The sequence below is a fragment of the Bacillus rossius genome (genome assembly GCF_032445375.1).
Source record: "Bacillus rossius redtenbacheri isolate Brsri chromosome 4 unlocalized genomic scaffold, Brsri_v3 Brsri_v3_scf4_1, whole genome shotgun sequence".
NCBI classification, from domain to species: domain Eukaryota; kingdom Metazoa; phylum Arthropoda; class Insecta; order Phasmatodea; family Bacillidae; genus Bacillus; species Bacillus rossius.
The window spans coordinates 29,100,585-29,172,673 of record NW_026962010.1 but is presented as its reverse complement, the minus strand read 5'-3'; the positions used below and the strand labels follow the sequence as shown (position 1 = coordinate 29,172,673).

At 37.7% G+C, this 72,089-nt stretch overlaps 1 long non-coding RNA gene across 1 annotated transcript; it reads right to left on the bottom strand.

Annotated features, from left to right (window-relative positions):
• Positions 1 to 25,457: 25,457 nt before the first annotated feature.
• On the bottom strand, positions 25,458 to 27,232 carry LOC134541493 (uncharacterized). Its single transcript, XR_010076643.1, has 3 exons — positions 27,166 to 27,232; positions 26,514 to 26,681; positions 25,458 to 26,206 (listed from the first exon to the last, which is right to left on the bottom strand). It is a non-coding gene; the product is annotated as an uncharacterized LOC134541493 (long non-coding RNA).
• Positions 27,233 to 72,089: the final 44,857 nt, after the last annotated feature.

Genomic DNA, 72,089 nt, shown 5'->3' with positions numbered 1-72,089 from the left:
AGGCGCTGGAGCCGGGAGCTGGGTCAATGACCGATTGCTCTGACGTCACGGCGGCCATCTTGGACTCAAAAGTTTCCTCAAAATTCCTTAAAAATGAATCAAAATTACCCGTTTTGAGGAAAAACGTATCGTTTTCATCCTGAAAAATTCAAAAATTAGGATTTCGAAAAAACCCAAAAGTCTTTTGCCTTAGAAAGAACACAAAATCTTAAAAGAGGCTTAAGCATCCATGTTCACAGCCTCCGATAAGCGTCTTACGTCATCTAGGATTATGACGTCACCGTTGCAATTTCCGTTAATGCCTCCATCTTGAAAATATTTATTTATTGTCCGATTTAAATGAAAATATTTAAAACATTTATACAAAAATTCAATAAAAATGTTAATAAAAATATTTTAAAAACATACTTTTACGACAGGGAGCTCGGAGTCCTCGGTTCAAAACCAGTGAGGGCAAAAAAAAAATATGGCAACCGATCCTTCCCTTATGGTGGCTGCTGGCAGACTGACCTCCCACCACTTATGTCAAGATATATATAGTCATCTAGTATGTCGTCATGTCCAACATTTTGAAAATCCGTAATTTATATATTAGATAATGGTGAAAATTTTTAAAAATAATTAAAAAAAATAATCAATAGAATTGAAATATAAAAATTTAATAAAATATTACTTAGGAAACCATGTTACACTTATCATTTTGGTCACTATCTTAGATTATATAAATGTTGCATGTTTCGTAACGCCCGCCATCTTGGTTGAGTACGATGTCATCGTTACACTTTAAGTTACAACCGCCATATTGGATCCTATTAATGTTGCATGTTAAGTTACCGCCGACATCTTGAAAATCTGTAATTTCGATGCTAGAATTCCAAACAAATTTCAAAAAAAAAAAGTTCTAAAAATTGCCTACTTCAAATGTTTTAGTTATTTAAACAATTTCGGTCATCGGTTCGATTTCCGGCGAAAGTAAACCAGTAATTTATTAATGTGATGGGTTTGGGCGTCACCTGTTTGTTTCTATTCATCGTCCGGGTGATGTAGTGACCTTTTACCGTAAAGCGTCTCTGCTAGCTGTGTGCTGGCAGCACTCCATTTTTATTGTGGTGAGTGTGACGCGGGAAATTTTGGATTTGAGGTTGGCGGTTGCGTTATTCTTTTTTTGTCGCGGTGTTGAGCTGCATGAAACATAGGAGGGGAGAGAATTGTTTTTGGAGGCAGATTGTGGAGGTGACAGTAAGACGAGGTGTGACGAGGTGGGACAAGCTCGAAGAAACAGGGGAGCTTTTATTAATTTGTGGTCGGGGAGTGTTGGAGACGAGACTTTAACGGGTCGCGTCTAGGAAGAGTGTTGGGCTCGACAAGGGAAATGGGGATTGACGAGAGTTGTACGACGCACATCAGAGGAAGTGGATTCGCGGTGTGCGAATAGTATAGCAGTGAGCTATAGTATTTTTGTGTCGTTTTGGTCTACGACGACAGCATTTATTGAGATGGAATTGTCCCGTTTCTCCGATGGCAGCAAATTCCTGTGGTGGAATTGTTCCGTTCCTCCGATAGCTGAAATTCCTGAGATGGTATTATACTATTTCTCCGCGCTGCAAGCAGCCATTTTCCTTGAGTTTGCCTGTTTTTCGAGGAGGGGCAGAATTTATCGGCAGCCCAGGTTGGAATAGATTTTAGTTTATATTGGATAACGGCCTGATTACAGCACAATTAAAATAAAAAAAAGGAAAACTTAAGTGCTGCGTGACGTTTGAAGAATTATTGTGGTTATTGATTTTTTTACTGAAACTGTATAATCAAAACAGGTTTAGGGAAATAATTAATTAATTCCGCATTTGTTAAATATATTTATATATTTGTAAATACATAAATTTTTATGTTAACTTGGTTGATAATACTATACAATTTTATAGAAATATCTAGACATTTGTGTGAGTTTATTAGCCACCCGCATGTTTGTAATCTTCAAAACCGTTAGTTTTAGTGGCGAATGTTGCATGAGGTGATCTAAGAAAATTTATATGAATGTATTAGCCCTTAGCATGTTTGTAATCTGCAAAACTGTTAGTTTTAGTGGCGAATGTGGCATGACGTGATATTAGGAGATTTATATAAATGTATTAGCCATTAGCACGTTTGTAATCTGCAAAACTGTTAGTTTTAGTGGCGAATGTGGCAAATGTGGCGTGCAGCTATTAATATAAATTTTTGTTGTTATCACCTTTTGTTATAATTTGAAAATAATTCTAAATAATAAAAGGAAAAGTTCTAACGCCTTACTTAGTGTTTATTTCTTAGAGACCCTCCCTCTTCCCCTTACTGTACCAGTGGGAGAAGAGAGAGAGGCTCGTAACATTAATATACTACAAAATTCTCAATAAATAGTAATAAAAACGTCTTACACCACACCCAACATTTTGAATTATGTCACCACTGTATCAATTATCGTAACGGACACTATCTTAAAAATCATTATTTATTATCCGATTTTAATGAAATTAAGTTCTGAATTCATCAAAAAATTAACTTATTAGATAATACTGATTGATTAGATCGATTCCCGTCCTTAGTTCGAAACTGCTAAGAGCAAAAAATAAAAAAACAACAGATCCTTCCTTCACGGAATCTACATAGACTGACCTCAAACTACCAATATCAAGGTATATATATCGTCAACCGGTATGACGTCATGTCCGCCAACTTGACTTCGTCCGCTGGAGGCCTCCATCTGGTTTTCATCTGCTATAATGTGCTAGCGCCATGTTTGTATAATTCTCTGTAAACCATAACTTTTTCCTCGACTGTTGGCATTGAACTTTGACATTGACCTTGAAATTTGACCTTGAACTTTGACCTTGGCCCTGAACTTTGTCCTTGACTTTGAATTTTGGCCTTTACATTGACAACCATCATGGATCCGACATTTTATGTTCAGTACTTCCTACCAGGAGCTACCACCTGCTAGAGGATATTGCCACCATCTAGTTTTCGTCTGCTGGAGGACACCATCTTGGGTGTGTACTTGTCTTATAGAGTACATTAGCATCATGCTAGTTTTATTACAACCCGCTAGAGTGTAGTTATTATTTATTATTACTGAGGTGCCGGCCATTCGGAAATTTTGGCGCCATCTTGGAAATTCGTAATAATCAACTTAGAAATTCAGGAAAAAGTTCAAAATTCATTAAACAAATTTGCAATAATTTTACTGATTAATTAGATCGACTAAGGTCCTTCGTATGATCCTGGACGATATAAAATTAATTTTATATCAGATAAATTTAGCTTAATAGTGTCATGTTCGAGAAATAAAACACCAGAATTTATTTTACAAATGTAATATTTATTACTTAATTTATATTCTACTACAGAAATACTTGCGAAAATTAACAATCTTTCAAACATTTAGGTCTGCATAGGCGTGAAATGACTAATTCTTAGCTCCAATCGGTTTATACTAGACAGAGACCAGCCAGAACATTCACTGACATAGTCCTCCTCTTCTTGACAGAGTTTCTGGATAAAATGTTTAACAATTTGCTTCACATCGTTTGAACTGTAAATTACTGCAGGCGATGTCTTGAATGCACACTTCTTCACTTTATCATCGAACGGATATTGTTTGCCATATACACAGTCCACCCACAAGTTATATTTTAAATGACCATTTGTTGCTACGACATCTGTAAGCTGATTGATTATGTTCTGCCTAATATCGTCAAGAAAATTACTAATGTCTTTCGACTCACCTAACGTATTTAGATAATAGTAGTTTTTCAGTGATCCACGAAATGTAGACTGTGCCAAATACAAGCCACTATCATTCACCTGTAATGCACCGAACACAATCTTAGGTTTATTTTCATGTTCAGATGTCATAGCAAACGGTTGCTGCACATCGGTTTTTTTTTTGCTTGTACGCTCACGAGTCACTAATCTAAACCGAGGAGTCGAACATTCTACAGGTAGTTCAACAGTAGGCACACGGACGTCACATTTACAGTTTTTCGCATGTCGACGCAAATTATCAATTCGAGTAAACCATTTATGGCACTCATCACAGCGAAAATTCATGCGAGAAGGATTCTTCTTTCATTTACTCCTCTCATGTCTCCGTACATCATGTGCAAATGCAAAGGTCATATCGCAGTAGCCACAAGGATGCCTAGTTGAAGACAAACCCGAACCAGATGCCGATGTAACAGCAGGTGTACCATTTCCAGGCATACTCCATGACCATTTTACATAATTAACACGTCTTTGTCTGAAAACAATATTTCCGAATCAAATGCCAAATCATAACTGTGTAATAGGCATGCTTTCTTAACAATAGTCATGTATTTAACATTTAGTTAAAATATGTATTTGTACTAATTTCTTATTTTATTATTGTTAAGCACATTTTATTCTTATTTTTATTTTACAGTTCGGCTGTTTGTGAAGATTTTAATGAGCATTTACCAAACCTCATTGTTGAAAACAGGCAAATTGAGAGTTCATAATGGATAAATTTACAAAGAAACAGGATATTCAGACCCTCATATGTAATACCATATTTATTAAACCTACAATAAAAGCACACAAGACAGTGCAGTGCAGGAACCATTCAGGTCAAAAAATAAATTCGTTATGGTCTTTAGAATATGTATTTCCTATTACTTTTAACTGATAATAATGTATTCTTTATGGTACTTACTCAAGTTAAACATGGATATTGATTATTTACTACGTAGCTTTACAAAATTAGTGGGTAACGTTTATTAATTGAGTTGCTACCATATAGTACGATTTTGAAATGAACTCAAAACTAGAGAGTAAAGTAAGGAAGACTGCAGTACTAGTGCAATTAATTAATCACAGTTGTGGCCTTATTTGTATCACTGTGCATTGTGTTCACGAATTTTCCAGTATTTCTTATACTGACCCCACTTCCAGCCTCCTGATCCCGAAGTAACTACAGCGACACAGGTAGAAGATTTATCTTGACTCTGAAGTGCAGACCGATTCAGGCCTCTTACAATTCCTAGAAAACAACTTAAAACTATTACCACAATTATTCTATTTTTAAGGAATCTGTAGCTGCATTTATTGTAATATGAGACTAAATAAAATTCTGTGATGTAATTTAGGTTTTGTAATCAGTGAAATGTATGATGTTTAAAAAATTGAAACATTTATCACGGTAAATCTTTATATTTACTTACCTAAATTTGTGTAACATTACAACTCTGACGTTTGTTATGTTTGGAATGCCAATTTTTTACTTAGCATAAAGCTAAGTGTAATTAATACATCATATTTGATATAAATAGTAGACGAATCAATTGTGATACTTCAAATAATCACAAACCAAAATCGCACCATGGAGAAATATATATTTTTTTTACGATCTACATTGTAACTCTACATGTTTACCTGGGAAACTAAATATTGCTTGAGTTTCATCGAATACCTATAACAAAATCATTATACATCTTTGGTGTGGTCGTACATAGACCTATCAGGGGTTTCCCCCCTTTTCTTTGTTGACCCGGCGCTCTTAGCCATAAGGCCCTGCCGTCCCGGGCGTGGATATATGGATGCGACATATACGCAATCGGAAAAGCCGCTAGAGCTCCGGCTGAGGAACCCTTCCCAGCATGTCTACCACCTCGGCCCCCTGCTCGCTCAGCTCACCTCAGCCCCTGGAGCAGCACTGCGGGCGCCTACATCACACTGGGACCCCTCAATCACCCAGTGAACCCGCGGTCCGGTGGAGGCCGTCCCGGTGTTGTCGTACAGTAGTGTCTCGCTTATCCGACATAAATGGGTCAGCAGAAAGTCGGATAGTTAAAATGTCGGATTAATAGGGAATTGCTAATAAAAACATTATAAAAGTAAAAATTTGCTAATGTTTTAAACATTTCAAACCTAATGAACATTTTTACAACCAAAAAATAACAAAAATATCTGGCTGAATAATAAGTTGCAGTACCTAGAGTCGGGATCAACATAAATTATTATGACACAAATTGTCGTTTATGTTTCCGATAGAATAGTTTTTATTTTTGAGATGTCGGATAATACGAAACGTTGGATAAGAAAAGGTCGGATGAACGTGACACTTCGGTATTTGATTATTTGTGCATAATTCCGGCATATTCATTTAGTAAGAAAATGAAAGTAGGTAATGAAAATAAATCATAACATTGCGTGGTTAAGTTTATATCAATCATTTATTGGAATTAAATAAAACCTGCATGTGTAGTTCCGATGCGAGTGGTAAAGTCTCTGTTTTCAATGAGTAGAATTCGTGATTTTCCAGAGGTTCAAATTACAGGTGGTGCTTTTGGGCGTTATTTATTTAATGCCTAAATTATTTCGATAAATACATGGAATAATGTTAATATAAAGCAGTGTTTGCGTTAACAGTAGTAAAATGTCATGTTTCCTTTCGAATGACTGTGAAAAACGGGGAGGTTCATCGCAGCAATGAAGGAAATATTTTTGTGTCCAATATAAGTTATAATCTGAGGCTCCAGATTGTAAGGATCTCAAGGCAATCGCGGGCTACATATATCTTGGGTGAAAAATATTGGGTCAAGTAAAGTATTGCATTAAATGTTCCGGAACAGCGAGATGAAAATAAACTGTAGAAAAAATGCTAAAATGTCGTTTATTTGTTATTAATTCTGCTTGCGTTTTGTAACATATTGTCCCAGCCTAATCAAAACGCGAGTCAATAGGCCTCAAATTAATATTTTTTTTATTGGTAAAAAAGTATTAGCATGGATTAGTATATATTGCACTGAAGAATTTCTGTTTGTCACACAACATATTCTTTTCAATCCAGTGTTAGTTTAATACGGTGCAATTTCAAATTTATATAAATATAGTGACATTTGAAACAAACAAACGGTACGTATTTTTCTGAATGTATCAAATATTTATTGTACTTAAAACCGATTGGATGATGATATCAGGAAACTAAAAAAGTTACGTTAACTTATTAAAATATTGTTTGCCAAAATCGAAACCATTGAAATATATATATATATATATATATATATATATATATGTCCTTTATGGAAATAACTTTAAACAATAATACCCAATAATACCCAAAAAAATAATTCTGTTTTAATTCTTGAATCACTATATTAGGATTTTGCCCTTAGTTCTGTGTTTTTTTTTATTTGAATATAATTTTGTAGGTAATATTCTATTTAACTTTTCCTTAATCGTAGCAGACTGCCTTTACCACCAGCCGGCCAAATGGTCCACGGACTGCTATTCAATATATCCACGGTTAAACCAGCAAGTATAGCACACGCCGCCAATTGGGGTCCATTCGGAAGCAGAAGGCACTGCCTAGCTGCCTTCGGATAGCTAGCAGAGCGACCGCGGAACCGCCTGTCTTCGGTAGCCCATAGCCCTTGGTGCGAGCGTCACGTGTCAGATAACGCTTGGCAACACCGCGTTGTAATTATCGTGTCTCCCCCCCCCCCCTCCCGCTTCTAACCGGATGACAGCCGCGCCCGGGAAGAATATATGTCTGTGATAACGAGTGTTCAACTGATCGTGACTACTAGCGCTCTCCAGCGGGACAGAATCACAACCGTGACCTTGAACCGAGCCCTTAAGGTCGATCCATTACTCATGCTTATTATTGCAATCCTTTTTCAGTGTCTTAGTCCTGCTAAGTTCTTCATGGTGCTTGACCTAAACTCTGCATTTCACCAATGTATTCTAGAAGAAGGTAGCAAAACATACACAGGTTTCATTACACCATAGCCCCATTACCAAATGAAAAGGTTCCCATTTGGGGCAAATTTTGGTGTCCAGTGCCTTTCCTGTATTCTGAACTTCTTATTGGAGAAATTCCAAGTTGAATTCATGGTATCTTTCTTGGACGATATCTTGATCTTCTCTAATTCTTTCGAAGAACATCTGCAGTGCACACGCTCGATCCCGGAGAAGCTTAGAGGGGATGGACTTACTGGCAACCCGAAGAAGATAGTCTGGGCCAGTAACCAGACAAAGTTCTTGGTATTCATGGGGAGAGAGAGGGAGTTGATAATGGATTCTGAAGAAATAGCCCCGATCGTAAATTTATCGCAGCCCAGAAACTTGAAGGGAGTGATGAAATTACCGGGCATGCTTGGCTATTTTTATAAATTTTTTAAAAATAATGCTGAACTTTGTGCTCCGCTAAATCAACTGAAGAAAAAGGGGTGTGCGTTTGACTGGGCTTAAAAACAATAGGAGGCTTTTCGCAATCTTAAGCATGCTATTTACCATCCACCCATGTTGAAGCTGCCTAAATTTGAGAAGAGGTTCATTGTGCCGGTTGACTCAAGCAGTTTGGCAGTAGGGACAGTGCTACAGCAAGGTAATAGGGTGAACATAGACATTTAGCTTATGTGAGCCATACACCCAAACAGCATGAACAGGTGTACAGTGCATTCTAAATGGAGGCTCTTGCATGGATCTGTGGTATGGAGTGTTTTGCTACCTGGAACACTCAGAATTTATTCTGCGAGTGACAGTCAGGCATTAAGGTGGCTGTTCTCACATCCAAGGCAGCTTGGTAAAATAGGATGCTGATTAATGCAGCTGACCAGGTCCTGGATTAGGATTGTGCATGTATGTGGGAGTGGAAAATGAGTTGCGGATGCACTTTTACACATGTATGACACAGGGGAGTTTGAGGTCTCGGAAGAGTAAAGTCCTGAAGTATGTGTCGCCATCAAGCAGATTCCGAGTTCTTCACCGATATTACCCAGTGGAAAAAGAGTGACAGAGGAAGAATCCTTGCTTGAGCAGATTGAAGCTGGGGAAAGTAAAGATTTCATTGTTATTGAGGAGGCCATCTTTAATGTAGACAGAAATGGGTATAAATGTGTGTGGGAACCGAAGGGGTCAGGCCCATGTTTTTTGCAGTATTATCATGATACCCCTCTGGGAGGACATATGGGTAATCAAAAAACCGAACAGAAGGTGCGGACAGACTTATTTTGCAGGGCATGCACCTTGATAATAAGGATCTTTTGGCAAAGTTTAGAGAGTGTCAGTTGGCCAAACAGCTACTCAACTCTAAGGTTGGTATTTACTCAGTAAAATCAGCGGTAAGAGTACGAGATGTGTGTTTCTCGGAATCTGCTTGATGGCGACACATACTTCAGGACTTTACTCTTCCGAGACCTCAAACTCCCCTGTGTCATACATGTGTAAAAGTGCATCCGCAACTCATTTTCCACTCCCACATACATGCACAATCATAATCCAGGACCTGGTCAGCTGCATTAATCAGCATCCTATTTTACCAAGCTGCCTTGGATGTGAGAACAGCCACCTTAATGCCTGACTGTCACTCGCAGAATAAATTCTGAGTGTTCCAGGTAGCAAAACACTCCATACCACAGATCCATGCAAGAGCCTCCATTTCGAATGCACTGTACACCTGTTCATTCTGTTTGGGTGTATGGCTCACATAAGCTAAATGTCTATGTTCACCCTATTACCTTGCTGTAGCACTGTCCCTACTGCCAAACTGCTTGAGTCAACCGGCACAATGAACCTCTTCTCAAATTTAGGCAGCTTCAACATGGGTGGATGGTAAATAGCATGCTTAAGATTGCGAAAAGCCTTCTATTGTTTTTAAGCCCAGTCAAACGCACACCCCTTTTTCTTCAGTTGATTTAGCGGAGCACAAAGTTTAGCATTATTTTTAAAAAATTTATAAAAATAGCCAAGCATGCCCAGTAATTTCATCACTCCCTTCAAGTTTCTGGGCTGCGATAAATTTACGATCGGGGCTATTTCTTCAGAATCCATTATCAACTCCCTCTCTCTCCCCATGAATACCAAGAACTTTGTCTGGTTACTGGCCCAGACTATCTTCTTCGGGTTGCCAGTAAGTCCATCCCCTCTAAGCTTCTCCGGGATCGAGCGTGTGCACTGCAGATGTTCTTCGAAAGAATTAGAGAAGATCAAGATATCGTCCAAGAAAGATACCATGAATTCAACCTGGAATTTCTCCAATAAGAAGTTCAGAATACAGGAAAGGCACTGGACACCAAAATTTGCCCCAAATGGGAACCTTTTCATTTGGTAATGGGGCTATGGTGTAATGAAACCTGTGTATGTTTTGCTACCTTCTTCTAGAATACATTGGTGAAATGCAGAGTTTAGGTCAAGCACCATGAAGAACTTAGCAGGACTAAGACACTGAAAAAGGATTGCAATAATAAGCATGAGTAATGGATCGACCTTAAGGGCTCGGTTCAAGGTCACGGTTGTGATTCTGTCCCGCTGGAGAGCGCTAGTAGTCACGATCAGTTGAACACTCGTTATCACAGACATATATTCTTCCCGGGCGCCGCTGTCATCCGGTTAGAAGCGGGGAGGGGGGGGGGGGAGACACGATAATTACAACGCGGTGTTGCCAAGCGTTATCTGACACGTGACGCTCGCACCAAGGGCTGTGGGCTACCGAAGACAGGCGGTTCCGCGGTCGCTCTGCTAGCTATCCGAAGGCAGCTAGGCAGTGCCTTCTGCTTCCGAATGGACCCCAATTGGCGGCGTGTGCTATACTTGCTGGTTTAACCGTGGATATATTGAATAGCAGTCCGTGGACCATTTGGCCGGCTGGTGGTAAAGGCAGTCTGCTACGATTAAGGAAAAGTTAAATAGAATATTACCTACAAAATTATATTCAAATAAAAAAAAACACAGAACTAAGGGCAAAATCCTAATATAGTGATTCAAGAATTAAAACAGAATTATTTTTTTGGGTATTATTGTTTAAAGTTATTTCCATAAAGGACATATATATATATATATATATATATTTCAATGGTTTCGATTTTGGCAAACAATATTTTAATAAGTTAACGTAACTTTTTTAGTTTCCTGATATCATCATCCAATCGGTTTTAAGTACAATAAATATTTGATACATTCAGAAAAATACGTACCGTTTGTTTGTTTCAAATGTCACTATATTTATATAAATTTGAAATTGCACCGTATTAAACTAACACTGGATTGAAAAGAATATGTTGTGTGACAAACAGAAATTCTTCAGTGCAATATATACTAATCCATGCTAATACTTTTTTACCAATAAAAAAAAATATATATTTGAGGCCTATTGACTCGCGTTTTGATTAGGCTGGGACAATATGTTACAAAACGCAAGCAGAATTAATAACAAATAAACGACATTTTAGCATTTTTTCTACAGTTTATTTTCATCTCGCTGTTCCGGAACATTTAATGCAATACTTTACTTGACCCAATATTTTTCACCCAAGATATATGTAGCCCGCGATTGCCTTGAGATCCTTACAATCTGGAGCCTCAGATTATAACTTATATTGGACACAAAAATATTTCCTTCATTGCTGCGATGAACCTCCCCGTTTTTCACAGTCATTCGAAAGGAAACATGACATTTTACTACTGTTAACGCAAACACTGCTTTATATTAACATTATTCCATGTATTTATCGAAATAATTTAGGCATTAAATAAATAACGCCCAAAAGCACCACCTGTAATTTGAACCTCTGGAAAATCACGAATTCTACTCATTGAAAACAGAGACTTTACCACTCGCATCGGAACTACACATGCAGGTTTTATTTAATTCCAATAAATGATTGATATAAACTTAACCACGCAATGTTATGATTTATTTTCATTACCTACTTTCATTTTCTTACTAAATGAATATGCCGGAATTATGCACAAATAATCAAATACCGAAGTGTCACGTTCATCCGACCTTTTCTTATCCAACGTTTCGTATTATCCGACATCTCAAAAATAAAAACTATTCTATCGGAAACATAAACGACAATTTGTGTCATAATAATTTATGTTGATCCCGACTCTAGGTACTGCAACTTATTATTCAGCCAGATATTTTTGTTATTTTTTGGTTGTAAAAATGTTCATTAGGTTTGAAATGTTTAAAACATTAGCAAATTTTTACTTTTATAATGTTTTTATTAGCAATTCCCTATTAATCCGACATTTTAACTATCCGACTTTCTGCTGACCCATTTATGTCGGATAAGCGAGACACTACTGTACGACAACACCGGGACGGCCTCCACCGGACCGCGGGTTCACTGGGTGATTGAGGGGTCCCAGTGTGATGTAGGCGCCCGCAGTGCTGCTCCAGGGGCTGAGGTGAGCTGAGCGAGCAGGGGGCCGAGGTGGTAGACATGCTGGGAAGGGTTCCTCAGCCGGAGCTCTAGCGGCTTTTCCGATTGCGTATATGTCGCATCCATATATCCACGCCCGGGACGGCAGGGCCTTATGGCTAAGAGCGCCGGGTCAACAAAGAAAAGGGGGGAAACCCCTGATAGGTCTATGTACGACCACACCAAAGATGTATAATGATTTTGTTATAGGTATTCGATGAAACTCAAGCAATATTTAGTTTCCCAGGTAAACATGTAGAGTTACAATGTAGATCGTAAAAAAAATATATATTTCTCCATGGTGCGATTTTGGTTTGTGATTATTTGAAGTATCACAATTGATTCGTCTACTATTTATATCAAATATGATGTATTAATTACACTTAGCTTTATGCTAAGTAAAAAATTGGCATTCCAAACATAACAAACGTCAGAGTTGTAATGTTACACAAATTTAGGTAAGTAAATATAAAGATTTACCGTGATAAATGTTTCAATTTTTTAAACATCATACATTTCACTGATTACAAAACCTAAATTACATCACAGAATTTTATTTAGTCTCATATTACAATAAATGCAGCTACAGATTCCTTAAAAATAGAATAATTGTGGTAATAGTTTTAAGTTGTTTTCTAGGAATTGTAAGAGGCCTGAATCGGTCTGCACTTCAGAGTCAAGATAAATCTTCTACCTGTGTCGCTGTAGTTACTTCGGGATCAGGAGGCTGGAAGTGGGGTCAGTATAAGAAATACTGGAAAATTCGTGAACACAATGCACAGTGATACAAATAAGGCCACAACTGTGATTAATTAATTGCACTAGTACTGCAGTCTTCCTTACTTTACTCTCTAGTTTTGAGTTCATTTCAAAATCGTACTATATGGTAGTAACTCAATTAATAAACGTTACCCACTAATTTTGTAAAGCTACGTAGTAAATAATCAATATCCATGTTTAACTTGAGTAAGTACCATAAAGAATACATTATTATCAGTTAAAAGTAATAGGAAATACATATTCTAAAGACCATAACGAATTTATTTTTTGACCTGAATGGTTCCTGCACTGCACTGTCTTGTGTGCTTTTATTGTAGGTTTAATAAATATGGTATTACATATGAGGGTCTGAATATCCTGTTTCTTTGTAAATTTATCCATTATGAACTCTCAATTTGCCTGTTTTCAACAATGAGGTTTGGTAAATGCTCATTAAAATCTTCACAAACAGCCGAACTGTAAAATAAAAATAAGAATAAAATGTGCTTAACAATAATAAAATAAGAAATTAGTACAAATACATATTTTAACTAAATGTTAAATACATGACTATTGTTAAGAAAGCATGCCTATTACACAGTTATGATTTGGCATTTGATTCGGAAATATTGTTTTCAGACAACGACGTGTTAATGATGCAAAATGGTCATATGTTAATGAAATGTATTGCTACAAAACCTCGATATTGTATAATCCTATAATCTTATTAAACGTTTTTAGGGCTTAAAAAAACAAACTTTTTTAAAATGATTATCAGTTCTAATTTTACTTAAAGACTTTATTATTAATGAAATGCTCAGGATAACATGCTATATTTTGTTCTTATGTTGAGAATGACAATGGAGAATATTCTGTATGAAAACTAAAATTATTCATAAAATGTTTGTTCACATCGTAATTATCACTGGAGACAAGAATGATTGATTTAAGTGCATTTAAAGTAAATCTTTATTTCCGCATCGTAATAATGTAAGATGTAAACTAGCTCTATTATGTTAAAATTTTCCGTAGCAGGTTTCCTTTAAAAAAAAAAACTTACTGAGGTGTACATCTAAATAGCCTTAGTTAAATATTTATAATTGTTTAATTATTTCATGTATTAAAATAGCAAGACGAATAGTGGAACGATAATAATGCTGTGGCTATCAGTCCTCGCGTATCTTTATATTATTACTTTTCTGTAGAGATTTTCCCACTACTATGCCGAAATACACAAGACCTTAAAAATCACAGTGAAAACCTACAGCTATAACAAACATTTCTCTACTTCTTAAAAATAAAAGTAGCTATTTTGTATTGCTTTTTTCCTGTGTATAAAAAATAATTAAGAAGTTGTGGTTCCCAGATAAAAATGAAATAGCTTCACACTTCCACTTCCAGCTCTATTTAATTCTATTTTAGCTTTTTAGCTAATTTCCTCAACTCTTTCAGCTCTAATGTATATTGCAGTTGTATTTTGTATGCGCCGGCTTGAATATATGTTCTTTTTTGGGGGAAATAGTTATTTGCACTGATCTGACCTGAAGAATAAAATTTAGAATACATTTAGATTTTAAATGCTCAGGCACATTATAAAATGTTCATAAACTAATTCTATCAGTTAAATAGTTCGTTCATGTTTATCTTTTTCAAATACATGGTGAACAGCGTGCCCTGTGGATGTAATAAACAACATTTATTATTTTATTTAACAGTGTGAAATAAAAGATGGAAATATTCAGTTTACCTATCTATTTACAATATTAAATGAGTTGTACAATTTAACTTGCTTTACATGTTATTTAAATATTCAGTATTTTGAATATATATATATATATATATATATATATTCATAAATTAAGAGGTAAAAAAAACCTGCTACTAATAACTGCCTAAGCAATGTCACAACGACTCATCCATCTAGTTGCTCACTCAATGGTCCTCAGAAAGGCACTGTTCACCGTAGCTTAAATTGCTAACAGCTCGGCTGTAAGCAGACTATTACCAAGATAACGACTGGACATTGAGTCAGAAGTTCTTTGATGTGGTAATGCATAAAATCGTGAAAATTCGCCCGCTAAGAAGTTTGGCGCAAATTATACTGAAGATTATGGGAGAAAATAAACGTAATTGCAGTTACTAAGTGACCACTTCACTACATAAACCTAAATGTAATTTATATATATATATATATATATTCCATCCTCATGAACCATCTTAATTAACTTACAATTAACTATGTTCAACATAGGCCTAATCAATGACTACCATATCAAAATTATTTTCAAAGGCCTGTCGAAGTACTACAATTTCGTAAATATAGTTTGTAAAGAAAAATAATTTTTTCCTGTTCGAATCAAATACAACCATATGTTATAAAAAGAGCAACATAATAACATTGTGCATATTATAATTGTAGTCATTGGCATGATGATAGTATTACATTCTCTTGTAAGTAAGAAATTGTTTAACTGATAACAATGTATTAATATCCTACTTAGTTATACTCATTTTAAAACATCCAATATTTCAACTCCATTAATTTCAGCACTGACTAGTTTTAAAAACTTTGATACCTTATTTTATTTTACAGGTTCCCGGGTGCCAGCGGGATTGTTAGGGCTCGGCGTATCAACTACCTAATCTTAGGAACAATAATGCCTAAATTTATTGGCCAATAAATGCAAGACAATGGCCGCGAAAGCCGGCGGAATCTTTATTACTAATGCCTAATTTTTTTTTTTTAAATGTCTGATCCAGATTTAGACGTCCATAGGTTTTTTGATAATTTAAATAGTTTCATCGCATTTTTATGCAGTAATTAAGCTTAGATAGTTTTTTGTGAAATTGTTGTTTTTGAACGCTCGCTCTTTACGTCTGCCAGTCCGGGGCGGATGGACAAATAAACTATATAAAAAAATTATACAATTTTAACTAAATTCATGACACACCCGAAATTCTGATCCAAATTCGTTCCACAGGTACATAGCGACTTCAGCTACGGTCACCTGAAACAATACTGGGGAATATCGCATAGAGTGGTCATTTCATGTTGCACATTTAAACTGTATTGCTTGCAATCTTTTAAAAAGGCTTGCTGAATTTATAGGCAGGCAAAATAATAAAACTTTAAAATGTGTATTGTTTTTCTTGTAAGGCTGCATGTACCATACACAACCTATAAGGCCAATAAAAACATTTTACGAATGAAATATATATTCATTTCCCGCTGGAAACCTTTAGCCCTAAGTTGGTTGTTCACTACAGAATTATATACTGTACTGACTTTGTTGATTTCAAAAGCATACTCTAGCCGTAAAACCCATAAAAATCATAAATGGACGAGTGGCCGCGATGCGCGTTAGAAGTGATGTATCAATACAAGGGCGCCCATATGATAATTTGTAGGGGGGGGGGGGCAGACTTAGGGGTATGAAATATTTTTAATATTTTGGAAGACTAACTGCGGCTTGTTACTAGCCATAAAATAATTCCAGTTCTGACCCTGTTAACAATTTTTGTCCTGTTACTAAAATACTAGACCACAGTACTCATTCGCCATAAAAAAAACTTTATTGGCTACTTTATTAATTAAATATTAACTATTTTGTTGAAACAAGTGAATTTTTAGCAACACAAATGCAGGCAGGCAGTCCTCATATTTTTGCAGCGTCTAGGGTACACGAATATCAAGAATACAGTCCTTCAACTCATTGCTCTCTTTACCCCTAAATAAATGTCGCGTACAAATTAAATTAAAATAATTATAAAGTTTAAAACGTGTTGGTCGAAATATTTAACTTTGGCAGAGAAACGATTTAAATATGTTATCACAGTAAGAAAATAGTTGTTTTTTAATGTAACGCCTGAACTACGCTTATAATTATAGTCAAAAATTATTTCAAACAATTTTTTTTTTCAACTGTTGTTTACCTTTACCACGGCGATATTGTATCACACAACATATTCCCTCGTTCACAGTTAAATGAATATTAGTATGTTTCGATATGAATAATAATTGCTTATCATTTAGAATTAGCACAGATGGATTCAGTAGTCGAGGACTATAAGTTTATTTAGTGATAGTAAAGCTTCAAATTACAAATGTGAAATCTGTTTACAATATTCAAATAAGGTGTAAGTTACTATCAAAAGGAATTGTTTCAAATCATGTAACTTCAAACTCAATTTAATATTATCAGCTCAAATCATGTTATCAATGAGTGCCTTTAAACAGTGCTTACGGCTATTTTTGCTCAATGGTGTCAGCAAATTGGACCACTGGATATGAACTACACTTAAGGGACAAGGTAAATTCTCAAAAGTAAATTGCAAAGTTAAGTTATTAACCAAACAGCAACTTCTATTTACATCTGATCAGACACAAAATCAACATTATAGTTAGAACAAAATAAAATTTTGTTCATGCCAAAAATTATTCACAATAAAATTAAATTGAAGATGAACTTCTGGAAAATTAGTGTGATCTCAGATTATATGAAAAGAAAATTAATTATGTACTTGATAATCGATAGTTCAAGGGACTCTCGAAAATTGTTCAAATGCTATTCAATACGACGACAACCCACCTCCGTCAGTACATGCGAAAGTATGACGACACAGATGACCTCTGGCTCTGCAACAAAGCTGTGCGTGGTCCGGGAACTATGGCTGCTCACTGCCGCTGCATCCTTCCTCGCAGTGGGAAAGGTCTTGTTCGGTACGCACCAAATGGTCGACTTCGAAGTTATGTGTAAAACACGGCGCCCTCAACTGCTTCTATATCACCACTGCCGGTCAATCGTTGGCCTTCCTTCCTTCCGACTGGAGCGGTTTTGATATGAACTGGCAGAAATTCTTCTCCTCAGCTAGATTCTCTTCAGTCAAAAATGTTGATCGCTGGCATTACAGCACGTTTAACAGCGTCAGTAATCAGTCTTGCAGGCTGTAAACTTAGTTGACTGGTTTCATTCGTTTCCGTCGTGAAAATTTGATAGTTAGTTTCAAAGCAAGCAATAGATCGTGAATAAACCCTATCGTGGTTGCATTTTATCGCCTACGATGATTCAAATTTGATGTCACAATAATCTAATTCATTAATAATACTTCTGCCACATTACTTTATTAGTAAAAACTTTAATGTCAGTCGAAACTGTAATAAAATCTTGCAAAATTGATATCTCGTGGACAATCAGAAGTAGGTAATAACGATGTCTCTACAAAACCGTGGTAGAACGAATACTCCTTCGTTCTAAAGAATGTAATTTTCCTTTGCTATTTAAACGACTTTCATATGTCAAAACACAAAACATAAGCTGAATGTCCTAGCTATCGCTAATCACTGGATATGCTAGCCAATCATTAACTTTCTTACAAGTTCATCTTCTTATAATAATTAAATTTATTGTTTAACACATGAATTTAAATGGGTTATTTATAAAATATGAACATTTTATGAAACAAGCAAAGATAAAAAAAAGAGGAATTTCATATCAGTGTCTAAACACAATTATAGAGGATTAACCTAATTTAAGTTAACAGAATTGTTAAGTAGGAATAAAGTATAAGAATTTAGTTTTCAGTATCTTATGCTTCTCTACCTTCATAATTTAATACAGAAAACAAATTAAAAATGCACACATCACACGATTTTTCACTGGTATTGACATAAAAAGCAAATTTTATGATAAATTATTATGCATAAGTTTGATTACGGATTTGACTCTTATATTTATCTGAAAAAGCAAACTGTGAATTTCTTTTCTTCTTGCCGAACAAGTCAAGCACTTTGTCCTTGAAACCAGGGTTTTTCACTCTTTTCCTGTGGACACTTAGAAGGCACAAGCTGGACAGACGGTCCTCGCCAGTAGTACTTCTCAGCCACGTCTTCACTTTACGCAGTGTGCTGAAAGAACGCTCTATTGTGCAAGTTGTGGGGGGTATGGTTTGGTAGAATATAATCAGTCTCCTTACTGCTGGGTAAAACATTGTTTCTGAAAGTATATCATGGAGCTTTGTTTTTTCCAAACATTCCTTATTCATCCAGAAGTCATACCATAATCTGGCTTCTGCTTCCAAGTTGTCGATTTGATAAAACTTTTGCTAACTTTTTATGTCTCTTACGAAATCTTCTTTCGTCTCCTTTTTCATCAAATGTGGGTGAAGAATTTCACATTTGAAAGGTATGCCTTTATCTCTTTCAAATCTTGTAGTAAGTGACATAAGTATAGAATCCATGTACGGATTGTAAATTGCAATTTTGAAATAGTCTTCAGGTGATGAGCACTGGACATTCACGTTACATCTGTGGGTCTGCCTTCCAGCCAATCTTGGAATTTTTATATCTATGTCAAGCTCATTACAATCTTCTTTTACTGCCTCGAAAATGGTTTTGAATTCGTCATTGCTTCCTCTCTGCTTTTGAAAATTTTCTAGCAGGTCAGTATTGATGTATCTGTCACCACACAAAAGTTAACATGATGCAATGCGTGGTGCAACTGTGGTTAGTCGCTGTGAGGTCACTTTATATCACTCGTGCAAGTTATGAAATGTTAAAAATTAAAAAAAAATAAGGGGAACGCGGGTGAGGGCAGAGGGCAGACGGCAGTCATTGTCTTTACTATTTAATATTATATATATATATATATTCCATTCAATAAATTATAACATGTATCTTCAGGGGGTGGGGTGTTTAAAATTTTATGAAGATAACGATTTTACGAATGCAATCCAAGCGACCGTGAGCGTACGTAAAATCGGGATTCCAGTGTGAATTGCTTCCGAGTCTACTGAAGGTAGCGAAATCCTTATCCTTTTAAACACTTTTGCGAAGGGAAAAAAAGGTTTTCCTCTAAATTCAAAATTCCAACATAAATTTTACATTTTAGACTTTTCTGAACAATAATTCTTATTTGAGTAACTTTAATGGTGTTGCTAAAAATTCACTTGTTTCAACAAAATAGTTAATATTTAATTAATAAAGTAGCCAATAAAGTTTTTTTTATGGCGAATGAGTACTGTGGTCTAGTATTTTAGTAACAGGACAAAAATTGTTAACAGGGTCAGAACTGGAATTATTTTATGGCTAGTAACAAGCCGCAGTTAGTCTTCCAAAATATTAACAATACTTCATACCCCTAAGTCTGCCCCCCCCCCTACAAATTATCATATGGGCGCCCTTGGTTCAATCCGAGCTATAACTCGAGTGCAGTCCAAAATGATTGCAAAGTACTTATTCTTTAATACTTTATTATTTTAGCTCTAACATGATTGGCCATTATGTCGATAAATTCATTCTGAATAGTTTTACTCAGGTAGTGGTTTCTGGCAACTGTCTTGTTTATAGTTTGGTGCAAGTGCTCTCGCAATGTTGGGTCAAATCGTGCAATCAAATTAACCAAATACAAAAAATTTCCACTGTTATTCGAATTAGACAACCTCTCTTCATGCCCTCTGAAAGCCAAGTTATGAGTAGCCACAAACTGTACGATGGCTAATATCCTTTCTAAAATGTCTCTCCAGCGTTGTTGTTCAGCTCGAATCTGGGCCTGGGTTTGTGAATCAATAGTTTTTTCACAAGTAAGGCCGTTTTTTTAAACTAAGCCATTTTACCATGCATTCTTTGTGACACTTACTCTTTTCGTGAGACTTGAGCACCTCGGATAGATGCTTCCAGTCACTCATACCTTCATTAGATCCAAGGGCACTGTTGGAATTAGGTCTTAGAGAGAATAAACGACATGCAAAACAGTAAACAGCATCTTTCGACTCGGAATAAACTAACCATCGCCTTTCTTGCTCTTCACCATTTATAAGTGTTTTTATGTAATGTGTGTCTGTAAAATGTCAACCACTTTCATTTTTGGGGTAAGATTTATTGTATACCCTCACGGGGCCGTTTTGAACTATACTAGTTATTTGTAAGACACTTAATTGTTTAGGCCATAAAAAAGGGTCACTCACAGTTACATTGGTAGGTAAGGTATCGATTTCCTCACGGATGTCGAAGTCCGCATCGTTATCCTCTAGTGGCACATGTGCAGATGATGATGACGTCGACTCAGGATACATAACCTCGTTGCTTCCGAAAGGTGTATCACTGTGGCTACTGAGTCCTACCTCTGCAGCGACAGTAACTTCTTCATCTGTCATCGTTGAATCTCGCACGCACAGTTGTTCAGATAACGCAGGCATACACTCGAAACACAACACTTCATTGCTTTTCAGGGGAGATTCACTTTGACTACTGGGTATTTTTATGTCTTTAACTTCTGTTAATGGTATTGAATCTTGAATGCACAACTGTTCCTTTTCTCCAGTAATTTGATCAGTCTTTAAATATTTTGTTAAAGAACCACTTAAATTTTTTTCCAAGTTCTTTGCGTTATTCAATTTTTTTTTCCGTTTGGAACTGCCAGAATCATATTTCCTACCAAAGTCACGATCACGAGAGGTCATTGTAAATTAATCTGACTGAAAATAACAAATAAAAATTTCAGCCTTGATTATGAAACTGTCTAATTAAAAATAACTAGTCCTATTAATAAATATCATTGAAAGTAGTTACAACAAAATAACAGGACGAACGAAAAGAGATTCAAAATGTGCACTGCACGATACATGACTTAAAATTTCCACTGATTTGGCGACACTGCAGTAACAACATCGGTCTGTAACGCGTACGTTCACACCCCCTCCACTTTTGTATATCGTAAAAGGGAAGGAAAGGCTAATTATCAGCCGCTGACTACAGTCACGTAAATTGAGAAGGTTGAGAGGAAGTTTAGGGTTTACATAGCGACCTTTAACTCGCAGCAGTAATATAACATAAAACAAAAAAAAAGCACAACTGTAGCCTATGTACTTTTCACCGCCCTTCCCCAGAGATATATCAGAGGAAAACAACACTCAGAGCAAAGCCTTGTTGTCGCCTTATCTGTGATAACTCTAACCTGAAGCAAACATTAATCAGCATCGCCGGCTGGCAAGTGTCCCATATTGCCAACCCGATTATCTGACACTCGTCTCCTGCATGTTGCTGGTAATACATATAAAAGAGGTTCTAATAAACATTAGGGGTGTACAACTTAATTTCGAACACCTTATATGACAGGTGCTAGGGTGAGGGCAGACGCGGGGCCCCACTAGGCGCGGGGCCCTGGGCGATTGCCCGGGTCGCCTGGCCCTGGATCCGCCCCTCCTCGTACCAACAAAAACTTTAAACTAACAAGCACTCACCCTAGCCAGCAGAGTTTTGCAGACTGCCACTACCCTTGCTTGACTAAACAATCAGGGGACAGAGCAGATGGCATTAACAATAAAAAGGGACCAGAGAGAATGTAGAATTTTTAATACGCTCAGAAAAACTTCACACTAAATTACATTGACTAAATCACAAAATAACATAATTATAACAATGAAACGTAAATCCAAAAGGACTTCCTTAATTTACTTTTGTCTTATCGCAATAAGGGAGCAAAGATAGGTTTCTGCACAGCAGGGCAGAAAGGAAGTGCCTCTCATACATGCACAGGAATATTCTATATACTAAACACCCTTGATAATTACTAGGTCGTGTGAAGTGACCATCAACTCAGTGAATTTGTTACGATGATTTGATGTTGCACGGAGAACTTGTCAAGACTCAAGGCCTAGGGAATGTCTTCCTGAAGTCTTTCCTGTGTTCTCCAGTAATGCTATTTAACTGTTTAGAGTGTATGAGGGTGGGATACTTAAGGTTACCTGTTGAATTTATAGTACTTAATTTATTCGTTTGTATGTGTATGTTCATCCTGCTCATCCCCTTTCAGTTTAGTTGCTGTTAAAGAAAAATAGTTTAATGAATAAAATAATTTGTTTTCTAACTCAAGGAAAGTAATTTTTATAACAGAAAAATATGAATTAAACTGTATTTTTTTGATAACTGTAAGAAGATAGGAATAGTTAAATAAGAAAGGATAGGATTGTTATGTGTGGTTTAGGCGTGGGTGGTAATGCCTGTTGATGATGTTTCAGAATTATAAGCTGTTCGTTTCGAGGATGGCTCAACTTCCGAAGCAGATGTTGGGAGAATATGTTGGCTGCCCTGAAAACCAGCTGATGCAGTTTGCAGTTTGAGTGGTGTTCGTTGATTGCCAGCCCAGGGAAATTCTCTTCTCGACAACACTGACTTCGAGGAGTTGCACCAACCTTCACGAGATGAGTTAAAATGGTTTTGACACCCTGATATAAAATTGTAAGAACATTTAATTTTAACTTGGAGAATGAAGATAAGTATTGTGATGGACTACAAATCAAAAGATAATTTTCAAGAATTTTTAAATTTGTGTTGTAGCAATTGCGGAAATAATTGAACGGAATTGTATCGGAGCGAATACCAAAAAAATTGGTTGTCTGTAAAGTCGGTTTACGGACGATAGTTTAACGTGACAACGTCATAACAAAACATTGATGAAATGATTGCATACTTTTATGAATAAAATTGAATCATTTTTATTGAATTATCACTATTTTGTATGGATACAACGAAGGAGTGAAATATCTACAACTTAATTGATAAATTTACTTTTATTTGCACTCATTAATTCAAATATGTTTATTACTTTAACGAAGAGTTTATTTTAACTATAACTTTTATACATGTTTGCTATTTAACTTCTTCCAATCTGTGTTATTCTGTTAAGCATAGGACGATGATAGGAAAAGAGGAAACGAATGGGAGAGTTTCAAGGATGATGTGAAGGAAAATGGCTTACCAAACACCAAAATGCAGTCAAAAATAATATATTTGCGCCACGGACTCTGCAGCAATGCTAGGAGGAACGAAGCAAAGATCAATGAAAATGTTACATTGAAATGTATGAAAACAGAATTACGCCACGGACTCGGTAGCATTGCTAGGAGGTTCAGGTTAGCAAAGAGCAATATAAAATGAGCGTAACGGGACACAGCGAAACGGGACAATGTGCGTAACGGGACACATTTTAATGCATGCAGCCGGCGTTCATCAATTTATTAGACGTTGTCACGTCAAAAACAAAATTAAATACGAGAGAATTTATTAATTTATAAAGAAAGCTTCATCAACAGAACAATTATTTTATTTATTGAGAACTGAAGCCTCTGAATTTGCATATCAGAAACATCCAGATAAAACTTTTGCATTTACTTATGTAAGAAACAACACATGATGATATCTTACCTTTTTCTTTCAATGAATATGTTATGTTTTAAATTAACTTGTGCATAATCCACATGTGTGTTCAGTAAGAAAGTAACTAAGACCAATGACACTGTATTTTTAATGAATGAGGAAATTAAGGTTATGGTGTGGTTGAGCAATTTAATCTTTTGTTTGGAGGTAGGTCGATGAGGCTCGAGCTATGTGAGGGGAGGGTGATATCAAGGTTCGAAATTTTCAGGGTTTTTGATATAAATTTTGGGGACTTTACTAGTGAGACTCGGGGCTGACTGCTCTTTTTACTCGTCGGTGCAGTGGCGTGACCAAGTAATCAGGGCAGGGGCTGGTGCAGCATGCTGCTGGCTTGAAGATTGCACATTCTTTGGTAGTTTGTTTGTGTGTCCGGCCACGCGTTTTGAGCAGTCTCTGGCCGCGGTCACTGGGGCGCGCTGATCTGTGGCCGCACATGCGGGTAGAGGGGGTAGCCTGCTCAGCAGTCCTGGTTAGTTGTTTTTCTTTTAATTTGGTTTCAATAACCATGGGTTTTTTGGGAAGCGTGGCGGTGCGCGGAGATTTAAGCGTAAGTTAGAGAGAGGTTAAGACTCACTCTGGCGGAGGCTATGCCTCTCGTCAGTGTAACGAGTAGATTGGATAGTAATGTGGTCGGTTTAGGCTCACTCAGGGGGAGGCTCGGCTCCCTGTAGAACGACTCATTAGAGTTCTGGATAGACCATGAGTTCATTCAAGTTTCAAGGGCAGGAGAGGACATAATGAAAGTTTTAAAGTTTAAGAGTGGGAAATGTTCCGCTTATATAGAGACGTGAGTACGAAACTATCTTTCCTTAGTTGTAATAATAAATTATAGTTTTATAGATTCTTAAGTTAATGAATCAAAAGGGAGAATAGGATATAGTTTGGCGAAGCTCTCTCTCACACTCTCACTTGTTTGGTCATGCAGTCGATTTTTTATGAGTAGTTTCTGAAAGATAATTGTTCTGAATTTTATTGTAAATTTACTTATTGCCTCTAAAAACTACCTGTTGCTAGATACTGGTTTTGATCCTTAGAAATTTTACAAAAAATCTAAATTAATTTTGAATTATTGTTTATTTATTTTTAAGTAGGTATCTTTACTTATTTATCTCTATACATCCCGTACGGGGTGCCAAATATATACCCATTAAAGTAGAGAGTAAGTATTTTATTAATTTAAGAGGCCTAATATTAAATGCTTTTTCGTAAATTTTAAGTAGATGCCAAGTGAGTTTAACAAGAGTTATTGTTTACATCAATAAAGCTAAAATAAACCCTTTATAGAATCCTATCTACTGAATTTATTGAACTTAAATTATTCCCCTACAGATTTTACCCTTGCGTGACAATATTTCATCAAAACCATGGAAAATATCATATTAAAAAAAACTTTATGTGTAACTTTTGTTTGTAACTTATCAGCACTCAGCTTATTAAGTATTACAAAGTTTATGTAAAGTTTAAATTATGTAATGGACAGTTAATTCTTTCTGGCTCAATGTCCTGGTATGATTTCTTATATTTTATATCGATATTCAAAAACCCCTTAAACTATCACTTTTAACAATTAAATATACAAAAAAGATTTAACTATCACTTTATACAAATAAAATATAATGCCTCGATGAAATAATGGTCCATGACCATTCTGTTAAATATTGTTCTAATTTTTACATTATTCTCTCTCCTCAAGATCCCTACTGTATGAAATGTAAATTAATCATCTGCACCAGACGTTAAAGGCCACGATATTTATAAAAGTACCAAAAATTACTTTTTATGGCTATATTTTTATGATGTGATGAATTTATATTACATATGTGTAATGTTGAAAAAGTTAATAAAAAAATTATTGCAATTAAAATATATTCCCCTAGTTATGTAAATTAATTAAATATATCTATCAATTGTAATATGGTAGTAGAAAAGTAAAACTTTTTGTATTGACCAAAATATTTATTTCATTATTCACACATTGAATCAGCATGAGGATAAGAAATATCTCTCTCAGTCAATTGATTAGGAACAGCACCTGAAAAAGTAAATAACACATTCTAATACAAACTTAATAGTATCATACAAAAACCGAAAGAAATAATACTATAATAATTGTCTTTTTACAACCAAGAAATAAAACTTCAAAACAGTTACTTTCTTGTTATTATTTCAAAAAAATAATTTTTAACATTAATTTATTGACCATTGTCTAAATTTTTGTAAAATGTTTTACGATAACAAATTGACCCTGGTGTTTGTTTCTGAGCTTTATTAGTTATATTTATTAGTCTTTCCTATTTTTGACATAACCACAACTTCACTCATTTCGCATACGAGCTTACCTTTCAGCCGTACAGGTATCCGCCGTAGCCGTATCCCAGGGACCTGCCGTAGCCCAAGGGAGCGGCGTACCCGCCGTAGTAGCCGCTGCGGTACGCTCCGCCGTAGCCGTAGTAGGGGCTGACGTACTGGGCGGAGGCGGCGGCGAGCACGGCCAGCACGACAAGGAGCTAAGCGACAACACACAACACTTGTAGACATTTCAAATAAATATATATTGCGTTACTAAATAAAAAAATAAATATAATGAATAATTAAAAAAATATAAATTACAAAAAATTTATCAATAATAGTATAGAAATAAATTCAAGCCAATTGTGTCAATTTTGAAAGAGTAGAGAAAGTTTAAGTTGTTTAGAAGTGTGTAGAATGTTTTTTGAAGTAGCAAAATACATATTAATTTTTAAACTTATTTGTTATGCTTTATGTGACTATAAAGTTAGCTTCTATGTATAAAGTAGTTTCTATCTATTTAAAATAGTTCGTATACATTAATCTACATTCATTCTTTAAAAAGGCTTTGTGATTATTCAAGTATTTAACCAGTAGATAACAACTTAAAGAGTGGTTAGGTAATGTTCGTAAATTAGAACTCTGTGATTTGTTGTGAGAACTTAACTGCCATGCATATCACTCCACTGAGAGTCTACTCACCAGCTTGTACATGTTGATGGAGGTGGGTGCTACCTGTGGCTGCGACAAGTGGCTAGTGTTGTCTGACACCGGCAGCTCAGCACCGCCCAGTATTTATACCGCCGCCAGGAGTGAGGTCTTCCTGGTCCAGCCTGACCTTGGTCATGGACAGCTTTCACTGACATTGACTCCTCCGGGCTCGCCAGTTATGGACCCCCAAACATAAACTTGATGCAAGAAGTGATCCACTTTGTTCTGATACACGTGAGCATTCTGCGTTTATCACACCGCAGACATTCTGCGATACTACCCATGTTGAGATCCCAGTCAACACATTAGGACGTGTTTGCTGAAAGATAGTACAGTTGAGTCCGGCGCCGGATAGTTGAGCGGGTGGCGGTCCCTGGTGGTGTGCGCCAGCCTGCTCTGGGGCAGGGGCTCCCGTAACCTGTCATAATGCAGGTAAGACTTGAACAACAATGCTATAAATACGTTTGTCACATTTTGAAAATGCTGGCAAAAATATATATGTACAAAATTTATTTCTTTAAGTAATGCATTTTAAGAACTTTATTGATGATTTAATTTTAAAAGCTTAACTTTTGTTTAGTTATGGCATTTATTCTGTGTGTTTTAATGTTATTAATTATTTTGAACACTATTACAGATACATCATAAATAATAAAAGCATTTGTCCAAAGCCAAAAATTTCACAGGATCATTTCAAATAATGTGTTGTAATAATTTAGTAGTTCATAGAACAGAAAACTGTACTCATTTATGTTTATTTAGTCATTGCTTATCTACCAGCTGTGAAACAGCTATATTTGTTTACCTTGTTGTAAACACGATTTATAATTTTTGAAGTAATACTTCTTTAGGTGCGTTATGAAAAAATAATGAGAGTGAAATTTTAAGATGCGCGCGTATCACTGTAACACAAAATGCAGTTTGAAGCTGCGCGCGCACCATGTAACGACGACATTTTCATAGGAAGATGGCGGACCCACGTGTATGTACATAAACCCACATTAGGGGACATACCAAACGTATTGGTGTGCCAAATGAAACTTTATGATAGTGAAATTACCTTGGAATTTATTTTTGTAAACTAAAATAGTCATAGTAAAGAGTAAATTCCAAGGTTTAAAAAACACATTATTTTCACATTACATCAAATATAATACACATTTTACTCGTAACCTTCTGTCAGAGCAGTGGTTATACTGCGTGGTCAATATGCTGAAGGGCCGTGGTTGAAAACTCGGCAGCAGGCTTTATTTTTTTTTTTACTTTTTTTGAAGTTTTACTTCTTTAGGAGCGTTATGAAAAAATTATGGAGAGTGAAATTTTAAGATGCGCGCGTATCACTGTAACACAAAATTAACAGGTTGAAGCTGCCCGCTAAACCGCTCATTGTCTCGAAAAATATAAATAGAACCTCTATTAGTCGCGCATGTTGGCACGCTCGTCGCCTCTGATCACTGTTTTCATATTTATAATATTTATTCACATGTTTCTAGTTTCCACATTCACATCACGTGTTTTAGTTTCATACAAGTGCGAATTATATATGTGCTAATAAATTATATTCAGTAGTTATTTAAATTGAATATTTTGATTAATATTATTTACTATTCGTAAATATTAGTAAAAAAATTTTGCTTATATATTTTTTCAAGTGCTCCAATATAATTGAGATTAACTATCCGTATGTATTATTTACTGATATAAATTAAAATATTATTTTTAATATAATTAATACTTAATATTATTAAATTATTTATGTTTAATATATTATTGGTTATTTAATATTTACAAAATAAAGAAATAATTTAAATAAAACAGTTGATAAAAATTTGTGATAAAAATTAAAATCGAACATAAAATTAAAATATTATTTTTTAATATTTATTATGAAATTGAATAAATAATAAATATTGATAAAAATAAATGAACAAATTTAATGAAAACTTTTTGATGAAAATTAAAGGTGAATATTTAATTAAGATAGTAATAAATATTAAAAAATGAATAAACTTAAATTTAATTTTTGAATTTACTATTAAATTATTTATTTTGTTTTAAAATATTAAATTATCATTAATAAATATTTAAAATTAAGATACTTTAATTAAATTTAGTACAACTTATGTCATGTATATTTATTAAACTCTCAATTTTATTTTTTAATTTTTCAAATTTAAACTGAACCCTATTGACTGTTGACTGTCTTTTTCCAGCACTTTTATTATTTTATTGTAATTAATTATTTGCATACAATAAAAAACTATTATTTAATGATGCCAAAGAAGTATAACTTCTCACACGCGTACGCAAGTACACGCACCCATTTTCTTTTTACTATTGTACCTTTTGTATTTTTATTTCCAGCATTTTATAGCAGTCCACGTAATTATTTGGTTTATGTAATTAGAGGCCGTTTAGGATTCTGGCGGTGTTTCTGAAAGGCATTGTGTGATTGGCCGTAGCTCAGACAGCGCAGCGCTTCAGAGTTTCAAATAATGACGTTGTTTGAATCTTTGAGGCGTCTGGCCCATAGCATTTTGAGATTAAGAACACCGCCAGAAAGGTCGATTGTTCCATTCCAGATGGGGAGCCTGTCTCCATTGACAGTGAGGCAATTATTGACCAAAATACTCCAAAAAGTGTACAAAGACACACCAAATGTGTGTAATCAGTTGCACTAATATATACGTGTGAAGTGTTCTTAAAAATGCAACGTATATGGCAGGATCAGACTATTTATCACTATATATAGATTGGTCTAGATTTTCGCCTGTAAATGTAGGCCATTTTTCAGGAAAGATGTCACAGACGCAGCATGTTTTGTAGCTACCGAATTGTTTAGCCTGTAAATTAGTTTAAATAATTAATAGCATTCAATTCAACCGAACATTTCTATATAACTGAGCGCAGACGACAATGAATAAAAACTTTTGTTGTGTTGTGTGCAGCATATAGGTAAACCTAGATAATATAACAAATGTAAAATTACGTTTCTATCTATTTTTTAACAGGAAAAACTGTTGGAATGGTTTCAGTTCAATGTTTCTTTACCCCTTGTGTGTTAATAAATATTTTTTTGCCCATGTCACTACTTCACAGTTCATAGTACATTTATTTTTTTTTGGTATAAGTAACTGTTTGTGGTTATTTAGTAAACAAAACCAATCGACACTGTTTAAAATTTATATTTGCTGTTTTACAAGCACAGAGGTGTGTAGATGGTGTCCGATAACATATAATTTAATAACCTAAGAACTTAGGCCTGTTACATTTTCTCTGACTTACAAATTTTGCAATACATCTGAGAATACTGAGGAGTAGTATGTAAATGGCGGTACTGGCACAGACTTCAGGCTGTGGAGCTGGAGACAATGTCTATGTACCATCTTGGATTGTGAGGTCACGGCAGCCATCTTGGATGACCTTGAACTTTGACCTTTACCTTTACCTTCACAATTTGCCAATATCTCCCAAAAATACTTAAAGTTTTGTTAAAACTTTTTCAAAATACGTCAAAATCCACCAAAATTTCCCGTTTTTCTTAGCGGGAGCGGTGGAAGGGAACAATTTTTTTTAAATATCAAAAAAAGTCCTATTTCAAGAAACAATTCCCGTTTTGAGGGGAATTTCCCCGTTTTAGTGCTCAAAAATGCCCATGTCTTAAAAATTCTAAAAGCTGCTTAAAAGCCCTAAAAGTAACTCGCTATAAGCGGTTGAAGACATGACCATGACAATTAGCATGCCATGGCCGCCATTCGGAATTATTACATAACCATTGCAATTTTCGTTACGGCTGCCAAATTGTAAATCCGAATAGTTTATGCTAGGAAATCGAGAAACACTTTAAAACTAATAAATAAAATATTTCATAAAAACAATTCGAAATTATGGATTATGATGTAATGTCCTCCATATTAAAAATCCGTTCTTATTTTCTAAAAAATTCGAAAAAATATTTAAAATTTATAAAAAAATATTTAAAAACAATGTTAATAATCTTTTAATGAAAACAAGCAATAACGTCATGAAGTCTTTGGTTCGAACCCGGTGAGAGCAAAAAAAAAACGATTCTTTACCCACTGAAGCCACCGAAAGACTGACCTCCCACCACCAACGCCTTTCTATTCAGTAGCCAGGCACGTAATCGGCGTCCAGGTGCATTCCGTTAGTGGCCGACATGTTCAGTTATCAAATAGACATGTCCAGTCAGCAACAAGGCGAGACCAGTTGGTGGTCAGGCACGCATTCGGTGGTCAGGCACGTCCAGTTCGTGGCAATACGAGCCCAGTCGGTAGCCAGGAATGTCTATTCAGCGTTCAGGAACGTACATCCATTCGGTGGCAAGTCATGTATAGTTGGCAGCCAGGCGCATCCAGTAGGTGGTCAAACACATCCAATCAGTAGTCTAGAGTTTTTTTCCATCAGTAATCAACGAAAATTTTAATTTGTTTAAATACAAAATCATACACATAGGCCAAGTGACTTTAAACAAAGAGGTATTTTTCGATGATACTCGAAAAACATTTTTAAACAGAAAATTTCGAATGACAGACATTTAGACCAGACATCTCCGAACCACGAGACCACTCATGTCCTGAGTACAGAATTATATATGCTCATTCATCGGCAAAAAGGAAGCAGTTTCTAATAAGAAAGTACATTAGTAATACAGTATGCACAATCAAAGAAAATGAAGAACAATCAACGAAAAGGAAACACAATCGGAAGCACATGTACTAAAGAGGAAGCACAATCATAGAAAAGGAAGAACATTTAGATTTCCAATCAACGAATAGGAAGCATAGTCATAGAAAAGAAAGCACATTTGGATTCCCAATAAACGAATAGGAAGCATAATTGGAAACACAATCATAGAAAAGATAGCAAATTTGAAAGCAATAACCAACGAAAAGGAAGCACAATTTGAAGCACAATCATAGAAAAGGAAGCACTATCGGAAGCACATTCGACAAAGAGGAAGCATAATTATAGAAAAGGAAATTCATTCAAAGGCACAAAAAAATGAAGCACATTTAACGAAAAGGAAGTACATTTGGAAGCTTAATCAATGAAATGGAACCACAATTAAAAAAAAGGACATTCGGAAGCACAAAAAAAAAAAGCACATTTAACGGAAAATACGCACATTTGGATCTAAATTATTCAAATTTGTAAAATACTTTTTCATCAAAATAACTCTGTCCCATCTATCGAATATAATACTACAGTCTTATCTGCGCACATTGAATGAAAATGACGTACAATTTCAGAACATTCAACACAGTAGGATGCGATCGCCAATTTTACGATAGGTTATAATGCTTCCATCAGTCATTGACTCCAACGGTCATTGGCTTCAACAGTCATTGGCTCCATCGATCATTGAGACATGTAAGAAAATGAACCATTGACTCCATCGGTCTTTGGCTCCAGCTGTCTTAGACTTAGCTTATTTTTGGATACTAGACTATGAGGCTACGGAGCTGCGAGACTACAGGACTACAAGGCTTCAACTGGATACGATGCTATGTCGGAGCATGTATAACAACAACCATACTGACGAAGTAGCAAACAAAACGATATATCAGTTTTTCAGAAAATATTCCTCCACAAGTTCAATATCAGTTTTAAGACACCAACTAAGAATGCATGTTCTACATGCCTTCAAGTTAAAAAAAAAAAAAAAAAAAACAAATTCAGCAAGCTGGTCATGCCTCAAAGACAAAATCTGATTTGGTGATACAGTTGAGAGTTCATCAATTGAAATCCAAAGCATTTTACAGCCACCGTCATGAAACAGAAACTAACAACATTCTGTTATTTTCCTACGATTGCCAAAAAAAAACAACATAGTTCTGCCCCGAATGCCTGACAAGGCAGCATACTATAGTAGACAGTTATACTACTACAATTTTACAGATTGTCGTGGGCACTCAAAACCACAACAGAATTCTGACACAGTTACAATGTATACCTGGCTGGAAAATGGGAGATATAAGGGTTCGAATGAAATCGCTTCAGCCTTACTTGATACTCTCAAGAATTCACAATTAGAATACAGCAATTACGATTGTGTTCGACTCTGTTCAGATGGCTGTCCTGGACAGAATAAAAACTCCACTGTGATTGGGGTAGTGATGAAGTGGCTTAAAGATAAATCATCAAAAACAGTACAGAATGTTGAATTTGTGTTTCCTGTTGAAGGACATTCTTTCCTACCACCCGACAGGGTTTTTGGGAGAGTAGAAAAAGTAATTAGGAGTGTGGGGACAATTGGACACCTATTAAATACACAGCTATTTTGAAGGATTGGGGACTGTTAAGAGATTGGGTGCAAAAGTGCCTGTCCATGACTGGAAGTCTGCTGTTAAAGAAGCAATCAAGCCTACCGGAAAATGGAATTTTAAGTTATCCTTGTGTAAAATAATTATCTCAACTAGGAACATCAAGGGAAACATTAGTGTACAAGTCGAACAACACTACATATGTGACTTAGGTGTTTTCGGTTCAATAATAAAGAATAACAATTCGATAAGCAGCATTAAACCTATTCAACTTAACAAAAAGGTTCCTGTTAAACATGAAAACTTAATTAATGTTGCTAATCTTCTAGCTAAACATTTTGGAGCTAACTGGAGTGAGCAGGAAGACCTTGTCTATTAAAAAAACATAATTTATGGTGAAAAAGACGTCATAGATAATGAAGTGCCAAATGAAGATGACAATACGGATGAAGAAATTGTCGATGAAGTGCCTGATCTTGTTATTTAAAATATTGAAATTTCTTGCAAGTGTGGATAAATAATTTTCATTCAGTCATATATGTTATAAGTTTTATCATTAATTTTTATATAATATAGAAGTTAACATGCAAGGTATTTGAAACAAATTTCTTTCAAAACTTCCTATTTCCCGAATTGTTAGTTTTAAAACTTTCTTAATACAATGGTATTTTTCGAAACTGCCCTTATCCGTCCTATTATTATCATTATTATTATTATTATATTTATTATTATTATTATTAGCGACACCACAATACTTACATCTGCCAAATTGGATTTTTAATGACAACTACTTATGATCAGTATCTGCAAATAAATATACTTAAATATATTAATAATTACACTTTGCATACGTTTATCGTGATTTTCCTAAAATCTCTTGGAGTGGATAAATGCAGTCAGCACATTCAACAAAAAGGAAGCGCAATTGAAAGCCATAGTCCCATAATAAATACATGAAGCCCGTATGCCCTTTTTTACACTACTCTATTTTCTTACAAAGTGTGATAAAAGATACACGGTCTGTATAACAATGTATTACGTAGTCGAGAGTACCCGGATCACAGGTTTGTCTCCGACCATGCCTTGTTCACCACAGAACCTCTTTCACAAATATCGCTTCTAAGAGAAGCAAGGTTGCTACATCGACTTGAGTGGCAACAAATTTTCCTGTGAATTGTGAGAGTAATGCGATTTTGTAGTAATCTATGATCTTTCACTCAAAATAATAAAAAAAAGTTGTATGTTGTAATTTATTTTGCCAATATAGGACATTTCTTGCTCCTTAATGAATCGCCACCATTATATGTTTTACATGTGCATAACACATTTCTACTAACCAAACAACTAAAACCTAGTATGCGAAGGCAGTATATATGACATGTTAATCGTAAAGTATTTCATCACAATCATGTTTTTTTTATTATTGCCTATGATATCTAGTTGTATTCTACTAAAAAATTATTTCATCTTAGTGTTATCAAATTTAAAACCAAAAATGGTTAACAATCTAAATTTAACACTGAAGAGAATTTATATCGTTAATCATGTTTTCACAGGTTTTTAAAAATTATTGTTACGAACGCGAGAGACCAGACCACGGTGCCAGGTTCGGAGCTGGCCGGCGGCCCTGCACGGCCACTTACGCCTGGTCACGTGCGGTCTACTGACGTAAGGCATGCCACTCGCAACCAGGCTGGATACAAGGGTCGTTGCTACCCCCTCCCCCATCAACACCCCACGCAACGTCCTGCCTCGGCACCGTTATTCATCGCTGAGTGGCCTTGGGAATTCCGTGGGCCGCCATTTGAAGTGGCCTGAGCAAGCGACGCTATTCCCGACTGTTCGGGCGTCTGGTCGGCCCGGGATGACGCGACTCGCTACATCTGCTCTCGTCGATTCAAGAAGGGCACTAGAGTACTTAAGCAGCGACACCATCCTCCACAGGAGTTCCGCGGAGTGCCGCGTGAGCGGATTCCGAGCGAAGGGAAGTGCGACATCGGCAGTAGTATAGGATAGCCGGTCCGGAAACAGGGTCCAGGGTGTGGTGCTGTGTGTACGGCGGTCATATTGGATTGTGACGTCACGGCAGCCATATTGGATGGTCGTGACTTTGACCTTTGACCTTGACCTTGACCTTCGACCCTCAAAAATTGCCAAAAGTTGCCAAAATTGGGCAAAATTTGCCCAAAATTCCTCAAAATTCACGAAAATTTCCATTTTTGTGGGAAAAAATTCCGCCAAAAAATCTCAAAAAATTTGATAAATAAAAAAATTCTCTTTTTGAGAGAAAAATTCCCGTTTCAAGGGAAAATTTCACGTTTTTATTCCATAAAAATACCAGAGGCTAGAAATGTCCATATATAGGCTTAAGCATCCATGTCTACAGCCTCCGATAAGCATCTGACGTCATCATGGATAATGTCGTCATCGTTGCAATTTCCGTTACGGCCACCATCTTTAAAATCTTTTATTTATTGTACGATTTTAGTGAAAAAAATAAAAATTATAAAAAATTCAATTAATTAAATTTTAACAAAAAATTAAAAGCAAAAAAACATTTACGACACGGAGCTCGGAGTCCTCGGTTCGAACCCGGTGAGAGCAAAAAAAAAAACTGATCCTCCACAGAATCCACCTACATACTGATCTACCAAGGTACATAAATCATCAGCTGATATGACGTCATGTCCGCCATCTTGTCTTCATCCGCTGGAGACCACCATTTTGCTTTCGTCCGCTAGAGTGTGCCGATACCATGTTAGTATAATTTTCTGGTCACCATACCCTTGTCTTCAACTGTTGGCATTGAACTTTGACTTTGAACTTGACCTTGAAATTTGACCTTGACCTTGAAATTTGACCTTGACCTAGAACTTTGACATTGACCTTGAAATTTTACCTTGATTTGAAATTTGACTTTGTCCTTGTTGACCATCATGGATCCGACATTTTATGTTTAGTACATGCTACCATGAGCTACCACCTGCTGGAGTACACCATCTTGTGTGTGTACTCGTCTTATAGAGTACATTTCCATTTGGATGATTTTATTCTAACCCGCTACAGTGCAGTAATAATTTATTACCGAGGTGTCCCGCCATCTTGAAATTTCGGCGCCATCTTGAAATCGTGTAATTATTTAGCTAGAAATTCGAAAAAAAATCCAAAACTCATCAAAAAATCACTCATTAATTTACATATTGAATCGCTGGATTCCTGCCCTCGATGCGATACTTGAACAGTGACAAGTGTAACTAAATATTAAATAAATGTAATATTCTGTTTTTCCATTACCTTTCGCGGAGTTTATAAATCATTCTCTCTTCAAAAATAAAACACATGTCAATGTACGACAATGTTCGACGAATTAAATACGTTGCCGATAAGCCTAACATGAAAGTCTAGTTTTTCAATAATCTAAATAACCTCTAAACCGTTCATGTACAAAGCCATACATACATATAGACCAAGCGTCTTCGGACCGAGAGACCGGGCCATAATCAATGTCAGATGTATAGACCAGTTATTTCCGAACCTCACGACCTTCCTCATCGTCAGCTAATTATATTCAATTGAACCAACGGACCATGTTTTTTACGCTTACAAGAGGACCAAGAATCCAATCAAAAAGGCAGCACCATTAACAAAAAGGAAGCACATTTGGAAGCACCATCAACAATAAAGGCAGCACATTTGGAAGCACCATAATCAAAAAGGCCGCACATTTGGAAGCACCATCAAAAAAGGAAGCACAATTGGAAGCACCATCAACAAAAGGCAGCACATTTGGAAGCAACATCAAAAAAGGAAGCACATTTTGGAAGCCCATCAAAAAAGGAAGCATATTTGGAAGCACCATAATCAAAAAGGCAGCACATTTTGGAAGCACCATCAAAAAAGGAAGCACATTTGGAAGCTCCATCAACAAAAAGGCAAAAAGGAAGCACAAGTTACGAGATCTAAGTCTTAGTTAGAAATCAGAATACAAGAAATAAAAACATTAAATTCTTATAATATGAATTATTACTTTATTTCTTTACATTATACAAATGCAAGTAAAACAAGCCATTATTGTATGTAGCCAGCTTTCCTCAGTTCCTTGAGTATGAAGGATATTTCTTTGATGCACGAATAGTTTCCTGCACAAAGCGAACCATGTAGAAGTCTTAGCCGGTCAACCAATATGTTTGGATCTTTCCATGATGTGTAATCATTCTCTTCTACCACCATCTTCCTAGCACGTTTATAATAAATATTATGATCTCTGGTGTCTTCCGTTTTACCACCAACCTCAGGGTAACTTTCATGTTTGAGACGGTGATCGTCACAAGCGTGATCAGATTTATTTAATATATCACGTCGTCTCCACCGTTTAGGTCTCAGGACACCGCCACATTCTTCGATCTTGGCAGCTTTAGGTGCTTCATCATAGTCTATGTCTTTGTCAACAGCCTCAGAGTCACTGTAACAATCACCGTAGAAGGAATCGTCTTCACCCAATTTACCGTAATAATTCGATGTTGATGATGTTGAAGTGTCTTCATCGTCTTCATGCTTCCTTTTTAGGAGTCCATCATTTTTACAAAGTAGGAAAGATCTACTTGAATTCGGCTGGAATATATTCTCACTTTTCACGTTAAGGATTCTTCCATTGTCTTCATTCTTCCATATTTTTAATGCCGTAATGGTTTGGTTGCAAAAACCTATTACGGCTCTGTCTCAGGCCGAATATATTTCCTTTTCTTCTGGATCAATCATTTCATCAATGTTTTGTTATGACGTTGTCACGTTAAACTATCGTTCGTAAACCAACTTTACAGACAACCAATATTTTATATTAAAATTTTATTAATTGAATTTTTTATAATTTTAATTTTTTTTCATTAAAGTCGTACAATAAATAAAAGATTTTAAAGATGGTGGCCGTAACGGAAATTGCAACGGTGACGACATTATCCATGACGACGTCTGAGGCTTATCGGAGGCTCTAGACATGGATGCTTAAGCCTATATATGGACATTTCTAGCCTCTGGTATTTTTATGGACTAAAAACGTGAAATTTTCCCTTGAAACGGGAATTTTTCCCTCAAAAAGAGAATTTTTTAATTTTTCAATTTTTTTGAGATTTTTTGGCGGAATTTTTTCCCACAAAAATGGAAATTTTGGGCAAATTTTGAGGAATTTTGGGCAAATTTTGCCCAATTTTGGCAACTTTTGGCAATTTTTGAGGGTCGAAGGTCAAGGTCAAAGTCAAAGGTCAAGGTCACGACCATCCAATATGGCCGCCGTGACGTCACAATCCAATATGGCCGCCGTACACACAGCACCAAACCCTGGACCCTGTTTCCGGACCGGCTATCCTATACTACTATCGACGAAGAGGGAGAGTGACCCCCTCCCCCCTGACAGTGGCGTGACGCGGAGTTTGACTGTATCGTGAGAGTGCGGCAATTGAGTGGCGCGAGACTGTGTGTGAGGAGTGCGCGAGGTAAGGGGCGAGCCACTGTTAAGCCAAGCTCCAGTATGGAGTGCGAAATGTGGAACTTGACAGACATTGAGTGACTTCCGAATAAACATTTTTAAGTGCCAGTGATTTGTCATCGGACCATTTAAGTACAATTATTTATTATTAATAATAATTATTATATGTAATAATAAATATTAGTAATCAATAAAAATGTGGAAAAAAATCTAACTGGGCTATCCCTTACGAACCCAGTTCTTCCCGCATTGATAAGTCGTAACAATATACATTTTTGCTGTATTGACATTAAACTGCAAGAATTTTCCAAGATTTCTTTAAAATAGTGTTCAATGACATAACTGCATATCACATCTAGGGGAGGTCCGTGTAATTTGGACCACTTAAATTTAGATGCTTGTAAAAATTATAATATAAATTCAAAACTCTTCAAAATTTAGGGGCCGATGAACCATAACAAGATTTAACAAATCCTTTAAGTAAAATCCCATTTTCTTTAATATAAGAAAGAAAATTAAAGATCTTCTAATAATTAGGTTACCGTGTAATTTGGGCCAAAGGCGTGTAATTTGAGCTTCATAGGTGTGTAATTTGGTCCAACCGAAAAAAGAAGAAAAATGAAATAGAAAACATTCTGCACTTCAAATGTATTATTAGTTACTCTTTCATGTATTTTAAAATGTAAAAAAAAAAAATCTTCAAAATGAGAAATAAGCCTTTTGGCCTAAGGAATGAAATGAAATTCTTAGCATTTCACACAATCATTACAAAAGTAAAAAAAAGTGCATCTCTTAAATCTGCACACTCCTCGTGTGACCAAAGTTTACAAGATTTGCACTGGATCCAATCTGTGTCATAAGTGTCACCACAGTTGATGCACATTGTATCCGAACTTTTTGCAATAAACACATTCTTCTTCTTCTTTTGGAATTTTGGCTATCCGTTAGTAAATAATTGTTTCATCTTCATTGAAGCAGTAGTCTTAGTTGAGGAACATGGACTCCTGTTAGGTGTAAGCGATTCCTTATGAGGCGTTGATGTCAGCACTATGCCTGAAACCTCCCGTCTTCGTCTTTTCTTTTGCTTTGGTGAAAATGAGCATGAAGGGAGAGGGCTTATTTCCTCTGCAGACACGTAACTCATTACAGGTGAACCAAGAACATCACTTGAACCATAACTAATGTCTCTGTAAGTTGTAGGCACATTTATTTCTGGTGGATGACAAACTTTAGACAGTCGTACTTCTTCAGCATGCTCCATTTGCTCAGGAATCATCACATCTAGGGTAACAGGAGTAGGCTCAATTGGCTGTTCTTGCTCCTTGCTACCTGGTTTTTGAAATGGACGATCAGTGACCGATGAAGCAGCAAAGTCAGCATCTGTAAACACGTGGCGATCAACTGGCCACAGCCCAGATTTCCTAAAGCCATTTATTGCAGTGTCCATGGAAGCAGCTCTAGGAAACGCAGCTCCAACTAAAGAGGCGATATGCTCAACAGTAAGTCGTTTTCTTGGAGGCGTTCTGAGCTTTGTTGCAATTGCGGAGTCATAGTAGGTGTTCAGTGGCTTAAAAAAAGCCAAATCGAGTGGTTGCAAACAGTGTGTGCAATGCGATGGCAATGAAAGCATAATAACACCATTTTTTCGAGCCAGATCAATCGCATGTAAGCTCTGGGTGTGACTGCTGTGTCCATCTAAAATGAGAAGAACCTTTTCTGTAACGCTAGGTTTTACGTTCCGAATGAAGTGCGACATCCATTCCGTAAACACATCTGCAGTCATCCAACCTTTGTCTTGACAACTGAAAATTGTCCCAGAGGGAGCACCAAACGCTAGAGAATCCTTCATTCTTTTTCTCGCATAGATTAGCATTGGAGGGATAAATAACCCAACAGCATTCATGGCGTATACTCCTGTCACATTTTGTCCTCTTTCGCAAGCTGTTATGCCGCCAACTTAGTGCTTCCCTCTTTGTGCAATAACTTTTTCCGGGCGTTGAACTACAGTATTCGAAGTTTCATCCATATTAAAAATCCTGGCTGCTGTAATCTTTTCCTGGTCTACTATTTTTTCCAACTCATCGAAGAACTTGTTGACAACCGGTTTATTGAATCCAGCAGCTCTTGCTAAAGAAGTAGCTTCTGGCCGTCTCAAACTTAACTGTGGATGTCGTCTCATGAATCCGTCGAACCATTCTTTTCCAGCCTCTTCTTTTTCTTTATTGAAGCGAGTGCTGAGGTTATTTTTCTGTGCTATTTCGAAAGCTAGTTTCATAACTCCTTTCCTGGTTAATCTGTAACAAAATAACCAAATATGTGTTGCCACTCAATAAAATAATAATTGAAGTCAATGTTTAAAAGACTTACAGTAAAGGGACACTCGTGACAAAAAATACCAATTCGGGAAGCAACATAATAGGTACTATCTGTAGGCCTACTAGCACGGTGATTGTGCCTTATAGCTGGATAGTAGGCAAATTTAAAACTTTTCATAAATAATTAAAGGATAAACAAAGAGAATTTTGAGTTAGATATGTAGAAAGCCGCCATTTTCCATTTTATTACAATTGAGAGTCCTACAGGACCAACAGCTGACACTCTAAATTGTGGCTCCAAACTTACTGTAAGAACTTTACAAAAATATACACACCCATAACACATGTTTTCCAAATGCAAGAGATGTTCAACGAGATCTTCTTCGACCTCTTTTGGCAGATCAAGGGGTCGGCCTATACAATTTGAAACTGTAGAATGTTGTTTTATTCTTCTTTTCAGTGTACTCTTTGGGATCTTGAAAATATCCGCAGCTTTATTAATCCCCACTCCTTCTTCCACGGCATGTACGGCAGCAATTAAGTCTTCTTCCTTCCATTTGTTATAAATCCCCCTAGATTTACGTGCTTCTCTTGTAGTCATCTAAAACAATAATAATAAACCCGTTTTCAATTTATTTGTGCTCATTTTTAAGTAGTCCAAATTACACGATGACTGTTGGACCAAATTACACAACGACACAACTTGAACGCCATATTTGAAATCCCGGTAAATATATTTTCATATACGTTTGTCAATACACATAAATAAAGTTTACTTACCGAACTTTAATTCTAAATCAAGCATAACTTAAATTGATGAAACTACTTCACTATCCCACGCTTGTAAAATAATTAAATTATTACATGAAAACTCTAAAAATCGTACTTACCTTCGTATTTTCCTTGTCGCTTCATCCACAAGCAAATAACTTTGAACCAGCGCTGTACTGGAACGTACGCAACTGCCAAAAGTTCACGGTGCTGCTATCTGTTGGTGGCTCTGAGAAACACAGCTGGTCCGAATTACACGCTGGTACAAATTACACGGACTTCCCCTACATCAATTTCTTTAGAATAGAGTGTCAAATATGTTTTCATGTTATTTTCTTGTTAGAGATTACTTTCAGCATGTTGTACGTGTTCTGAAATATTATCCTGCAAATAATGTGGAAACCTTGAAAGCATGCTCTCTGTAAAAATCGCATTGCAACATTAGGAGATTAATGAATTGTACCCCCATGGGAGGAATATTGTTTAATTGTTTGAGATAACCTAGGACAAAAGTCCCTGCTTCTGGTTGGGAACGACCACCTTCACTCAGGTCGAGACTTGTCCTCGTGAAGTATCACGCCTTATATGCCAGGAGCACAGTCTGTAGGTTTGTGGAAGTGAAACGCCCAGTTAGCCTCGAGCTCCGACCACCGAGAGACTGACTGTCTGATTAATGTGTTTCCTACTGTCAGCTATGACGCTTGGAAGCTATGCTTAGATACCTGTGGTGGCTGTGGGACTTGGTTCCTACAAGAAGACAGAGGTTGTACCATCGACTTTCTTGCTGTATGTCAGGTCAAAAAATGTTGATCTCTAAAACGTTGGCTCTGGAGATATTATATCGACCTATCCATCACATTCCTACGTTTTAGGCGTGTCCTACTGCATATTTAAATGGACATGTTTTCATCTAGTACTCTTAGTATTTTGCAACATGTTCTATACAATGATAATAGCAACATATCAAGAAGTTGTTTCCCGGTTCTATCACTAATGTTTATTTTTTTTTTTTTGCAAGGGAAGAAGGGGGAATATAATGTTTGTAGTTTGTGACTTGAGCTGAACATTTTTTCCGGAACACATTGAGCCGAAAAAAATTATTTCATAAATATTTACTGATTTTTCTTACTACTTCATAAATCGTGAAATGCTGATAAATATCACTACGACTTTCGAAATGAAAGTATGTTGTTCTTAAGATATTTTTTGTTATTTAAAACATTGATTAACATAATACAATTATTTAGAAAATAATATAAAACATATATATTATAATTGATTTTATCGATACTTTAGGTCTGAGTGTTCGAAACTTTTATTGACTGGTTGAAATATGTTATATTAGCTAACGACGAAGAAGGTTCTGTTGTTCTGAAATGTCTGGCCTATATATCTGAAATTGTTCATGCCCTGGTCTTATAATCCAAATTCACTTGATCTATACGTATATCAATTAACATGAATTGGTTGGAATGTATTTCATGCATAAAAAAAAATAGATTTCAGTATTAGGCATCGCATCAATATATTTAATTATTTGGACAAGTATTTTTTACCAAAATTGGTTTTCGTAGAGTGAATTATTAATAAACATAACGAAATGTAATGGTAAACAAAACTTAAAACTAATTTTAAGCTTTATTTACCCTTATCACTGGCCGAGAATCAAACCAAGGACGGAAATCGATTGCTACAATCATTATTTTAATTAAAAACATTTTTATGAATTTAAGAATTTTTTCCGAATTTCTATGTCAATAAATACAAATTTTCAATATGGTGGTCATATCGGCTGAATAGGTATACCTATGCTGGTATATGAGGAATTTAAGCTTTTTTAAAGGACTTTTTAACATATTTATTAAAATTATTTTTTACATAAAATTATTTTTTTTTGCATCGATCAAATATCGAACAAAGGACAGGAATCGATTCTAAGTACATAATAAGAAATTTTTTTGATGAATTTTTGAATTTCACGGTTTTTCTAGGTTAATTATTACGAATGTTTCTAAGATGGTGGTCAATATGTCCTCATCGACTTACTACTGACTGTTAGTAGAGGAATTCAAGGTTCTTTTAAGACTTTCCACCATATTTATTGAAATTATTATTTTTTACACAAAATTAAAATATTTGCATCATCTATCGAACTGAGGACAGAAACTTATCGAATCAATCAGTATATTAGTTGCAAATATTTTTTTATGAATTTTGGGAAATTTTGAATTTATAGCTAAATAAATACGAATATCCAAGATGGCATGCGCCAAAGTAAAAATAAATTATTACTGCACTCTAGTAGGTAAAAATTACAAAAAAAATTGTGGTAGCGGACTCTACCATACGAAAATATATGGTGGCCTCCAGCAGACGAAAACAAGATGGCGGACGTGACGTCATACTATCTGACGATATATACATTGGCATTAGTGGTGGACAGTCTGCCGATGGCTTCAGTGGAGGAAGTATCCATCTATTATTTTTATTTTGCCCTCACCAGGATCGAACCGAGGACTCTGAGCACCATGATGTAAGTGCATTTTTAAAATATTATTTTAGTAGGGGGAGTATAAGGATACTGTGACCAATGTAAACATTGCCCCAGTACCAGCCTGGGGGCCGCCATCTTGTTTCATGGGGGCCGCCATTGTCGTTGACATTGGTTACCAGGGCGCGCCACCGTCGCAGCCACTGGGGGCCGCCATCTTAGTTCAGCCTTTAGTTACCGGAGCGCGCCACCGTCGCTCCGAAGGCGGGAATTGTATACAAAAAATCCTGGGCGGCATGTGGATTCGATACCTGGGACGCAGCAACGTCGTGGTTACGAGGCAGACGCCTTGACCACTAGACCACGGGACCAGATGAGGAGAGTAGAATTAAATAACGTACATATGCCGCCATGTCTTTAAATTTCGAAAAGCAATGCCGCCATACTAGCTATGCCTAAACCATCAAATTTCGAAAAAAAAAGTCTATAAACCCACCCCCACCCCACCCCAAGTATGCCTAAAAGAAACCCCTGCGATACTAGCTATGCCTAAACCGCCATATTTAAATTTCGAAATGAAAAATAAAATATCGCTATGCTTAAATTTCGAAAAGAAATAAATTACCACCATGTCTAAAATAAAAAAAACGCCGCCACCATCATTCCCAATATGCGTAAAACACCCACCCCACCCAAGTATGCCTAAAAGAAACCCCCGCCATACTAGCTATGTCTGAAATAGTTGCCGATATGCTTAAATAATGCCGCCATACTAGCTATGACTAAAAACAAATACCCGGAGCAACAAAACCTCAAAAAGGCGCCATACTAGCTATGTCTATCCGAACCCCCCCCCCCCACACCACCACTATGCTTAAAAAACAAACACCGCCATACTAGCTATGACTAAATACCCGGAGCAACATAACTTTAAAAAGGCGCCATACTAGCTATGTCTACCCCACTCCCACCACCAGTATTTTTAAAAGCCCCACCATACTAGCAATGACTAAATACCTTGGAGAAACATAACCTCAAAACCTCGCGCACAGAGAGCGAGATGTTGTCTGCTGGAGCGTCACTCTTAAACTGCGCAATTATAATCCCCACATCATATTATAAACATAATAATATCTTTAGTGGTAGAACTTGTGCCACAGACCAAGTAATAAGCATAGTTTAAAAAAAAAATGTAGGACCTCTATTGTGGTAGATCACGTTCAAATAGTAATAAGCATGGTTACTATTATTTTACATCAAGTAAAATAAATGTTGTAAAGATAGTTAAGTTGTCGCGGCCTCGTCTCTGGTGAAGATGTGGAGATGGGGTGGACGTCGCTCGGTCGTTCAGTTGTGTTGTTTGCCCGGCGCCAGCTCTTGGGTAGAGCAGCCTCACACTCTGAGGCGGGAGTGGACCGTTCGGCCCAGTGCAGCTGACCGAGGACGTGCTGACAAGGAGTAGCCAGCAGGAAGATTGGGTGTAGAAGAGAGGATGCCCGCGGTCTCACGAAGAGTCTCTAGCGGAAAGGATGGAAGTTGGAGAGAGGGATGCCCGCGGTCTCACTAAGAGTCGCTAGCAGGAGAGAGGGATGCCCGCGGTCTCACTAAGAGTCGCTAGCAGAGGATTGCCCGCGGTCTCACAGGGAGTCGCTAGCGGATAGGTGCGAGAGAATGAGAGAGAGAAGGAGAGAGAGAGAGAGAAGGAAAGCCCGCGGTCTCACGAAGAGTCGCTAGCTTAAGGAAAGGAAGATGAGGAATTCAAGCCAATGATACCACTTTTGACCGAGGTAATATTTATTCTCCCAGATAGGCTGGGAGAGAGGAAAGCTCTCTAGGCTTGTTAGCCCGCACAATTTATACAAGTTTCTTCTAGAACCATCTGTGTTAAAGTTTTACATATTTCTATCTCTTTTGCATGATGATGATCTTTTGCATTTTACAATATTATTTCCACATCTACAAAACATACTTCCAGTATACACTTCATAATAATCTACCTAAATATTTACAATAATAACATATATAAAATAACTATGATACATTGTCTCTTTATATTTACACTGCCATCTGGTGACGAGTGGTAGCACTACCAAGGCCATGGCTGGAGTGTTGCGCCGCGGACAGGATTGTGACCCGGGTTTTTTGTTTAATAAAGAGGAGGTACGACGTCAGACGCCCCCCCCCCCTGGAAAAGCCCGGGTCTAGGCCGTCCGCGCGCCCTCCAGCAGGCACATGATGGCTTCTCTCCTCGTAGTTGCGAGCGTCAGGGCGGGCCTGCTGGTTCCGGACTCCCTGGGTCGCCATTCACCAGTGTGTCCAGTTCGCTGCCTGTGACGTAATCTGCCAGGTACAGTGGGGGCCGGCGGCGTCGTCGGCGGTGTCTCTGGTTGTCCTCAGCTGGTTCCTCCACGTTGACCCGGAATTCGGCATCAGCGAGGGAGGCTCCATGCCCCCACCCACCTCGGGTAGGGGAGGGTGGTTCTGTTGTCTCAATGTCTTCCGGTTCTGTCACCAGGGGCTGCTCCTCTGTGGTGTTTATGCCTGCCTCTGGTGTCCCCGTGACATCAAGGATCAGAATTCGAGCTGGGTGCCTCCGGTGCTGTCGCCTCGGGGTCGTGGCAGGGGCTTCTGCAGGCCTCTCCCTTCTTGTCCTTGGGCTCGGTGTTCCCTGGAACAGATGCTGCATCCCTTGGGGTGTGACAGATCGGTGGTTGTTCGACATCGGTCCTATCACATCTGGAGTAGGGTCCTCCATGGCATTGCCCCCTTCCGGGAGTGCTGTTTTCCGGATGTGGTCCCGGTGTACTTTTCGCATTTGTCTACCCCGGCACACCAAATAAGTGCTTTGACTCAGCTGCTTCAGGATGCGGTGTGGTCCCGACCACCTGGGGCTCAGTCCAGCACAGTAGTTCCTAATTGCATTGGACAGGGGATGGGTGCGGACATACACGTGGTCACCAGGTTGTAGCTCCGGTGGTTGTCGTGTGGTCTGCGGGGTTATCTGCTGAGTGTAGGCCCTCTGGTGTTCTCGCGCTGTTGTCAGCTCACTCGCCTGCCGCCGACAGCGATCCTCGGGGTCTTCGCCTTCATCTGTCACTCCGTGGGCCGTCCATTCGCCGGGCATGGGAAGATTGTGGCCTTGGACCATTTGTGCGGGGGACATCCCTGTGGCTGCGTTGGTCCTGCGGCGGATGCAGAACAGGGCCTCCACTATGTGTTCATCCCATGTGGTATGGTCGTCCCCCATACGTATGCGCATTTGGACCTTCAGCTCCTGGTTACGTCTCTCCGTTGGGTTGGCTCGTGGATGGTAAGCCGGCATAGTCCGGTGTTCCACTTGCCATGCCTGACATAATTCTTGCCACTGCCTTCCGATAAACTGGCTGGCATTGTCCGTCAGGAGGTCCCTGGGGTATCCCCATCGTGGAAAGAATTCCGTCTGCAGGATTCTTGCAATGGTTTTGGCTCGGATGTTACTGGTAGGATATGCTTCTACCCATTGTGTGAAGAGGTCCGTGACCACCACCAGGAACCTCTTCCCTCGGGCAGTGTTGGGATATGGCCCCATAACATCCAACGCGATGGACTGGAATGGGGTAGTGGAGAGACGCGGCTGCTGCTGCTCGGTCCCATCACTCCGCCGTGCCTTTCGCTCCTGGCACTTCTTACAGGTCCTTACATACTCCCGTATGTCCCGGGCTATGCCGGGCCAGTGGTAGTGCTGGCTGGTTGCCTGTCGGGTTTGGTCCGCTCCTGGATGTCCTGCCAGGTCATGATCGTGCATGAAGCGCAGAACGGCTTCCCGTGCTTCCGGTGGTACATAGATGCGCCACTCCTGGTTGGTTCCTATCCCCTTCGTACACAACATGCCCTCTCTCATGGTCCATATCTCATCCAGTCCTTCTGCTTGCTTTGCTCGTCGACGCTCAGCATCTGGGGAGGTGCGTTGGGCGTCGAGAACTCGTTGTTTGAGTTCGATCAGGTCCGCTGCAGGTGGGTCATCATCTTCTCCCACAGTGAGCAGACGACAGGCCGTGTCACTTGACCTGTGGTCGTGTGCCCTATGGGAAGGTGGCAGTATTTCCTCCCATGACACATCATCTTCCAGGTGGGAGTCCTCATCGGGGTCTCGTGACAGGGCATCCGGCAGCTGGTTTTCTACCCCAGGGATGTGTTCGACAAGGAAGTCGAAGGATTGTAGGAACAGGGCCCACCTTACGAGCTTGCTCTTGCGTCCCTGAAGTGTCCGTAACCATGTGAGACATTGGTTATCTGTGCGTAGCACAAATGGCCTCCCCTCCAGGTGGGGTCGGTAATTCTTAAGTGCCCATACCACAGCTAGGCACTCCTGCTCATTGCTGTGGTAGTTCCTTTCCGCCTGTCCAAACTTGGCACTAGCATAATCAATGATGCACCTGTCTCCCTTTTGGTCCAATTGGTATAGCACTGCCCCCACACCGTCGGTGCTTGCATCTGTCTGGACATACAGCACACTCTCGGGATTTACTCGGGACAGTGTGTGACATCTGGAGAAGGCTATTTTCAGATTGTCCAGTGCTTCCTGAGCAGCTGAGGTCCATTGGTAGCGCTGTCGAGGTGACAACAGGTCTGTCAGTGGGGTTGCGAGCGTGGCGAAGTCTGCGATATAGTTCCGTAGCCAGTTGGCGAGGCCCAGGAACCGTTGCAGCTGTTTGCGTGTTCTGGGGGGTTCTGCCCCTGCAATTTTTGCTAGGTGTGCCGGGTGGGGTCGGTTGCCCTCAGCATCCACCATGTGTCCTAAGAATTCAACCTCTCTTAGTCCGATGTGGCACTTCTGGGTGGCGCAGGTCAAGTGGTGCATTTCTAGCCGTTCCAGGACCAGCGACAGGTGGCGTGCATGGTGCTCCCAGGATTCGGAGTACACTATCGCATCGTCGAGGTAGGCCACCACGAACTGGCCAATGTATCCCTCTAGTACGCGGACCATCATAGTTTGGAATGTGGCTGGTGCGCACTTGAGGCCGAATGGCATGGCACAGAACTGGAAGCGTCTGCCATCGGGTACAGTAAATGCTGACTTTTCTCTGTGGCTTGGGATGATTGGCACCTGCCAGTAGCCAGAGCGTAAGTCAAGAGTTGTAAATACCCGTGCATTGCCTAGACTTGCCAAGGCTTCTTCTACGCTTATCTGTGGTGGAGGGGAACTGATTGTAACCCTGTTCAGCGGGCGAAAATCCACACAGAACCGCATGGTTCCATCCTTTTTGGCCGCTAAGACAATGCGTGAATTATAAGCACTGTTTGATGGCTCAATGACCCCATCTCGCAACATTTCTTGCACCTGCTCTCGTATCAGCCGTTGCTCCCGGAACCCATATCCTCTGGGGGCTTCATATATGGGTTTGTCGTGTGCAGTAGGAATCTTATACTCGGTCACTGTGGTGCGCTTCAGGGGATTTGCAGTGGCAAAGATGCTTCGTCTTTCCCACAGAAGTCGCCAAAAATCGTCCTGATATTCGGAGGGTACCTGATTGTCCAGGTCTTCCAACCCTGTGGGCTCCTCCTGGGGTGGTGGTATGCTTCCTAGTGTGTATACTGCCAGGCGCTCACGTTTACCTAAATTTACCAGGCCTGATGCTGGTGAAATCAAGGCGTCCTGCTCTACCAACCAGGGCTGTCCAAGTACCAAATCTTCTCTGAGCCCTTACACGACGACTGCTGGAGTTTGGGTCACCATCTCCCATATACCCACTGTGATGATGGCGTCTCCAATAGCTGTCCCTGTTCCAGTGTTCGTAGCAAGGCGCAGGGCACAGCGTCTGGGTGTGACTTCTGCGGGTGGTACACAGTGCTGGGCGACGAACACATGGCTCGCCCCTGTGTCTATGAGCGCAGCAGTCTGTCTCCCGTTCAGGGTGATGGGGATCCGCATCAGTCGGTTTTCTAGCGTGGTGAGCTGCCCCAGTTGTTCAATGTTGTTCTCTGTGGCTTGCAGCAGGGGATTGGCTGGCGCGGGGGGGAAGTCTGTAGGTCCTACACCCCCTACTGCCCGTTTCCCACTGGTTGTTGTCGCTGTTGGTGTCTCTGGCAGTCCTGATGCCAGTGATACGTGCCCTGTGGGCATCCAAGACGGCACTGTGGTGGTCGGCCTCCATCGCGCCGATTGCCTGCATTCCGCCATTCTGGAGATATGTTCTGGCCTGTCCCACCAGGTGGGCCCTCGATCGCCCGTGTTGCTGTCCGCCATGGACGTTCCTGCAGTATGGCCCTGCTTGTCCCTGCAGGTGCTCCAACCTGATGTCTGGGTCCTCGTTCGGGGATAGTTGTCCCGGTCCGACGTCCCAGGAGGTGTCGTAGGTTGCCTTCTGTAGCTGTTGCCTGTCGTACGTAGTCCTCTACTGTCCCATTGCAGTATGGCCTGAGGAATGGTTGCAATTCCTCTCGTATTAATGCTGTAACTTCTGGTAAAGCTTGCTCGGGGTCTTCTCCCGGGGCTATGCGCCGGTACAGCCGCAGCTTGTTTGCCACGAACTGCTCTACTGACTCTGAGTCCTTTTGGGACTCGCCGTAGAAGCGAGCCTTACAGCTCATGACTGCCATGCAGTCGTCAAAACGCCGTGTTAAGCGGGTAGCGAACTCCTGCCACTGCATGTCATAGCGTCCCCACAGGTTCCACCACTCACGAGCTTGCCCACGTAATTGTTCACTCGTGCGTTGGGTCCATTCTTCTATCTGCACCCCGCATTGTGTCATCCGTTCCTGACACCACTGCACAAACTCGCATGGGTCCTGATGTGCTAGCCCACTGAACTCTGGAAGCACTATGCGTCCTGTTGCGGTAGCTGTCCGCCCTATATGCACGTTTGGTTGCACTGCTGGGCTTGCAAGTACCTCCCAGTCTATGAGGTTTGCCCCTGCCTTCTGTGTTGGTGCCTGTGTGGGCCTTGGTGTTGTTATTGTATCCCAAACCAAGGTACCCATTGCTAACTCTGCCCTCACTGGTTTGCACTCAGATGTGTTGTGCCACTGTTCCTCTCCTGTCATTAGGTCCAAGTCCCTTGGTGGTTGACCTGTTTCTTCTGTGGTTGTCAGTCTGTGTGGTAGCATTGTGTCGCGAATTTCTACAAGTTTTGTCCTGCACACCTTCTTCTACACTTGCATAGTGAATATACACACTTCGGGTCGCCGAATCCTGCTGACTGTTCCTGAACTCTGGTAGTCTCGATGATGGAGTGCCACACGTTCGGGCGCCAAATGTCGCGGCCTCGTCTCTGGTGAAGATGTGGAGACGGGGTGGACGTCGCTCGGTCGTTCAGTTGTGTTGTTTGCCCGGCGCCAGCTCTTGGGTAGAGCAGCCTCACACTCTGAGGCGGGAGTGGACCGTTCGGCCCAGTGCAGCTGACCGAGGACGTGCTGACAAGGAGTAGCCAGCAGGAAGATTGGGTGTAGAAGAGAGGATGCCCGCGGTCTCACGAAGAGTCGCTAGCGGAAAGGATGGAAGTTGGAGAGAGGGATGCCCGCGGTCTCACTAAGAGTCGCTAGCAGGAGAGAGGGATGCCTGCGGTCTCACTAAGAGTCGCTAGCAGAGGATTGCCCGCGGTCTCACAGGGAGTCGCTAGCGGATAGGTGCGAGAGAATGAGAGAGAGAAGGAGAGAGAGAGAGAAGGAAAGCCCGCGGTCTCACGAAGAGTCGCTAGCTTAAGGAAAGGAAGATGAGGAATTCAAGCCAATGATACCACTTTTGACCGAGGTAATATTTATTCTCCCAGATAGGCTGGGAGAGAGGAAAGCTCTCTAGGCTTGTTAGCCCGCACAATTTATACAAGTTTCTTCTAGAACCATCTGTGTTAAAGTTTTACATATTTCTATCTCTTTTGCATGATGATGATCTTTTGCATTTTACAATATTATTTCCACATCTACAAAACATACTTCCAGTATATATACACTTCATAATAATCTACCTAAATATTTACAATAATAACATATATAAAATAACTATGATACATTGTCTCTTTATATTTACACTGCCATCTGGTGACGAGTGGTAGCACTACCAAGGCCATGGCTGGAGTGTTGCGCCGCGGACAGGATTGTGACCCGGGTTTTTTGTTTAATAAAGAGGAGGTACGACGTCAAAGTATTAAGCATAGTTAGGACAAAGACTATTACTTTATGACGAGTACAAATGACGTGCTAGAAGCCTCGATCGTGTGCTGGGCATAGAAATGTATTAAGCATAGTTAGGACCCCTACAGGTAACACGAAGCATTCAGTAATTAAAAATAAAACGTAGATGCGGCACGATCGACATAAGTTACAGATGTAATAATAAAAAAAAAATAAACCAAATAGCGCTCTGCGACATGTACCAATAAGCATACTTAAAAAAACTCACCGGAACACTTCCCGCCCACCCCGGTGACGAGTAACAAATAAAAACGCAGACGAAAAGATATATTAAAAAATAGTAACACCTATGTACGCCGTGTAGAGTGCAACCCGCACAACCGACAGCGTTTAACGATAAGTAAACTTATAAAATAGGTATATTAAAAAACGGGAGCGGCCCGCTTACGAATATGTTTTAGTGTTATAAGCATAGTTAAAACTTAAAATATTGTAAAGAAATTAATTATTAAGCATAGTTACTATTATTTTACATCAAGTAAAAAATAAATACTATACAAACAATGTGTTAAATATTAAGCATAGTGACTATTTCTTTACGTCAAGTACAAACACCGTGATGAGAGCCTCGCTCGTGCGCCGGGCATAGAAATGTATTAAGCATAGTTAGGACCCTTACAGGTAACACGAAGCGTTCAGTAATTAAAAATAAAATGTAGCTGCGGCACGATCGCCAGAAACAAATTACATATGGTACCTAGGTAATAAAAAAATAGCAAATAAGCATACATAAAAAAATCACCGGAACGCATTCCGCCCACCCCGGCGATATGTAACAAATATATTTAAATAAATGTTGTACAAACACCCGTGTAGGAAAGAGTGTTGAACGATCGCTCGTGCGCCGCTCGTGCGCCGTAGCGTTAATTAATAAACAAAATAAAAATAAAATATAGATGCGGCACGAACGCCAGAAATAAACCATATAGGCATAGTTAAAAAAAAATTTACGCAAAGTTAAAATAAAAACAGTTCTAACCCTCCAAATAGCGCTCTGCAACATGTACCAATAAGCATACATAAAAGAAAAACTCACCGGAACGCACCCAGCACAACCCGGCGACGTGTAACAAATAAAATTAAATAAATGTTCTAAATGGTGAATAAATGCCCGTGTAGGAAAGAGTGTTGAACGATCGCCCGTGCACCGTAGCGTTAAGTAACAAACATATTTAAAATAAAAAAAAATGGACGGAGTGGATGAAGACCCAGAAATAACAAGAACACCGACCCGCTCAGCTGCGGCACGAAGCAAATAAGCATACATAAAAGGAAATCTCACCAGAATGCACCCAGTCCAACCCGGCGACGTGTAATTATAAATAATAAAAATGCAGACGAAAAGATATATTAAAAATAGTAACACCTATATACGCCAAATGGAGAGCAACCCGCACAACCGACAGCGTTTAACGATATGTAAATTTATAAAATATATTACAAAGCGGGAGCTTTAGAGAAACACGTCTGTATACCGTGTAAGCACTCTAGAAACTGTTGACAAAGTCCTCGTGCGACGATAGCGAGAAGGGGGAAAGTTGTTTTTCGACCCTGGCCCGCGCGCTATACTATTTTGCAGTAGAGCCACGGACCACGCCTAAGAGTGGAACACAATTAAAGAACGTACAGCCCAGTAATATATGAACCGCCGAACTATAACTGTGACAAATACCTTAAATCAAATGTAAATACAAAAAACCTATTAAAACATAATAAAACAAAACAAAATGATATAGCAGACACTCACAAACGCAATACAGCGCAATGCAGATAAAAAAATCTATCTACGAGAACAATATCATAAAAATACCACATTCTCCAACACACCTAATGGCATGGCCCGATAAATGACAACACAAATAAATATCAATAACCATAAATACCTACATCCTCAAAATATGTTAATAAGCAACCAAAAAAATAAGAAACATACACCAAAGCCCACATAAGACCACGCAAACGAACGGCACAACACCAGAGACAAAACATGCGATTCCGATTTGTTAAAAAGATGCACATACGAGTCTTTAGTGCTAGCCCAGCTACTATACATTCATTAATAAATAAAATCGGTTATAGTATTATGTGTAGGCAATAAATAAGAAGTACAAAGCGGTATAGCCACAAGACGAAATTAAATAAAAAAATATAGTAATAAAGGTAAGTATAGCCATTAAATAATAATATATGTAAGTAAAACGTGTTATACCCTAAACTAATATCTGCAGGTTTAAGCTCTTATTGTCAAACGTTGTAGGAATATAAACATAAGTCGTTTGAACGATCTGTGTAATACATATACTTATCATCAGCTCTGACTAATTTGTCCTTCATATAAGAAAACATAGCATGTTATTGAAAACATAGCATGTTATTCTAATAATAAAAATAAACTATGTATCATTATAGTATAAAGACCGCAATATGCTGGTAACTCATTTTCAAAATCGTTTCTAAATAACCATACTATTTATTTATACAAACAAACATTAACAGCTATCCATCCTTCCCTTTCGCTCACGACATAGCCATATCGTGTGGTGTTCTAAATAAGGAGTGTTGACACTCATAAAGGAATATTATATGAGTCATATTGTACAGTAAGAATGCTTATAATATTATTGTTAACTTTCCTACAAGGCTAGATAAACCACAAGATCTATATAGTGGTAGATGAATAATCAGAGACCAACTATAGACTTCATACTAGTAAATAATAATAATAAATGATATATCGGGGTAAATAAAAAAATAACCTATATAACTACACCCCAATAAGCATTGGAAGCTCTGGCGTTAATAACAAAACGTAAAATAAAAGGTTACTGGTTCAGTTTTAAATAAGAATCTATATTCTACTGCTACGCATTCTATTAAGCATAGAAAGCACTATAATCCCATTCCGACGAAACCTGAATAGAACACACCAGTAATGTTTGTGAAAGAACACACGAGGATATTCATATTAATAACCACTTAGCCAAAATCGTTTACAGACATAGCAAACACCGCTTCGCTTTGACGATGGTCCAGAACACGACAGTCGCCTCGGCGGACCACTATTAACTTTCACATTGCTTGAGGGCAGATGGAAATAAGTATTGTTTAGTACAAACACGCAGCGCCCTCCGAACACAAGCCTCCAGCTGTAATTCTGGATAAAATAATATATTAAAATATGTAAAACAACAAGGATGCCTTGCAAACTATTAATTACGCCACCCATGCCTTTAAACCATGTATCGTGAACGACGACGCCCGACAACAACTTTCAAGTGACAAGGAGTAAAGAAGGAAATAATAATTACATGAAAGTAAACATGTGGTGTACGAATACTCATTGCCCACCAACTATGCCACCTACAAGTGCTAATCCATTTACTGCCAGAGACATAAAATAACCAATTATTACTATATAAAATATATTTACATTAAAATAAATATAGTGTCAGGATAGTACTAATAATAAGTATTGAAGTAACTGAAGCGTGTACACAAACAAAACTGTATATTTCTCTTTTAATAATAAACGTTCCTTGAATTTGTACCACCACATATATAATTCGTTAATATTACCGTAATATGGTTATCAGTTATAAATAACAAGACAACTCGAAAAAACCAAACAACGCCTACAGGCATATTGCAACCTACATCGAAACGACCATAAGACGCAAACACAAAACACTTCATAAACCCACAGAGATGGCTAGGAGAAATTAAATTCCACTTACTACAGATACTGTACCAAAAAGACACGAATATGCCAATGAGAACAGGTGTAACCGCCATAACTGAAAGTATTATATAAAAGAAACAATACATTAATACCACCGAAAATATCACAGAGCCTCAAAAATAAAACACAAAACAGGAGAATGAACTAAAAGAGCAATTTCAAAAGCCTAAACTGTGCAGAAAAGAAGGTAAATATTGACGTATACACATGAGAGTACAATTAAGTAGAAATATATATTAAAAAAATTACATTACCTAGCATAAGAAAAATGCATTCAGAAAGACCAGACATCACTTCCCCTTCGCAAAATGTTCAATGGTAATATTCACAATCCCTAATAACATACATGTGAAATAGAAAGAGTTAGGCCCGGTGCACACGTGTGGACATTGTCCGCGCGGTGCCGCTGCGGCGCCGGAGATGCGTTCTCGGAAGGCTTGACTGATAAGAAGTAATGCACACACAGCTGCGGCACCGCTGCGGCACCGCACGTCCATTGCACGTCCACTGTGTTTACATTTTTGTCCGTAGATCCCACAGGAACGCTGCGGCGCCGCACGTCCAACTAAGTTCCTTAGTACATTGGTGTCAATCGAGAAATGCACACGTGTGGTCGATTGCCTCAAAGTGAGATGGCAGCATCACGTGAATTTGAAGACATATTAGATGTTGAACTCTTCATCGCAGAAGTTAAAAGTTATCTAGAGATATGGAACGTAGCCGTTGAAGAATACCATGGCGTAATAAAAAAAGAAGTGCGTGGATCAACATGTGCCGTAAATTTTGTGAATCGTTTGACGAAAAGGATGACAAGGAAAAAAACGAAATATGTATGTATACATTATAATTTATTTTAATGAATGCCTATATGTTAATCTATATAAATACAGACAAGAAAGTAGTGTATCCAATAAACATTTGTATACTAGGTACACAAAGAAACGTTTACGTTTGTACACATCCATCTCGTTAGTCGGCATCATTCAGACTGTGCGGTATTTGTCCGTACTGTGTGAATGTGTTTCTGCGGCAACGTTGCGGCGCCGCAGCGGCGCCGCGCGGACAATATTCATAAAAAAATTTTGCGGCCGCAAATGTTTTTTTAAGAATATTGTTATCAATTTATTCTTTTTAATATTTAAATTTATGTTTATTTGTTTAAAATTATCAAAAACTAATGGTTAAAAGAAGAGTACTTTTATTTAAAAAAAAAGGAATAGATTTTAAAATGTATTATTAAAATTTTTTTTTAATTAATTGAAACCTATATGTTAATTTGATAAAGGAAATAAATTGATTTTAAAAAATTATTATTACAACTTTTTAATTAATTTAAATCTATGTTGATTTGTTGATTTATTTTCAAAAACTTATGGTTATACGTGGATTCATTTTATAGTAAAAAATTAATATATTTATTTAACATTATTTTAAGGTTTTATCTCACATTATTTCACTACCATCGACCAACAAATACTACGTTTTTTTATTTTCATCATTTACTTTGAGATTTTTTTTCTTTAGGGTTCTTATAAAACAGTGGTTCCCAACCTTTTTTTGATCAGGGACCACTTTAATTTCATTATTATTAGCAGGGACCACAAGGTTAAAAAATAATCTGTATCAATCTAAAAATAAACTTTAAACCTAATCGTTTAATGTTAATCGAAACGTTTAACATAAGCAATCTAAAAAATCAAAATAAACATTAATTAACAGTGATATGATTAAAAACATATATTTTTAGTACAATATTCAGTTTGCATCAATGAGATTTTTGAGCTTGCATCTTCTGTACAAGATCTTGAATTCTTGGGTTAATATTTTTGCTCAAAGCTACACGCATATCATCACTTACATTCAGTCGATTCCTGGATTTGTTTTTAATGATCAGTAATGCACAAAATCCTTTTTCGCATAAATATGTTGTTGGGAAAAGCATAAGATAGCGCAAAGCGATTTCTCGAATTTTAGTATATGAAATTGCTTTCTTACACCAAAACGTCTCCAAAGAATCAGATTCAAAAGCGTCCTTAGAGTTCCTGCCATTTTGTAATTCAATAAGTTCTTCTTGGATTTCTTCTTCAACTTCTCTAGCGTTAGTGCCAAAAGGGTTGCGTCTCAGTTTTTGGTCCACATTAGCTTCTGTATTGTCATATTCTGGGAAGTAATGGTTGAATTCATCAACCAACATTTGCAAATGACATTTGCTTTTTTTTTGTATGCTTTCCCTAAACATGACATACTTTTTGTCGTCAAGGAGTGCCTTCAATGTTGCAAACGTACTATAATTGCCCTCGCCAACTTGACTAATCCATAACTTAAGTTTGCAAATAAAAGCACGAAGTTTATCTTCAAAATTAAAAATATTTGCAACGCCTTCTAATTGTCTGTTTCCTGAACATTGCACTAGCAAGTTCAACTTATTTAAGTGTGTAAAAATATCCACAAGATATGCCAAATGCATCTGGGATGTCAAATCAGAAAACTGTACTAGTAAGTCTTCCATTTTTTTCTCACCTAGAAACAACTCAATCTCTCCTCTCAGCTCGTATAATCTTTCCAGCATATAGCCTTTCGACAACCAACGAACCTCTGTGTGAAAAGAAGGTTCTCATGGTTGGAGTCCATTTTAGTGCACAGTTTTTTTTTAAAAAGGCGTGAATTTAAGGCACTGCTTTTAATGACATTTACTACTTTTATGGCCAATTTCATTGTATCATTAAGGCATTTAGGAAGAGTCTTGGGAGATAACGCCTGGCGATGAAAGATACAATGCGATGTTAATGTTGACGGATTCCTCTGTTTGATTAACGTTGCTAGACCGGAATGTGATCCTAACATCGCAGGAGCACCATCCGTACAGAAACCGACTAGCTTTTCCCACATAATGCCATATTTCTGGAAATATCCAGTTATTATATTCATGACGTCGATACCTCTTGATGTCATTTCCAATTCCTGAGAAAACATCAGTTCTTCTTTGATTATGTTGTCATCTAAAAAGCGGACAAAAACAAGTAACTGAGCACAATTAGAAATGTCAGTGGATTCATCGCACTGCAAAGCGAAGAATGGCGACATTTTAATTCTTGAAACAAGTTGCTCCTCGATATCATTTGACATGATTTCAATTCTAGCTTTCACCGTGTTGTTCGACAAAGGTATATCTTGTATTTTTTTTTTTTTTTTGCTTCTAACCCTAAAACATCTTCGACGGCTTTGATCAAACAAGGTTTCACAAGAGTTTCTCCTATTGTGTGAGGCTTTTTTGATTGTGCTATTAATTTCGATATCTCAAACGATGCTACTAATGTTTTTTCAGACGATTCATATCTTGTACCACTAGGCCCGAGTTTCATTTTTTTTAATTCTCCAATTTTCCTTGAAAGAACTCTGGTGGTCGGTCAGAAAAATTTGGATGAATCGTTTCTAGGTGACGTTTTAATTTCGCTGGCTTCAAGGATTCGTTCGCGAGAACAGTTGCGCATATAACACATTGTGGTTTTATTTCTCCATTACTTTCTATCGAAGTAAATCCAAATTTAATGTAACTATTATCATATTTTCTCTTAGGCGGTATTTTCTGAAAACAAAACCAAAATGCAATAGAATGTACACTGTTATGCTTATATTATGTTTTTATGCCAAGTAAAAGAATAAAAAATAATATAGCTAAAATTGTTCATAATTCATAAAGTAAATCATTAAATAAATAAAATAAACTGGCTTCCAAAAAATTCTAACCTCCCAATCATCTTTTTTACAAACTTAAATATTTACTACACAATTAAAAAAATAATGTTGTCCAATCGTTAAAAACAAGGGTCTTGGTAGGTACCTTATATTTCACTTAACCCTCTTGGTGCCAGCCTCAAATTGTCTAATTCTATGACGGTTAGGTATACTAAAAGTGCCAAGTCATTTTTAAATGAATTACATATCTGGAGTTAAATATTAATAACTTTTTTACCTTTCAGTATGGAAGTATAAATTTTTTACATCTTATAAATAAATTATTCTTTGTCATTTTTTTTAGATTAAATAAAAACATATAATGCATTTTTTATTTTTTTTTATTTTAAAGTTCTCATGAAAGAGTTATATTATTTTTAATGGATTGGCGTGCGAATAGGGCATGGTTATCAAAAATTCTTGGCACTAACAATTTCGTGGGAAAATATTATCACTACAACTATTACAAAAATGATTTTCAACGCACATAAACAACAATGAAGAATAATTATTTTTTGATAAAGCAACTTAATAATTTGTTTGCCAGAAATATATAATTTTTATAAATATTTGCAAAATAAATTTTTATAAGCAGAACACATACTTGTGTAGAAAATAATTTACACTTATAATTAACAAAAGAATCAAATGATAATTTTTTTAAAATAAAAGTTGAATTTCTCACAACGGAAAGTTAAATTCTAAACGAAGAAATGCGCACAAACGCAGTACCAATCTGTTTCACATACTATTCGAAAACAGCACGAGAACCCTGCTCTCTTATCAGGGAAGGAAGACAGAAGCGTGACAGCTCTGCTCTCTATTTTGAGAAAAAGCAACTCAATAGTAGGGCGAGTCAAACCGACAACGGTAGTGCGCTGCAAGTGCCGTAAATGCGGTTTTGAAAGGCCGATTTTTCGATCCTCCAATTTTTCGTACGACACAGAAAAGGCGATGTATCCGACTTGGCATTAAAAGAGTTAACGGTGTTTTTATTTCGTTATGAAAAACCTAAAACAGCATAATAACAATTCAACAATTTTATGATAGCTTATTTTTAAGAATTTTTGTCGCTGGCTCCACTTTTTAATTTGGGAGGCCAGTGTTCTTTTACTATCTTAATTTTTAATTTCATATCGCTTTATTTTATATATAATTAGGTTTTCAACTAACTGTACCTAACTGTTGTGAACATTTGTAATACAAAAACACAAGAATCATACGTAAACTAACCTCCACATTCTGTTTTGTAATTGCTTGTTTTTATTAAAAAGGTTTAACAGAGAAAAATGCGTAGCCTACTTAACCTGTTCATATTTTATCAAAATATCCATAAGAACATTGAGGAGTTACAGATGTTGACCCACTAAACAGCTAAACAGAATCTCTAACACAACACTGCTGAGCAAAACAAAAGAAAACGTATGATTGACTGACCGGCTTGCGCCATAATGTTTAGTCAGTTGCTTGCCCTTCCCCCGGTCGCCTGCGCGCCGCGCTCGGTTATGTTCACCGACGCGCGTTCATTCAAAGTTTGAAATCTTTCACGGACCATATTTTAGCTCTCGCGGACCACTGATGGTCCGCGGACCACTGGTTGGGAACCACTGTTATAAAAGATGTAAAAATTGCCGCCGCTACGTAATGATTTTCCAGAGTTGACAAACAGAATTGAAGAGCGTATTGCTTCCATTACTCTAAAAAGTTTTTAACCAATGTGTTTGCTCGCGTAAGCACTTCGTTCTATATTTAGATCACTTGTTATTGTGTTTAAGCGGAGGGATTTGCCTTTTGCTCAGGGTTCGTATCCCATCCGGTGGGTACGAGTGGTTAGATCTGTGTGTAAATGTGGCGGACGTTGCTGTGAGCCTGCGAGTGTTCTCGAGTTGCTCTCGTTTCCCTCTCAAAAGCGGAATGTAGTTGACGTTACAATGCATCGGTGTGGGGGTTATCTCTAAGTTAATTGTATCAATCGTGGAATTTCGCAACCAGTATATAGAGCGAATAAGAGAGACAAAGAGAGAAAGAGAGATGAAGAGAGAGGTTTTGTATGTTTTCATTAATGGTTTTACAATTGTGAGTTAGCGCACATACTTTTTAATAGTTGTAATTAGATTTTTTTTAATACATGTAATTTTATCCTCCTAATATTGCTACACAACGATTATACACTAAAAGATTCCTGTGTGGTTAATAAAAGTATAATTATATATATATTTTTTCTTAATGCATGTGGCTGTAAAGATGAAATTGATGATACCATCTTCTTTCCACCCAATGGTGCTATGATGAATATTTGCCTGTGTGTTCGCTAGCATTTTTTTATATTTATTTTTTCTAGTTCAATTGTAATATGTGCTTACTTTCATATACATAGAAATGCTTGGGGTGTAATAGAAGTTTCTGTTTTATTGGGTTAGTATTGAAAGGGTACTTTGATAAATATGTTTTGAATTTTGGGGGGTTGTATAGTACTTATATATCATTCATGCATATATTCGTGTGTCATTGTATCTCGGTGAACTTATATTTTGTGGAATATGAGTGTTAAGTTGGCTAGTGCGATTTCTTACATTGTATATATTTAAGGTTTAGGAATAGATAATATTATGTTACCAACTTGTGTTCCGGCCTGTTTACACTTAAACTATGAAAAAGCTAGCCAGATTTAACGTACATGTTTGATTTTTTTTTTAATTGAGTCTTTTACAATAATTACATATTGGGTGCGCTCTGGCAACCCCTTCTGTCTGTGAAGGATACGTCTGGCAACTAATGCTGGGCTGCGGTGGCCGGCAAAGTTTAAGGTCTTTATATCGATACTTTTTTCTTGGCTGCTTCATTTTTATTTCACGGATGGGTTTGTGAAAGTGATGGAGAATATTCTATTAAGTGTGTTGTGTTTAGCTACTATCGGTGCTGTTGTTTATATATTACAGTTCTCGTTAATCAATGTAAATTTAGATTTAAAATAAGTATAAAGGTTTCAAAAATGATGTTGGAAACATCCTGGAAGTCGCGTGTGTGTGTTACGATCTAACCCTGTGTTTCGATACATATGTGGGACAATGTGTGCTACTGTAATGATTATCGTCCTTTATCCGCGAGGGAATTGGTCTTTGAAGCTTCATCTTACTGATATATTCGCGTTTTTTCACCTTTCTGTGTTTATAATGTCTGAACTTTGTTTACTTTTTAGAAGTGATTCCATATTATTGGTAATTTGGTTTGCTTTTTAGTAGTATAGGAATGTATGTCCGGGCACTGGGTCCTGGGAGTGGTACCTGTGGTGCCGACCAAAATATTGGATTGCGACGTCACGGCGGCCATCTTGGATGTGTGTGACCTTGACCTTTGACCTTGACCTTGACCCCGGCGGCCATTTTGGTTCCGCCATCTTGGATCCGCCATTTTGGATGACGTAATTTTTTCTCGAAAATTACGGCGGTGTTTTCCGCCATTTTGAATTATGACGTCACCGTTCCAATTTTCGTTACGGTTGTCATCTTTAACTTTTTTATTTTTTATCCAATTTTAATGAAAAAAAATTAAAAATTATAAAAAAATTCAATTAATAAAAATTTAATAAAAAGTATTTTAAAAATTTACATTTACGACACGGAGTTCGGAGTCCTTGGTTCGAACCCGGTGAGGGCAAAAAAATAAAAATGGCGACCGATCCTTCCGCCGTGGTGGGTGCTAGGAGACTGACCCCCACCACTTATGTCAAAGTATATATCTTCACCTAGTATATGTCATGTTCGCCATCTTGAAAATCCGTAATTTTTATGTTAGAAATATGGGTAAGATTTTAAAAATCATTAAAAAAATTAACTAATCGAATAAAATAATAAAAATTAAACAAAACAGTACTTAAAACCACTGTTGCAATTTTCGTTATGGTCGTCAACTTAGATTATATAATTGTAGCATGTTTCGTTACGCCCGTCATCTTGGTTGAGTACGATGTCGTCGTTACACTTTAAGTTATGTCCGCCATATTGGATGCTATTACTGTTGCATTTCTCATTACGGCAACAATCTTGGAATCGTGTAATTATTTAACTAGAAATTCGGGAAAATTTCCAAAATTCACTAAATAAATCACACATCAATTTACATATTGATTCGTTCAGTTGCTGTCCCTGGTTCGATACTTGATCGATGCAATAAAGTTTAATTTTATGAAAAAATATTAATTTCAATAAACCATGTTCAACATTCATAAAGAGACTTTAAATCCTCTACTACGGTCATCCTATAAGCTATCATGTCCGTCGTCTTGGAAATTCGTAATTATTTAGCTATAACTCGTCAAAAAGTTCAAAATTAACTAAATAAATTAACAACCAATAAAATGATTAGTTGGATCGACTTAGGTCCTTGGTACGATTCGGAGTGAAGATAAAAAATTTAATTTAACAACAATTCAACATAAAAGTGGCAGGTTCGAGAAATAAATCAACACAAGTTCTTTTACAAAATAAACTTTATTACATAATTTCCACTTTACTTTAGGATCACTTGCAAAAGTTAACATTATAATTATCATTTAGGTCCGCATAGGCGTGAAATGACTAATTCTTAGCTCCAATCGGTTTGTACTAGAAAGAGTCCAGACAGAACCTTTACAGACATAGTCCTCCTCTTCTTGACAGAGCTTCTGGATACCGTTTTTAACAGTTTGCTTCACATCGTCAGAATTGTAAATTACTGCAGCCGATGTCTTGAATGCACACTACTTCACTTCGTCTTCGAATGGATACGGCTTTCCATATATACAGTCCAACCACAAGTTATATTTTAATGGTCCGTTTGTTGCTACGTCATCAGTAAGCTGATTAATATTAACTCTCTGACATTATCAAGAAATTTACAAATGTCTTTCGACTCACCTAACTTATTTAGATAGAAGTAGTCTTTCAATGTTCCACGAAATGCAGACTGCGCCAAGTAGAACCCATTATCATTCACTTGTAAAGCACCGAACAGAGTCTTAGGTTTAGTTTCATGTTCAGACGTTATAGCAATCGGTTGCTGCACATCGGTTTTCTTGCTTGTACGCTTACGAGTCTCCAATCTAGAGCGAGGAGTCGAAATTTCTATAGGTATTTCTTCAGTGGACACGCGGACTTTACCGATGCATTTTTTCGCATGTCGTCGCAAACTATCAATACGTGTAAACCAAACATGACACCCATCACAGCGAAACTTTATACGAGAAGGATTCTTCCTGCATTTACTCCGTTCATGTCTTCGTGCTACATGAGCAAATGCGAACGACATATCACAGTAGCTGCAAGGATACCGGGGTGATGAAGACGAGCCTTTCAGACCCGATCCAGATACTAACGTTGCCGCAGTTTCACCATCTCCAGGCATACTCTTATGAACATCAATGCATCGTTGTTGCACCGAAACTTTTACTTTCTGCCGCACAGCAGGACCTTTACATGTCTTCATGTGCGTTTTCATATTATCTTTTCTGGCAATTTGCTTATGAAATTTCTCACAAACAAACATTTTACGATAATGGTTCTTGGTACATTCTCTCTTCTCATGCCGTCGAGCATTGCTGCTGTTTGAGAAAATCTTGTCGCAGTAACGGCACCGATGTTCGTTGTTTGTTGTCAAATCACCATCCATTGAAGTTTCCATCGAGGACGAAAAGAAGTTCGTCGAGTTTTCCTGTGTAGTCAGCACCACCGACATTAAAGTCTCTTCTTCTGACGGTTTCGCGACTGTTAAAGTCTCCTCTTGTGATGACGTCGTCGTTGCCGACGGGATCTGTACCTTCTTCGACGTCGCTGACGTCAGGGTTCCCGTAGACGATGGTAAACGACCATCAAGTTCGTCGTTCAAGACGGTAAAGATGCCATTGAGTTCACAAAAACAAGCAATTACGAGACTTATGCACAAGAAGAATCAAACTAGGTGATCCTTACACCGTCGTCGTCGTCAGTAACAAACTGAACCACCTGCTGTCTAGGACTCGCTTATATACATGCACCGGTTGGAATAATACTCTAGTCAAATCAAGAACGAATTACTATAATACTCGAGTCAAAACATTATTTATAAAAGAAGCACACTAAAATTAGGTAACACATTTGGAAGCAAATTCGACAAATGAAATGGACACATCATGCACGTACTTGCAGCTTGCATCACAAAGTTAACATTTAAATTTCATTCAAGCGAAGTATCAAGTCAATGTCACATCATATTAACATCCTATTTGTCATACTATCCTTAAAATTTCACAGTGTTATAAATCACACCAGTTATAGAAGGACATATAGTTTATAACGCACATCATTTCAGTCATTGATCGTTAACCAATTCGAATTTAAAAATGCAAAATATACATGGTAAACGAAGAACCAGGTACGCAAATATTTTATATACTTTTGGACACTGTAGACGCCAAGAGCATCAAAGTATATATGTAAGAATGATATTTAATAAAACTAATTTTAAATTGTATATTTATTTACAATAATATACATCTGATCAAAAAGTAGGTTCCATTTTATAAACCCTGCATTCCTTAGTTCACGTTTCTTGGAGGATGTATAAATTTTCAACATTTTGCGAACCAAGTAGAAGTTTTAGCCTATTCTCCAATCATTTGGATTGACTCACGATGAACAATTGGTCTCGCGTGCTACGGCTTCCATATTCTTTACATATATGTTATTATTAGTCTTAAAATCTTCGCGTCCGTGTCACTATCACAGACGTAAAGGCATCATCACCGTAGCTACCAGTTATAATGCCAGGAGCTGCATGAATATCACTTATTTTATGATATCGTTTCCACATTTCTGTTGTCAGAGATTTACCAAAATCTATGATCTTGTGAGCTCTCAATACTCTCAATTGGTTTCTAGACATGGTTAGCTACATTCTCATTTTCTTTAAAAGCCTATGTGACCAGTTTAATTATTTAATCCGTCAACCCATCATCCTAAACTCAATTAAATCATCTTATTATAGCCTACAGAAAAAAATCAACAAAGTTACTTTCATTTAATCATAGGAACCGCATGATCCTTTCCACCTATAGTTTAGTTTCATGAGCCCAAGAGTCTTTCATTATATACCATGCAGTGTTCTTCAAGTGATGTGGTATACCTCCATTTCTACATACAAATCCATCCTATCAATGATTTGTTTACACATAAAAAAACCTTCACGACATTTTTACATGATCTATTAAATTATGACTTCGACTATAATAATTACCGCTCATAGTAATTTCTACAAATAACTCTTTCCCCAAGACTTTTTAACCATCATCTCTGAAAAAAAAAACCATGTCCTGTCTATATCACAAAGTAAAAGAGGGTAGAGAAGATAGGTCAAACAAGTGCTAGTCACTCATAGGGTAAGGAACAGGTGTTTGATACCTAACTCAGACATTGTAGCATCTATGTATTTTTCTTACCTCATGTAGAAAAATATGTTTAAATGCATACGAATTTAAACTTATTCACGTGCGACTAGTCAAAAGTACATAAATTCAAGCACGCTAACCTCAAAGAAAATTTAAAAAATTCTCAAGGATAGAGGCAGAGACTACACGATCTAGACACGCATACCGTCACCTGCAAATGAACATTGACCTGTCGCGCAGGAGTTGCAAGCTTGCAGAATGCTGCGGCAGTCATATGTTTGCTCGAGTCATACAAACATCACGTCGCTAGTCTTCCCACTCATTTCACGTAAAACTCCAGTGAAATCGTAATCCAGCATACGTAAAGTAATTGCTGGAACCTCTTCAAAGTATGCATCACTGAACCAGAGCAGAAAATCAGCTTATGAATATAACGTGCTACCAACAAAAAAAATTTGTAGCACATATACGAGACGAGTCGATTCCTACATACCATACTGTGAAAGCCGATACTCTGATAATTATAAGCAGCAAAATATTTTTAATTAACACCCCGGCCAGTATACATTATTTCCATGTTGTAAAAATTCATGTTAGTAATCAGCAACGAAGGAGCGAGTTACTTGGACGAAGAACCGCTTTCCAAGTATCCAGAATCTTACTGATACAGCCCATCCAGTGCACCAGAGTACTCCGAAGTGTGATCAATTGATCAAAACATTATTTAATTTTTTAATATTACCTCCGTAGTGTACAGCAATATATGACAGGTTATGATTTAAGACCATATATTTCCCACAAGTCTGTTAGTTTTATTTCGGGAAATAAATTATTTCTCAGAAATAATAAATCAAGTTCCTATCAGATTTGCACTAATGTTACGGTATTACCTGTACCAACACACTACCATAACATCTCCCATAAAAAAATCTTAAGAATGCAGATGATATACTCAGACAAAAAATAATTTTAGCAATATAAACTGTCTTGAACATTATTTGTAAAAATAATAATACACACAAATAAAACAAAACACGCATTAAAACTCCGATCAAAATTATGTGTCACATTTAGATTATTACATTAAGATGAATGATGTAGGTTAAGAAAAATAAATAAAAATTTCTTTAATTCTATAATTTATTTAAAATTGTACATTTATACACAATAAAATCGACACTGTATATATATCGTATACATTTCTTAGTTCATGAGACATTCATTTTTATTAAAATAAATTCCTATATTTCGTTCTAAGAGTGACAAAATACAACTACTTTATACAGATCACAAAACATCACATCAGGAGTGTAACACCTTAGAGGACCAGAGATGATGCTAAAAACCCACCTTTACAAAATTTATAATGTTTTTTCAAGTAAAATTTTTGTGTAACCTGTACACCGCACTTCTCACACAGAAATTTTACACGGTCAAGATTTCTTCTGCAGCCATTATTTTCATAGATGCGTGTACTTCGTAGTCGTTCAAAACGTTTACCACAGTAGCAGCACTTATACAGATAATCATCGCAATTACCTTCGCTTCCCCGATGTTCAACTTGCAAATGAACTTTGCTTTTACAATGCCTAATAAAATTACTTTTGTTTGTGAAATGTACACCAAATGGGTCACACGGAAATGTCACACGATTAGCGTTTCTTCTACAGACATGGTTTTCATGTCTTCTTGCATGTTGACGGTATTTAAAACTTTTGTCACAGTACGTACACAGATGTCTCCTCGTTAGACCTTGAGTCACCGACGGCTCGGAAAGTATATTACTTTCAATGTGCACTGCTGTTGTAGGCGGCGAAGTCCCGTATGTTGCATGAGCTGGAGATTTCCCAGTCGACATTGACAGATCATCAGTACTGGATGTCAAAGAGTCGGAAGTATACACGACTGATGCAGAAGCTGGGAATTGCACACAAAATGTTTTATTTACCAAATTCGGTGTAGTTGCAGGTATCGGAGTCTCCTCTGCTATCGAATATGCACACATTGAAGTCTCTTGGAGTGAAGAGACACTAGATACAGTCATCAACGGGATCTCTGGAGACGGTAGCCTCATTACCATCGGAATCTCTGGATCTGCCCTCATCGTTGTCATCGGGATCTGCTTCGTCATCATCGCCTCCGTCATCAGGGACCCCGGCGAAGTCGCGAGACCCTCCGCCAAGATCTCGGCAGCCGTTGACCCCGCCACCATTGGGATTTGTACCGATGTCATCGTTGCTACCATTGAGTTCGGATACACATGAATATTCATGTATCAGACTTATATGCAGACAAGTCAATCCATCAGATCTGCACTGCACCACTACAAAAGGTGGACTGAGGGACCTGCTGTCTAAGACTCGCTTAAATATCAGCGTCCTCTTGTATAATACGCAAGTCAATACATCAATTGTTACTACTTAATAAAATAGAAATTTCAAGGAATACAAGTTTAAATTATATATTCAATCAACTAATCTCACATCGTACATACACGGTTCATTTAGACTTACTAGAAGGACCAAGAGTCTCTGAACAATGGAACTTTCACAACCCAAACATATTATATTAAACTACTCAAATTTAGATTTTATTATGTACAGCTACACATAACCTCCAACTGACTCCAAATGACTACAACACATGACTAAAAATAATTTATACGATACCAGGCTAGGTCCAAAGTCAATTTTTTTGTACCTCTCATCTACAGTTCAGAGGACCTTCAGTGTTGATATAGCTTCAGCCAAGATATGCCCAGTACCATACATCTTCAAAGCCTTTAGAGTCGATCCTTGTTAAGCCTTATGACAAAAGTCTCCGAAACAAGTGTCCTACTCTATAAGTTTACTAGACACTTTTATGCTTGTCATAGCACACATCGATAAATATATTCGTAAATAACCCAAAATATTATCAGACCACTAGTATTTGATTTATACACCAACATATCCATCAACACAAGTCTATTCTACATTAAGCTCCCCACTTAATTTCATCAGTCTACTCGGCTACACTCAGAACACAAAAACTAAAAAGAAGTCTATTAACAACATAGAATTTATGTACATTCGGTCATTTAACATGAGGTGCCCGTTATTTTGAAATTTGGGCACCATCTTAGATATTTGTATTTATTGACTTATTAGTCGTGAAAAATTCCAAAATTCACCGAAAAAATCACTTATTATTTTACATATTGAATCGAAACAGTGGCGTCTCGTCAGGGCAAGCAAGGCAAGCAGTGCTTGCCCAGGCAGTTTCCAGACATTGTATTTTTTAAATAAATATTTTATTCAGAATAGTATTTTACTTTGGCTCGTGCAGTTAGGTGTATGTATTTTTTACACTATCTTCTTGGGACCCAACACTGTGCGCTGTGCGCTATAAGAAACGTTGACACACAAAACATGCTGTTTTGGAAGCGTTGCTAGGTTTAGAAGCGCTGGTAGGACCGCTTTCAGCAGGAAAGCTGCCGCAGTATTTTCCTATCGGGATGGGTGAATGGGTGGGGGGGGGGGGGGGGTGGCACGGTACAAAGGTTCGAGGAGGGGATTGGCTGTAAAAACACGTGGTAGAAGCTACGAAGGTAACGCTTTCTTGCCAAACAGAAGCGAACTTGGCCGAAGCAGACGGTGGTGGAATTCTTCCGCCGACTGCTTCGGCTATGTCCGCTACAGTTCAGCACGGCAGGTGGCGAGATACGAACTCAGTACGTTTGTTTGCGCGCGCGGTAACGCTATCACATAACTCGTACCTATTGATTTTATTAATTTTAGTTTTGCTACTTAGAATTTATTCCATATTCGTTAGCAATGTAGGCTTTACAGTATACACCGATAACCGAAATAAGAAAGTTAATTGTGAGACTAAGAACCGAGAAAATAAAATGAATGATGAAACTGAAAAACGTGAATGTAAGTGTGGTGTGTGTGGATTACGAGCGAAGAATTTTTCCTGCAGTGCCTACACTTTTCAGGATAGATGTGACATTATTAAAGAAGGTAGGCCGACACCAGAAGTTACTATTACGACATCACGTAAGAAAGGCAGTTTTGTGCGCCATTTCCAAAAAAATGTCTATCAAAAACATTTGTGGTTAGCGGGATGCAACAGCCTAAACAAACTGTTTTGCTGGCCATGTTTGTTGTTTTCAAAAGAAGTCAACACATGGACTTCTACTGGGTATTGTGACCTCAACAATCTTTGTAATGCTGTTAAAAAACACGAACGTTCTGAAGTTCACATAAACTCGTTTTTGTCTCTAAAAGAATTTGGGAAACATAGAGTCGATCTTGGTTTAGATAGATCCAAACAATTAAGCACACAACGACATAACGAACAAGTTAAAAGAAACAGAGAAATTTTGAAGCGTTTAATAGATGTTGTTTGTTTCTTAGGTGTGCAGGAATTGCCATTCCGTGGTCATGACGAAACAAAAGAATCGGAAAACCGTGGTAATTATGGCGAATTACTTGCTTTAATTGCGACTTATGATCCAGTATTGTCGCAGCATCTTGAGACGTCCAC